Below are 72089 nucleotides of genomic sequence, written 5' to 3' on the forward strand. Positions count from 1 at the left end.
TTTTAAGGTAATTATCGAGATGTATGTTCCTGTTACCATTTTCTTAATTGTTATGTGTTTGTTTTTTTAGGTCCTTTTCTTCTCTTGTGTTTCCCCCTCGAGAAATTTTTTTAGCATTTGTTTTAGAGCTGGTTTGGTGGTGCTGAATTCTCTTAGCTTTTGCTTGTCTGTAAAGCTTTTGATTTCTCCATTGAATTTGAATGAGATACTTGCTGGGTAGAGTAATCTTGGTTGTAGGTTCTTCCCTTTCATCATTTTATATATATCATGCCACTCCCTTCTGGTTTGTAGAGTTTCTGCTGAGAAATCATCTGTTAACCTTATGGGAGTTCCTTTGTATGTTATTTGTCCTTTTTCCCTTGGTGCTTTCAATACTTTTTCTTTGTCTTTAATTTTTTGTCAGTTTGATTACTATGTGTCTTGGCGTGTTTCTCCTTGGGTTTATCCTGCCTGGGACTCTGCGCTTCCTGGACTTGGGTGGTTATTTCTTTTCCCATGTTAGAGAAGTTTTCAACTATAATCACTTCAAATATTTTCTTGGGTCCTTTCTCTCTCTCCTGTCCTTCTGGATCCCTATAATGTAAATGTTGTTGCATTTCATGTTGTCCCAGAGGTCTCTTAGGCTGTCTTCATTTCTTTTCTCTTTATTCTGTTCCACAGCAGTGAATTCCACCATTCAGTCTTCCAGGTCACTTATCCATTCTTCTGCCTCAGTTATTCTGCTACTGATTCCTTCTAGTGTATTTTTCATTTCAGTTATTGTATTGTTCATTTCTGTGTGTTTGTTGTTTAATTTTTCTATGTGTTTGTTCTTTAATTCTTCTAGGTCTTTGTTAAACATTTCTTGCATCTTCTCAATCTTTACCTCCATTCTTTTTCTGAGGTCCTGGGTCATCTTCATTATCATTATTCTGAATTCTTTTTCTGGAAGGTTGCCTATCTCCACTTCATTTAGTTGTTTTTCTGGGATTTTATCTTGTTCCTTCATCTGATGTATAGCCCTCTGCCTTTTCATTTTGTCTATCTTTTTGTGAATGCGATTTTCATTCCACAGGCTGCAGAATTGTAGTTCTTCTTGTTTCTGCTGTCTGTCCTCTAAACATAACTCTTTTGACAGATATAATCGTATATATTTGAAGTAGACAACATGGTGATTCCATATATATATATATACATTGTAGAATGATTACAAAGATCAAGATAATTAACACATACATCCCCTCACACAATTAACATAGTTAACTCTTTTCTGTGTGGGTGTGTGTGTGTGCGTGCGTATGTTGAAAACACTTAAGATTTACTCTCAGCAACTTTCAAGAACATAACTCTTTATAGCAAGAGTGTAAGATGGAAAACACTTTAGGAACTTACAAACCCAGACTTAATTGTCATTTTTTCCTGGAGCAGGTCCTTCCTAGTACTGCTTGAGTATTATGAGTAAAGGAAGAATGTAGTTCTGCCTGCCTGACCCTTAATACCTACAAGGGACAGATGCTGCTTGAGAAGTGGCCTTATTACTCCAGATAATAAGGCATTGCTTGTATCTTCCACTTTGTTCTCCTCTCTGCCATTCTATTGTCGCCTGCAAGGTCCATGTAAAGTGAGATGTCTTTGGTGAGCAAATGAGAGGAGTCAGTAAACCATCACAGCAGTACTATGACTGCATATCAGGAAACCTATACAAAAGATTTAAACAAAATTGAGGTTGATTTCTCTCTTATGTCAATACAGTAGGTCTGGAGCTAGAGTGGTAGCTTCATGATATCAGGTCTCAGGCTCCTTGTCTTCCATACTATTGTTCTACCATCTTCAACTTGAAGATTCTACCTGGTTGTGCAAGAGGGTAGTAGCCAACATGTCTGTACTCAAACTGTCAGGGAAACCACAAACAGAGGGAGCAATAAGGGCATATGATCCTTCAAGACATTTCCTGGAAGCAGCACATATAGCTTCCACTTATATCCCGTTGGCTAGAATTTAGTCATATGGCCCCCACCCAGCTAAAACAAAGACTGGAAATCCAGTCTTTATACCAAGCACTCATATACTCTGCTGAAATTTGGGGGTTGTATTACTATAGAAGAAAAGAATACTAAATATTGGGGCATAACTAGCAGCCCTATCCTAAAGATTCTCTTTCCCTTTTTCTTAAGGAAAAATTGTATAGTACTTAGTAAGAACCAAGCACAATTGTAAGGGTTTTTTTTTTTCAGTCTATGAAGTCATTTAATCCTTAAAATAGCACTATAAGTAATGTTCTGTTACACACATTTTACCGATAAGGAAATTGAAATACAGAGAAATGAAGTAACTTGCCCAAGTTTACACCGCTAGAAAATTGCAGAGTTGAGATCTGAACCAGACAGGTTGGCTTGCCAACTAAGCTATACTGCCTTCTCTCTGCTGTATTTCAGAATATTTTTAGCCCTCTGTATGAGAAAGTGGAAAAGACTTTAAACGGGAGATACCATCTTTTTATTCAGAAAACAAATGAGCACAAGATATAAGAAAAGCACAGCCTTTAGTTATTAATTCCAAGGAGTCACTTACATTTCTGTTTTAAAAGCCAACATGAGTATAAAGAATAACACAGGGCTTCCATGGTGGCGCAGTGGTTGAGAGTCCGCCTGCTGATGCAGGGAACACAGGTTCGTGCCCCGGTCCGGGAAGATCCGACATGCCGCGGAGCGGCTGGGCCTGTGAGCCATGGCCGCTGCGCCTGCGCGTCCGGAGCCTGTGCTCCGCAACGGGAGAGGCCACAACAGCGAGAGGCCCACGTACCGCAAAAAAAAAAAAAAACAATAACACAAACCTTGGCATATGAACAAAGTATTTGAATGCCCAGCATTTGGTCTTCCAATCATTGAATGAACGTGCATGTAAACCAATAACAACAATAAGAGATGGCAAATCAAACATATTTATACTCTCTCTCTCTACTTAAACCACACTGAAATAACAGTGAGGAGGTTCTTTTAAGCCATAACCCTATGAGAAAATGAACAAGGGGAAAGACAGTGACAACAAATTTATAGACCTTAGAAAGCAAACAGGCAGGTAGAAATTGACAGCAGATTCAAAAACGGTTAATCCCAGACTAGTCATAAAGAAAGCCAAAAAAGCAACTAGATCTACCCCCACAGAACTCTCCAAAGGTTCAGGACTAAAAACACAAGGGTCATTTAAAGGCCTTTCTAAGAAACAACTAGATCCTCAGATCCCCACTGCAAGTTTGCACATCCCCACCAAATTTCCTCCTTCACTTCAGCAAGAGATTGGAAGTTTATACTCTGAAGAGGGTAAACAGAGAGTGTATGAATTAGGACAAACTAGGCAGAGGTGACTGTGGAGTGGTAGAGCTGAAAAAGAGGAATAAGTGAATGTCGGCAGAATGAACGTTGTGACCCTAGCCCTCTTTTCTTCCTCTGCCACCACCATAGCCCAGACAACATCATATCTCCCACTAACAACCTCCTAACCTCCTCCTTCCTGCTTCTACTCTCGCCTACCTGCAAGTCTCTTCTCCAAAGTAACTAGAGTGACTTTTTAAAATGTAATTAAGATTATATTATTCCTCTGCTTAAGATCTTCCAATGGCTACATGAATATAAAATTGAAACTTTCTGTGGTCTTCAAGGCTCTGCGTGATCTGGTCCCTGCCTTTCTCTCCACCTTAATCTGGAAGCACTTTCCCCTGGATTACAGTGCATTAGACACACTGGCCTCTTTCTTATTCCTTGCATGCCAAGTTTATTCTCATATCAGAGCCTTTTCAACTGCTATTTTCCTATCCAGAATAATTTTCTGCAAAGTTGTGTCTTTATCATTCAATTCTGGTTCAAATGTTACCTTCTCAAAAAAAACCTATCCTGACTATCGTATTTAAACTCTCTGCAGTCTCCACCCCTCATTGCTTCTTTCATAGCACTTATCACCATCTGAAGTCATTGTATATACTTACTTGTCTATTGACTGTTTCTTCCTCTTTAAGGTTTGAGACACTCACTTTCTCTGCCTCATTTCCCCCAGAAGCCTCCACACCTATGTTTCCAATTCACGTATTTGTTAAATATGAGAAAAAGATAAGCAGTACTTGCCATCAGGAACTGAACTGACACTTCCCCTTAAGGCTTCGGTATTGTTAGGAACTAGCCCTGGTGTTCCCCTGTAAAATAGAAAAATTGGACAGAACACTAACATCAGTCACTCTCTGGTTATGATGAAATGAGACAACAGATAAGATCACTCAATAAACTTGCCTAAACTCAAATAAAAACAAGGTCACTGCAAACTACAAAAATAGCAAACCTCCTCTTCTCCCGGCTAGCAAAACCATTGCTTCTTTACCAACTACAGACTTAGCCTTGCAATTTTCCTCCCTTCTTCTACATAAGATGTATTATGATGCCCAATCTAATAATCACCCCCACTTCCAGACAGCACCCAAAACAGCATGAATCTCCATTTCCTTGAACCCTCCCCTCCAAATCACCCAATACATGCTCAACTACTTGTCCCTATTGTACACAAGCATCTCTCCATTCACCTGATAATCTTCTGAATCTCGCAGTACCTAGGTGCAGAGTAGATTCCTTCAACCAGAGATTATCTTTGTTCTTTCTTCTGCAGTTGAATAACAAGCTACTGTTCCCCAACTCCTTCTATCCTCTCATTGTCTTAAATTAGGAGATAAGGAAAATCTACTTATGAAACCTAATTCTTACCAGAACCTCTCCTTTGGCTAACACTGCCCTCAATAAAGGAGTAATTTCTGATGTTCCTTTTTCTCTTAGCCGATTTTTCTTCTTCACGTTTAAAGTGTCACTTATTTTCCTTCTCAGTTTCATACCCTATTCCATTCCCGGTTCTCTGATCGAATTCGTTTTACTGTTCAGGAAAGTAAAGTTCCTTTTTTTCCCCCCTCACCACCATCATAGGTGATAAATACATCTACAAAACTTTTCGCACACTCTCTTTAGCCTTGCCCTCTCTGGCACCTTCTAACATCGTTCAAACTACATGCTTCCCCTCACCTAAGCCCTGTGACCCCACAGCTTGCTTTTTCTTCCAAATCAATTCTTTGTCCTATAACCCGCCCCAAATCAATAGGTCACATACATCCAATTAGACCTCAACTTCATACCCAATCCCGGCTATATACAAGCCTCCGCCCCATTCCACCCCTCACCTAGACCCGCGTCTATTGCAAGGCCCTGATCCGGCTCCGCACCTCCACCTGCGAAATCCAGTCCCGGTTCCCGGCTGTCCTCACAGCACATCACGCCCGAGTCTAGACACCACAGCCAATCCCCGGCCACATCCCCACGCACCTCCCTCCCGCCCCCTTACTCTCCTGTGCCCGGTGCCTTTCACCTCCCCCTTCTCCACGCCCGCCCAGTTGCGTCCAGTCCGCTACCCCGGCCTGTCCCTCAGCCAATCGGCGTTTGGAATCCCGACCCCACAGTCAATCCCTTCCAGGCTCCGCCCCCACGTCCGAGTCCCGGCCCATCAGGCTCTTGAGGCTTCGCGGGACTGGAACTCAGGGAGACAAGGTGTTCGCGTGACGGGTGTGAGTGGGGCGCAAGGTGGTCACTTGGTGGGGCTGAGGGCAGTGGTCTCGGGTGCGGAGACGCGCGGAGGGAGGTTGGGAGGGAGGGAGGCTTGGCTGGGGTGCGCTCGCCCGGCCGCGCGCCTGGCGGGCTGGGAGGAAGAGCCGGGGCTGGATTTCCTTCAGCATTCGGACTCGCCTTCCGGAGCGGAGGCGGGAGCGCGGGCCTGGGCCGCTGACCCCCGGCCCTGGCGGCCCACGGGGCTGGTAGCAGAGGGTCAGCGCTGGAATTTCAGAGTTTGCTTGCTCTAGAGAGGGAATGGCCCTGAGGTGACTGGTCTTATAGGGTGGGGTCCCTTGGACCCCGGTCCTTGTCTCCTCCTTTTGCGCTTCATTTTTGCAATTTGGGCATTTTGTAAACGGTGTGGGAAGCTGACACCGACTCCAGTTCATCCGTAATCTGTATTCTTCCAGTTCATCCGTAATCGGTATAATCAATTTAAAAAAAGGAACAAGGCTGCTCACTTGCCACGTAAGTGACTCTTAGTGGAACCCATAGTTTTTAAGATAAAACAGAAAAGAGGCCCAATCTGTTGCTTTTGGAGCCCCCAGCCAGTACGGACATTCTTCCGTCTTGCTGGCGCGCGGCTCCTCCGCTGCTACCTGAGGGCGCAGCCGGGCCGCTGGCTCCTTCCACACTGGGCTGCACACCCACCATTACAAAGTTAACTCACGTGGGGCTGAAACCAAACTCGTGACAACTTAAACCGGACAGCCAGATTCCTTCCCTCTGCAGAAATTTGTAATTAATTACACGAATCCCATTTTCACAAAACAGCTTTTCAGCAATTTCGGGATCATGTCTCCTAACTTAAGTCTTGTGCCGGCTCAGTATGGCTGATTTTTCCCATTCTTGCTTCAGTGACATGGCTTTGAGGCTTATTCCCACTGTACTTCCCGCACCAGTACCTTGTTCACCTCCTATATGCCCTATGTTGTATCAGTAAGCCTTGTAAACATTCTAGAAGTGGACCAACAGGTACAGCGTGAGGTGGAAATAAACTTTCCTTGGGTCAGACTCTTAACCTGGGTTGTGCATTCATTAGCACTAGGCCTTTTTGCAGTCACCTCACATTAATCTTCCTTGAGCTTGCTGTTAACCTGAACATCTGTACTTTGTGAAATTCACTAAATCTTTTCCTACCTCTCCTCCACATATGCAAAGTGGTTATGAATTGATTATCTGGGTTTAAGTCCAGAGTTTCAAACTTTTTACAGTTCATCTTGACTGCTTTATTCATCTTTTAGCTCTGGATTCTCCAACAATCCATCAGCCTTCTCAGCTTCAGGTCCCCTCAAGCTGTGCCACACATATCTTCTGTATCTTCATTTTAAACAGCCTACACCAATGATAATAAATAGTTTAATTTTCTATTGATCATGTGTATAGGACTGTGGAGTTTATCTTATGTATAATATGCCATAATCAGGTTTACTAGATACCCTGATTCACAATTTCCTGATTTTCTTCACAGAACACTGTTTTTAAGTATAAATGAAACAGTGAAAATATTGTTTAAAATGAAAAGCCATATACCTTTTGATTTTGTCCAACTTTTCAGTGACATCCCAATCTATTCATTTAGCTTCTCGGTGAATATGCATATGAAATGTTAATTGCTTTAGAAAAGTGCTGCTCAAAAAATGTTTATTTAAAGTACAGAAGAAAAAAAGCTTCAGGGGTTCTGAATTTGTATCTATCAGCCTGCTTAGATTTCTTTGGAGCCGATAATTCACTGGTGCCCTCACAGTTTCCTTTTGCAATGAAATTACCTAGTGAGAGAGTAATGAGTGAGAAGAAAAAAGATCTGGGCATTGAGGAATTCTGTCATTTAAGTTTGGGAAAATGAGAGATTGTCATAGGTCAAAAGCCAAGGGAAAATGGTGTTTCTGGGAGGAGACAGGGCTTGACCAGCTGATCTAAAGCTGCAGAGAGCTCAAGGAAAGTGAGAATTGCAAAATGTCCAGTGAATTTAACAATATGAATGTCAAAATTGACTTGCGCAAGAGCTGCCTCTATGGAATGATGGGTACAAAAATCAGATTGCACTGGGTTAGGGAGTATAGATTGAGGAAAGGGGACAGTTAATAAAATGATATGTTTTCATTGGGTTGGCCAAAAAGTTCGGTTTTTTTCAATAAGATGGCTCTAGTAGCACTTGGTTGTCTTTAACTTCATTCGAAACAATTTTATTAGATTGTATTGTGACAGCTTTCAAATCAGCGTGCATTTTTAAAAAACTTATCAAAATTGGTGAATTTTTTTTTTTTTTTTTTTGCGGTACGCGGGCCTCTCACTGCTGTGGCCTCTCCCGTTGCGGAGCACAGGCTCTGGACGCGCAGGGTGAGCGGCCATGGCTCACGAGCCTAGCCGCTCTGCGGCACGTGGGATCTTCACGGACCGGGGCACGAACCTGTGTCCCCTGCATCAGCAGGCGGACTCTCAACCACTGCGCCACCAGGGAAGCCCCCAAAATTGGTGAATTTTTGTATAGCCATTTTAATATTGACGATGGAAGAAAAAAGCAATATTTTCGGCATATTATGCTTTATTATTTCAAGAAAGGTAAAAACGCAACCTAAGCGCAAAAAAAGATTTCTGCAGTGTATGGAGAAGGTGCTGTGAGTGACTGAACGTGTCAAAAGTGTTTTGTGAAGTTTTGTGCTGGAGATTTCTCGCTGGGTGACACTCCATGGTTGGGTAGACCAGTTGAAGTTGATAGTGATCAAATCGAGACATTGATTGACAACAATCAACGTTATACCACTTGGGAGATAGCTGACATACTCAAAATATCCAAATCAAGCATTGAAAATCATTTGCATCAGCTTGGTTATGTGAATCACTTTGATGTTTGGGTTCCACATAAGTTAAGCGAAGAAAACCTTCTTGACCGTACTTCCGCATGCAATTCTCTACTTAAACGTAATGAAAATGTTACGTTTTTAAAACAAATTGGGACAGGCGATGAAAAGTGGATACTGTACAATAATGTGGAATGGAGGAGATCATGGGGCAAGGGAAATGAACCACCAGCAACCACATCAAAGGCTGGTCTTCGCCTATAGAAGGTGATCTTGTGTATATGGTGGGATTGGAAGGGAGTCCTCTATTATGAGGTCCTTCCAGAAAACCAAACGATTAATTCCAACAAGTACTGCTCCCAATTAGACCAACTGAAAGCAACAGTTGACAAAAAGCATCCGGAATTAGTCAATAGAAAACGCATGATCTTCCATCAGGATAATGCAAGACCACATGTTTCTTTGATGACCAGACAAAAACAGCTTGGCTGGGAAGTTCTGATTCATCTGCCATATTTACCAGACATTGTACCTTTGGATTTCCATTTATTTCGGTCTTTATAAAATTCTCTTAATGGAAAAAATTTTAATTCCCTCGAAGACTGTAAAAGGCACCTGGAACAATTCTTTGCTCAAAAAGATAAAAAGTTTTGGGAAGATGGAATTATGAAGTTGCCTGAAAAATGGCAGAAGGTCGTGGAACAAAACAGTGAATTCGTTGTTCAATGAAGTTCTTGGTGAAAATGAATACTGTGTCTTTTATTTTTACCTTAAACTTTTTGGCCAACCCAATAACTAGAGGAGACTTGAGCAAGGAAAGCTGAATATGCCGAGGAGAGGGGTAATAATCAATGGAGCAAAGTCTCTGTGGAGGGGAGAGGAATGACATCTAAGTCATGGGAGGAGGGACTGTCCTTTTGTAGCAGGGTCACTTCCTTTATTATAGTAGGAAGAAAAAAGGAATATTTTTAGGTTTGTTTTTTTACACGTGGGTAGGTTGAAAGAATTCGCGTCTGATGGCTTCTGTTTTCTCTGTGATAGAGAGCAAGGTCATCTGCTTAGACTAAGGAGGGTTTTATGTTAGAGGAGTGTGGGAAAAATTTAATCATTTTGTACTATGGGAGAGAAATATTGCCTATTCTCTTATGGCTTTTGGGTGGGCCCAAGAATTAAACTGACATAATACAGATTAACAGGAGAAAAGCACACATTTAATAAAAGTTCTGTGTGACACAGGAACTTTCACAAGGAAATGAAGACCCAAAGAAGTAGCAAAACCAAGTGCTTTTATGCTAGATTGAACAAAGAGAGGCCATTGTGGAAAAGTAACCAAAAAATATAGGGAGACTAAAGGAAGATAAGAATTATTTTAACAAGGTCTGTTTGTACAGAATTCTCTCAGCTTTAACTCCCTAAGAGTGTTTCTTTTTTCCCAGTATAGGGCAGGTATCTTTCACATGGGAATTTTATCTCCTGTTTTCAGGAAGAAAGGGGGAGATCAGATCACTCTTCTTGCCTCGGCTGTTTTTCCAGTGCCTTTAGCTCACAATAATCCTTAGGCCAAAGTGGCAATTTTGGGGGGAGTATATTCTCCCATCCTGTACCTATAAAATATAGTAGAAATGCTGGAGAGTGTTGGGGGTCAATTTGAGATTAATGACCATAATTTGTGGTGAAACCGATCCTATCCTGTGTGATTTTCTCCAGCAGGCCACAGCTTCATGGGCCATAGGAAAAACAGACACTGTAATTGAGTTCATTCAGGGCCAGGGTTTTATAGATACCTATCTATAAAAGACAGACGGGGAGTTAGGGCATTGTAAAGAACATTATTGAAGCAGTGGAACTGGCGTCTAAATTGGAAAATAAAGGAAGGTGAGGTCTGATTGAGAAAAGGAGAGGCAGCCTCCTAGAGATCTTGATGATATTTAAGAATAGTAATCATTGGAATAAGTAAGCAAATTGGAAGGATAGGTAGTTTATGGTCAAAGATCAGAATACTTCAATTAATTGTTTTGGAATTAGACCAGATTGAGGTAATGGCAAGGTGCAGGGTGTGACTATAGGAGAGAGTGCCTAGGGTGGGATGGAAGAGAATAGTGATGGGCACAGGGATGTCAGTTGTTGGATGGACCATCTCTGAAGACATGGGAATTACCTGGGATGATCACAGTACTTAGAGTTGAGAAGAAAACTGTGTGCCTAATGACAAAATCTCTAATGAATGACAAGGAGTTATCAGCAGGCCAGAAGATAATATCATTGAAGCAGATGACGGAAGTAGTAGTCTGGTAATGGTAAAATAGACGGTAAGAAAGAGATAAGTGAGGCATATACAAGCAAAAGCTGACACTGAGGCATATAGGAGTGGTATCTTCAGGGAGCAATAAGGTTTCAGTTCAAGCTAGGAGGTACAAGGAACACTCTGAAACCATAAAGATGTAATGGGATTCGCTGAGAATGGTGCAGCCGTTCCGAAAGACACAGTAGAAAGTTTGGAAAGTGGAAGAGAAATGAAGGGCTGGGTCAGTTTCCAGGCAATACTTTGCATTATGGTGGTAATGTGCTGCAGAAAACAGGGAAGAAGAGGTGGGAATCAGGCTTTGGGATTTCCAGATGAAAACAGGTAGATTTAGTGTCAACTTCCAAAGGGGAATGGGTATTGAGGTGTGGTGGCCAGAGGGTGTGGCTCACCCAACCTGGGGGGAATCTCCCAAGACCTGCAGCCTGAGGTCACACACAACCAGCCACTGACGTACAGTACTTTCTGAGATTACCTTGAAACCAAGGATTCATTTATTCATCTGTTTTGAAGTATGGGGAAACTAAGGCCCACCAAAGGTCAGGGAATTGTCCCAGGATAGAAACCTTTTTTTAATATCAAAAATAAGGGTTAGAATCCAGGTATCCTGACTCCTAGTCCTGTTTGCTCCCCTCCCAGCTCCCCAACCCCATTTATCTGAAGAAGGTAGAAGAGGTTTCTCTCACTTTTCTACTTGCAAGAAAGAATTTTACTTATACTTTCCTTAATAACAAATAAATTAGGTTGAATTTAAATAAATGGGCATTTTTTTTCTGAAAAATATATTGTCCTAAATCAAATAACTCTATGATACTGAATGAAGATTGTTCAACATAGTCACTGTTGTTTGGTAATACCTTTCCTCAGAACTAGCCCTACTGCCTAATCCAATTAATATTTTATTCCTGAACAGAACTATTAATGACCAAAGAATAGGCATTTCTTGATTTAAGAAAACCTGCTCTTTGACTTGAAAGACGTAAAACATAAGAGGTAATTATTTACTTTACAAAGGAATCAATATTTCGTAAAAGGACTCATTATAAATAGTTCACTTAAATCATTAATTTATAATGTGATTTTATGTATTCATTCAGTCATTTGACACATTTATTTATCACGTGCCTCCTATGTGCCAGAGAAGACAGTGGTGAACTAAACGCACCAGGACCCCCTGTTCATGGCGCTTACATTAAATTATCAAATGAATGAGTGAGTGGTCAGCCAAACAAACAGAAAGTGCTTTGCAGAGAATTAACCTAAGCTGATGTGATGTAGAATGGCTAAGAGGCTGTCATTTAAGCTGAATTTTATTGACAAGGTAAGGAATTTCTATTTCACTTTTTAAGAAACATCCAATATATTATTTTTCACATCTGTAGCCTTCACATTTTGGTAACTTAAAGAGATTCATAGCTATTGATAGTTTCAGTGGTCCCTTTGAATCAATAAAGTGTGTCTTTTTTTCTAAAAGTTTGATTATTAGAGATGAAGGAAATGCCATCCACTGATAGAACATTGTCAGAGTAAAACCTTATGGGAAGTTTCTGCTTTCCTGAATGCTTTCACTTCTAAATGGCAGTATAATAAGAATTCCATTTTGCTTTGATCTCCCTACTTTGACCCATGATTGATAATGATTTCCTTACAAGTAGAGAAGTAATCTAGATTCATGCCTCTTAGCAAGCCATTTCAATAGATTTCCAGCTACCTAGCTATCTTCTGGAATTGTTGAAGGCAGTACCGCCTGAGAAAATAAGGGAAGATTCATTCGTATATTCTTCATATTTATCAAGGACCTACTATAATCCTTTTCAAACAACTTTCTAAATAACCTGTTTCTAACAACTTTAATTTACTGTTACAAATTGCATTTTTACTAGTGACTTCTCCAGACGATTCTGAAATTTAAGTAGTTCTTAGACTGAAATATTCTGGATTTTATGCCTACTAGGAATGGAACTTTTACTTCCTGTAGTTTAATGCTCTTGACTAAATTAGAACTTTGTTTTTTAAATTCACCATATCCTTACAGATCTCTACTTTAAAACGACACATGCATAAATTTGTATAAGGAGGATTCTATTAGAATGATTCTAGTGATGAGAGATTATATCATAGAAAGAAAACTCAGCTATCAATAAATTTTATTTTTATTTTATACAAGTTTATGGTCTATCACCTAGCTATAAATGTTTAATAGGGATATAAGTATATATTTACTCCCTTTAAAATTTTTTCTTTTGTCCTGTAGCATGTTTTTGGCCCGGGCGAGACTGTGCACCCTTGGCAGTAGACCTAAATTCCTGAAGACAATTTGTGCTTCAAAAATACTTGGACTCTCTACTTCTGCTGTAAGTATTGCTTAATCACTTACAGAAATAATAGTGCACATATTCTGCAATGTCCAAAAAACATAATTTTTTAGATACTTTATAATTATTTTATTAGAATGGGTATTTCTGTTATATAAACTGAAATTATCTCTTGTCATCAGCTAGACCTGACGTTCACTGGGCAGCTGCTTGCCTGTCTATGTATCAGGCATATTGCTGGGCATTTTATTCAATATCTCACTTTATTTTATTTTTTTTAATTGAAGTATAGTTAATTTATAATATTATGTTAGTTTCAGGTGTACAGCTTAGTGAATCCATTTTTTTGCAGATTATATTTCATCATAGGTTATTATAAGATATTGGGTATAATTCCTTGTGTTACACAGTAAATCTTTGTTGCTTATCTATTTTATGTATAGTAGTTTGTATCTGTTAATCACATACTCCTAATTCCCTCCCCCTGCACACTCGTTGATAATCATAAGTTTGTTTTCTATGTCTGTAAGCCTGTTTCTGTTTTGTATATATATTCATTTGTATTTTTAGATTCCACATATAAGTGCTGTCATATAGTATTTGTTTTTCTCTGTATGACTTACTATACTAAGCATAATATTCTCTAGTCCATCCACATTGCTGCAAATGGCAATATTTCATTCTTTATTATGGCTGAGTAATATTCCATTGTATATATACCGCATCTTCTTATGCCAGTCATCTGTTGATGCTTGGGTTCCTTCCATTGTAAATGGAATTTTCTCCCATTCTGTAGGTTGTCTTTTTGTTTCATTGATGGTTTCCTTTGCTGTGCAAAAACTTAAGTTTAATTAGGTCCCATTTGTTTATTTTTTCCTTTATTTCTTTTGCCTTGGGAGGCTAATTAAGAAAATATTGCTACCATTTATGTCAAAGACTGTTTCACGTATGTTCTGTTCTAGGTGTTTTATGATGTTATGTCTTACATTTAGGTCTTCAAGCTATTTTGAGTTTATTTTTGTATATGGTGTGAGGGAATGTTCTAACCTTATTGTTTTACATGTGTCTGTCCAGTTCTCCCAGCACCACTTATTGAGGAGATTATCTTTTCTCCATGTATATTCTTGCTTACTTTGTCATAGATTAGTTGACCACAGCTGGGTGGGTTTATTCCTGGTCTCTCTAGTCTGTTCCATTAATGTGGGTGTCTGTTTTTGTGCCAAAACCATGCTATTTTGATTACTGTAGCTTTGTAGTATTGTCTGAAGTCTGGGAGTGTTATGCCTACTGCTTTGTTCTTTTTCGTCAGGATTGCTTTGGCAATTCTGGATCTCTTATGGTTCCTATAAATTTTTTTTTAACATCTTTATTGGAGTATAATTGCTTTACAATGGTGTGTTAGTTTCTGCTGTATAACAAAGTGAATCAGCTATATGTATACATATATCCCCATATGCCCTCCCTCTTGTGTCTCCCTCCCACCCTCCCTATCCCTATAAATTTTAGGATTATTTATTCTAGTTCTGTGAAAAATTTCATGGGCAATTTGATAGGGATCACATTAAATTTGTAGGTTGCTTTGGGTAGTACGGCCATTTTAACAATATTAATTCTTCCAACTCAAGAGCACAGGTTATCTTTTCATTTCATTGAATCATCTTCAATTTCCTGTATCAGTGTTTTATAGTTTTCAGTGTATAAGTCTTTCACCTCCTTCGTTAAGTTTCTTCCTAAGTTTTTTGTTTTGTTTTGTTTTTATGTGATTTTAAATAGGATTTTTTTTTTTTACATTCACTTTCTGATATTTTATTACTTGGGAATAGAAAAGCAATAGATTTCTGTATCTTAATCTTGTATTCTACAACTTTGCTGAATTCATTTATTGGTTCTAATGGGTTTTGTGTGAGACTTTCTGGTTCTCTACATAGAGTATCATGTCATCTGCAAATAGTGACAGTTTGACCTCTTCCCTTTCAATTCGGATACCTTTTATTTCTTCTTCTTGTCCTATTGCTGTGTCTAGGACTTCCAATACTATATTAAATAAAAGCAGCGAAAGACAAGTCATCCTTGTCTTGTTCCTGAATTTAGTGGGAAGGCTTTCAGCTTTTAACCATTGAATATTATGTTACCTGTGGGTTTGTCATAATGGTCTTTATTATGTTGAAATATGTTCCCTGTATACCCACTTTGACAAGAGTTTTTACCATGAATGGTTGTTGAATTCTGTCAAATGCTTTTTCTGCATCTATTGAGAATACATGTAGTTTTTATGTTTCCTTTTGTTGATATGGTGTATCACATTGATTGATTTGTGTATGTTGAACCATGCATGTGACACTGGAATAAATCCAACTTGATCATGGTATATGATCCTCTTTAAGTATTGTTGGATTCAGTTTGCTAATCTTTTGTTGAGGATTTTTGCCTCTATATTCATCAAAGATATTGGCCTGTAATAATTTTCTTTTTTTGTAGTGTCTTTGTCTGGTTTTGTATCAGGGTAATGGTGGCCTTGTAGAGTGAATTTGGGAGTTTTCCTTCTTCTTCAGTTTTTTGGAATACTTTGAGAAGAATAAGTTCTTTTTTTGTTTGTTTGGTAGAATTCCCCATTGAAGCCATTGAGTCCTGATCTTTTGTTTGCGAGGAATTTTTATTTTTATTTTTTTTTTTTGCGGTACGCGGGCCTCTCACTGTTGTGGTCTCTCCCGTTGCGGAGCACAGGCTCTGGACGCGCAGGCTTAGCAGCCATGGCTCACGGGCCCAGCCACTCTGCGGCATGCGGGATCTTCCCGGACCGGGGCATGAACCCATGTCCCCTGCATCGACAGGCAGACTCTCAACCACTGCGCCATCAGGGAAGCCTGCGAGGAATTCTTTTAATTACAGATTCTATTTTGCTTCTAGTGATTGGTCTGTTTAAATTGTTTCTTCTTTTTTTTTTTTTCTTTGTGGTACGTGGGCCTCTCACTGCTGCGGCCTCTCCCATCGTGGAGCACAGGCTCCGGACGCGCAGGCTCCCGACGTGCAGGCTCCGGACGCACAGGCTCAGCGTCCATGGCTCACGGGCCCAGCCGCTCTGCGGCATGTGGGATCTTCCTGGACCGGGGCACATACCCGTGTCCCCCGCATCGGCAGGCGGACTCTCAACCACTGCGCCACCAGGGAAGCCCCTAAATTGTTTCTTCTTGACTTATTCTTGGCAAGCTGTATGTGTAGAAATTTGTCCATTTTTGCTAGGTTGTCCAGTTTGTTGGCATATAATTGTTCACAGTATTCTCTTTTGTTTTTTTTTTAATTTTTAATCTCTGTGGTAGTGCAATTTCCCCTCTTTCATTTTGTGTTTTGTTTTTCTGGGTCCTCTATCAGTTGATAGTTTCATGGGTGTTCCCTTGTAAATGATTCTTTGATTTTCCCTTGCTGCCTTTTGAATTCTCTCTTTTACTTTTGCTATTTTAATTATGTCTTACTGTAGGTCTGTTTGAGTTCCTCTTGTTGGGGACTCTCTGTGATTCCTATACCTAGATATCTGTTTCCTTCTTTAGGTTTGGGGATTTTTCAGCCATAATTTCTTTAAATACATTTTCAATCCCCTCTCTCTCTTCACCTTCTGGAACCCCTGTTATACATAGATTGGCACACTTTATATTATCCCATTGATCTCATATGTTGCTTTCTTTTTTTTTTTTATTTGTTTTTCTGTCTGTTGTTCTGATTGGGTGATTTATTTTATCTTCCAGATTATTTCTTGTGTCATTAAGATGGCTATTCATTATTCCTAGAGTGCTTTTTGTCTCAGAAATTCAATTATCTGTTTTCAGCTGGGTCTTTATAGTTTCTAGTTCCTTGTTGAAACAATCTGTGTTTAGATCAGTTCTCTTTCTTAATCCGGTCAGCATTTTTATTAATAACTCTTTGAACTCAGTGTCTGGTAGACTGATTATATGTTTCATTATTTAGTTTTTTCAGGGGCTTTCTCTTGCTCTTTTAATTGGGAGAATTTCCTCTGCCTTTTCATTTGACTTAACTTTCTCTTTCTCTGTGAACTAGGGAGAAATGGTTATCTATTGTGGTCTTATAGGGGTGCTTTCATGTTGGAGCATCCCTGTGCATATCCTTCAAAGACACAAACCCGTGTCTTTGGTGCGAAGGCTGGTTTTGATATGGATGCCAGCCAGCTCTTCCCTTAGGGTGTGCTGACTGTTATCACCTTGTTAGGGGTTGTGGTTGGTGTTGGAGGATCTAGAGCCTGTGCAGGGTATGAAGCAGGACTTCCTGTCTGCTCTGTGGCTGTCGCCACCCTGTCTGCTCACCAGTTTTTGGAGCAGAAGCACTGAGGCTCTGGATTGATCAGGCTTCATTCCCCTTGAGTGTTTGGCTTGTGAACTCACAGAGGTCTGATGCACCACCTTCGTAGGTGTCTGTGGCTCCACTCAGACACAACCTAAAGTCACATCCCTAACCCTGTTGTGGTTATCCCTGATCTAGTGCAAGGCTGTGGTGTAGAGTAGGCAGGCCAAGCACTCACTAGGCTGGGGCTGGGGCCGGGACATAGTGGCTGTAGGAAATGAGGTGACTATGCTGCCGCCAGAGATCTGGGCTGCCTCTGTGGCAGTCTTCTCCTAGGACCTGTCTGCCCAAGATCCAGTGCCAAGTTCTGGCGTGGAGTGGGTGGAGCTGGTACACTCATGTGTCTGTGAAAGGGACCTCATCATGTTGGTCGCGGTGGTTCCCAGGCATTGCAGGAGTAAGTGCTAACAATGGCCACCACTCCAGCTGGACCACAACCCAGGCCACTAGGCCATCTCTGTGTCCCTAGATCGAGTCTTCTCCCAGGACGTGTCTGCCCCAGATCTAGTGCCAAGCTGTGATGTGGAGTGAGTGAGGCTGGCGTATTCTTTCTGCTTGGATGGGAAATGTAGCGAGCCAGCAGCCACCAGTGCAGAGCTCTCTCTGCCCTGTTTATTGACAGGCCAGACCCCATGTACTCTTCACAGGTAAAGTCTAGGCTTCTTCAGTTCTCTCTGTTCCAACAATTCTCCCAGCAGCCAGAGGGCTTGTCTCCTCCATGTAGGACCCTGGGACTAGGACACCCCATCTGTGGCTCAACCCGCTTGCTCCCCAGGGGGAGGGTTCTCTCAGACCTTTCAGCTCCCTCACTGTGGCGGAGCTCCCTACCCTAAGCCTTTTTTCCATTCTGCCCAGTTAGTGGAAATCTTTCTTGCAGCTTTGGTTGTAGAGGCGTTCTGTCAGTTTCCAGTTAGTCTTCCATGTGAATCGTTCCACATGTAGATGTATTTTTTTTTAAACATCTTACTATGCTATATTCAGTCTGTGCATTCTTTTTTTTTTTTTTGCAAATTTATTTATTTTTATTTATCTGTTTTTTTGGCTGTGTTGGGTCTTTGTTGTTGCTCATGGGCTTTCTCTAGCTGCGGTGAGTGGGGGCTACTCTTTGTTGTGGTGCACAGGCTTCTCATTGCGGTGGCTTCTCTTGTTGTGGAGCACGGGCTCTAGGCGCACGGGATTCAGTAGTTGTGGCACGTGGGCTCAGTAGTTGTGGCTCACGGGCTCTAGGGCTCAGGCTCAGTAGTCATGGCATGCAGGCTTAGTTGCTCTGCGGGATGTGGGATCTTCCCGGACCAAGGCTCGAACCCGTGTCCCTGCATTGGCAGGTGGATTCTTAACCACCGCGCCACCAGGGAAGCCCCCTGTAGATGTATTTTGGATGTGTTTGTTAGGGGAGGTGATCTCCATGTCCTCCTACTCTGCCATATTGATCTAATCCCCTTATTATGTCACTTTATATTTACAAAATTCTTCAAGTTATGATTTGTTATAATCCTGTTTTACAAATGAAACAGTGGAGGCTTAAATAGGTTTAGTAACTTGCCCAAGGTCACACAGCTTATAAGTGGCATAACTAAAATACCATTCTCACCTGTATCTAGCTCTGGTATTCTAAGTCTGGCTCTGTCTACTCAAGAAAGGACATTATATAGTGACTCTAAGTGCAGACCAGTTATAGGAGATATGGCAGATTGAGGACTAAGTTATGTAACGAATTAGAAAAGCAAACAAATCCAGAATGTGGGTCATAACCACAGGATAGATTCCTGACTTGGTTTCTTCAACAAGTCAGCACAGGGGAAAAGTGGTGGTAGGTAGTGTTTCAGAGGGACTGCTCTGGGGTGGAAAGAGGCTTAACCACCAGTATGATATATGGACCTTGTTTAGGAACTTGACCCAATCAACAGAAATGTAAAGAGATATTTTTAAAGACACTTAGAGAAATATGACTGTAGATTGGGTATTAGATGATATCAAGGAATCATTGTTAGTGAGCTGTGATGATGACATTGAAGTTATATAAGAGAATATCAATGTTTTTTAGAGATATATACCAAGTATATAGTGGCAAATGACTTAAGGTCTAGGATTTGCTTTAAAATTACTCAGCAATTAAAAAAAAAAAGAAAGAAAAGGAAAAGCAGAAGAGATGAAGCAAATGAGGCAAAATCTTGATATCATTACTGAATCTGGGTAACATGTATATGAGTATTTTATATTTTGTTGAGTCTTTTAAGTCTACATCCCTACTTTGCATTTCCACTTTCAGTTTTTTCATTACAGGAACATTCTGTTTTTTTCCCGTGCCATCTAGTGGCAAAAGAATGTAATTTGTCTGCTTTTTTGAATGGAGAGCCATACCTTAGAACTAACATCTATTACCTGTGAGATAATTCTGTTAGTGTCTGCTTGCTTGAACAGCATTTTGTCCAAAGGGAGAAAGAGAACATGATTTCACAATACCCCGGCAGCTCTTTTTTTTTTTAAGTTTTTAAAATTTTAATAAACTTTTTTTTAAAAGAGGATTATAGCTTCAGAGCAAAATTGAGCAGAACCTACAGAGTTCCCATGTATCTCCTGGCCCTCACATGCGTAGCCTCTCTCATTATCAACATTCCTCACCTGAGTGGTGTAACTATTACAAACATTGAACCTACCTCGATACATCATTGTCACCCAGAGTCCCCCCCAGAGGCTCTAGAGAGAATCCAGTCCAGCCTCTTCCAGCTTCTGATGGCTGCTGGTATTCTTTGGCTTACGGCCACATCACTCTAATCTTCATTGCCAGCATCTTCCAATCACTCTCTGCTCCATCTTCACATGGCCTTCTCTGTGTGTGTATAATCTCTCTCTGCCTCCCTCTTATATGGATACCTGTGATTAAATTTAGGGCCCACCTGGATAATCCAAAATTATCTCCTCATCTCAAGATCCTTAATTTAATCACATCTGCAAGGATATAAGGATATATATTGCCCTATAAGGTAACATTCACAGGTTTCAGGGATAAGATGCAGATGTGTTTGGGGAGGTCATTTCTGAGCCAACCACAGTGGGGATTATGGAGAAGATGATCTCTAACAGAGGGAAGAACTTGAATAGAAGCATCGGAAACAGAAACGCACTGAAGGTAATTAGAGAGTGGCAAGTGGTCCTATGCTGTTGAGTCACTGTATATGAGGCAGCAGCACAGAGTGAGAGAAGGCTGAAAGGAGATTAAGAGCCTTGAGTGCCAGGTTCGAATTTGAGTTACGTTTCATGGACTGAGGAGAGTCTTTGGAGAGTTTAGAGCAGGCTAGTAGAATCACCCAGTCTGTGTTTTAAGTGTTTAGCTCTGGAGCACTGCAAATGATGGATTAGAGGCAGAATGCCATTGAAATAATTCAACGTGAGGATAATTGAAGAGGTAGGATTTCATTCATATGTTCAAAAAATACTTTAGAACACATTACCTTTCATACACGATTTTAGATACTGGAGATACAGCAATGAGCAACACAAGTCTTGTTTTCTGAATTTTTCATTTTTGTGAGAGACAGATCATTTACAAGTTAAAATAATTTTAGGTCGTTGTGAATGTCATAAGAAAATGAAATAGAGAAAACTGCTAGAACCATTGGTGGTACTAGTGGGAGAGAGGGGGTGAGTAACGTTAGGGCATATAGTTTTGGCAGCCCTCTCTGAGGAGGTTCTATTTGAATAGAGAGCATATCGAATAGAAGGACATAAGGAACCAGGCACATGAAGACCTAAGAGAGGGCATTCTAGGCAGAGGACACAGCAATTGCAAAAGCTTTTATATCAGTCAGCTCTGCTGCTGTAACAAAAGCCACCAAATCTTACCTTCTTATAACAGTAGCCGTCCCATTCTCACTCAGGTTTTATGTAGGCTATAAGTCAGCTGTAGCTTTGCTGCAGGTTGCAGCTGCACTCTATGTGTTTTTTTAAATTTCAGGATCTAAGGTAAAAATGTAACCCCTACCTGAGTCATGGTCTTCGCACAGTAGAGGAGAGAAGAACCAGAGGCTAAGCCAAACCATGCAACAGCTTTTAAAGTTTCTCCTGGACCTAGTGTATACCACATTCACTCACATTCCATTGACCAGAGCAAATCACATGTCCAATCTCAAAGTCACTCCTTCCGAAAAGGAGGGGTGAATAATTATACAGAGTAATGTAATCCGTGACAGATGGGAACAAACCTGGAGTGTTTAAGGCATAGAAAGAAGAAAGGCTCAATGAGAATAGAGAATTTTAGTCTGTTTTGCTCACTGATATATCCCAAGAAGAAAAGTGCCTTGTATAAAATAAGTATTCAAGAAATATTTGTTCCATGAGTGAATGAAAGCCAATGTAGTTCGAATATAAGGGAGATATGAGATTGCAATCAATGCATTGGTATATAGGAGGAAACTTAATTTCACCCCTGCCTTAGAATTTGGTTCTCCATTCACCTCTTCCCCGGTTCTCTGTTCCAGACATAGACATTTACACTGCATACCTTCAGCTCTGCCATAGAAGTAGGGTGTCTGTACCCCTCTCCCTATCAGCCTTCCCTTCTAGATGGACTTTCATAGACTGCTGTGACCTGCGACCCCCTCCCATTCTCTAAGGACAGCAGTTCCTCCTATCTTTCTGGAAAATGCTCTTTTCCCCATTCCAAACATATGTTTTGTTAGGCGCTGGTATATTTGTAAAGATACTACCAGGGGCAGTGACAGGTTCTAGCTTAGGGAGCACATCCAGAGGGGCTGGAGATGGGGAGTCAGGTCTATACCGTTTTTTGATTGGGTAGTAAGTACATTTGAAAAAAAAAAAAAGCATCCAAAAAAATGGCATCCTTGGTTGGCTACATCTCTATTTCTCTCATGATCTTGCTTCACACTGCTCTGATATCTTTTCATTATAGTCTTAACAGGCATATTAATATAGTACTTTTTAAACTGGGGAGAGGGGGAGGAGCCATTCAGAGCCCTTCCCTAGAATTTTTGAAATTGGCACCAGAGAAGGCAGCTCTCAGGCCCTCTGTGGTGGTGAAATCGGGAGGTATAACTGTGTTTTGTCTCATGTGGAGAAAAGCAGACAGAGATTGCATAGAAAAGTAGATGAAGCAGAGCCCTGATGAGGTTTACGTTTCTGGTTTCAGTGTTACCCTTGATGCTGGCTGCACCTTTTACCTTCTCATGGTGACATGAGCTTTCTAATAAATTCCTTTTTTCCCTAAGCTGTTGAGATTGAGTTTCTGCCTGTGCAACTAAGAGATCTGATTCATATAGTTTTGGAGCTTCAAAGGCATCTATGCACTGGTCTGTTTCTCACTCTCCAAGCTAGGAAAGAGTATAACAAAGTTTCTTTTTAGTCAGTTTGGGGAACTATCAAATTTCTAGCAGACTCTCAAACTGGTAATGTGTCAATACATCATCTTTCCAAAGGGAAAGAGGCACAACGTTTCTTTTTGAAACAGATTTGTTTAAACATTCACTTTCCACATCAAACTAAAACTGAAGGAAACAAAGCAGGGACCACATACTATACAGAAGAAACATACTACCTAAAATTGCCAAACACTTGAATAATAAATGCACAAACTAGGGGAATGAAGGAGTAAGGTGTGATTCATAACCTGAAATATTACCTACTAATTAAAATTGAAAATTTTATGATGACTAAGAAAATTCATAAAATGTTTAAGATACTCCGTCAAGAGAAAAGGCAAAAAAAATTTTAAAACTCACATGTGATCACAACTATAAATGCCTAATTCATAGCTCTGAAAGATAATATATGTTTAGGCTACCCCAGCAGCCTGGCCCCACATTAAAGTCATGCCCATTATACGGGTGCTCCCTTTCTGCTCCAGCCTAGTCTTGAAGTACTTCAGTCCATCTGCTTCTCATGCCTGGTTATTGTCTTCACCTCTCAAAAAATTAGCTTTGTAATTTCTGTTTCTGGCCTTTTCTTGCATTCTTTTTTTCTAAATATTTTTTTTCGGCACGCGGGCCTCTCACTGCTGTGGCCTCTCCCGTTGCGGAGCACAGACTCCGGACGCGCAGGCTCAGCGGCCATGGCTCACGGGCCCAGCCGCTCCGCGGCATGTGGAATCTTCCCGGACCGGGGCACAAACCCGTGTCCCCTGCATCGGCAAGCAGACTCTCAACCACTGCGCCACCAGGGAAGCCCTCTTGCATTCTTTATCTTTTTTATACTTGACTCATACCCTGTGATTCACAGATATTGACAGCCTTGATTTCCCCAGCTTCAGCTCACCATTTGGGTTTTTTCTACACTTGTCCTATCCCATCTAAATGCATCAGGTCAAACAGGTAGGGCCCTCAAATTACATGCAACTGAAACTTGAGTATGTTTGAGTCTTAGGATAATGGGTAATATTTTTTTCTTCTTTCCAGACGTTCCTGTTCCAGTACCATTGCAGTAAACATTTTTTTTTAAGTCGAAATGTATTTGACATACAATATTATGTTAGTTTCAAGTGTATTACATAATGATTTGACGTTTGTATACATTATGAAATGATCACAACAATAAGTCTAGTAACCATCTGTCCCCATACAAAGTTATTACAATATTATTGACCATATTCCTTATGCTGTACATTACATCCTTATGTTTTATATTTTACATAACTGGAGGTTTGTTCCTCTTAATCCCCGTTCACCTATTTCACGCCCCCTCCCTTTTGGCAACCACTCATTTGTTCTCTGTATCTGTGAATCTGTTTTCATTTGTTTTTTCTGTTTGTTTTGTTTTTTTTGGAGTCCACATATAAGTGAGCTCATACAGTATTTGTCTTTCTCTGTCTGACTTATTTCATTTAGCATAAGGCCCTCTAGATCCACCCATGTTGTTAAAAATGGTAAGATTTTATTTATTTTTTTATGGCTGAGTATATTCTATGTGTGTATGTGTATGTGTGTGTGTGTATATATATATATACACACACCATGTTTAATATATACATATATATATATACACACACACACACACACCACATCTTCTTTATCCATTTGTCTATCCATGGGCACTTATCTTGGCTGTTTGTAAATAATGAGGCAGTGAACATTGGAGTGTATATATCTTTTCAAATTAGCGTCTTTGTTTTCTTCGGGTAAATACTCAGAGGTGAAATTACTGGATCATATGGTGGTTCTATTTTTAATTTTTTTAAAGAACCTCCATACTATTTTACATAGTGGCTGCAGCAATTTACAATCCCACCAATAGTGCACGAAGGTTCCTGATGATAGCTATTCTGACAGGTACAGTAAACATTTTAAAGACAATAACAATAAGCTTTTTCTTATCTCTGCCAAGAGTGGAACTTAATGGTGATTCTGTAGAACTGCATTTTTTCAGCTTCACATTAACAACAAAAGATGCTGCTTATTAGTACCCTAGCAGTTTTGCATTTATAACATAGCAGTTCAGTATATGTATGCCAGGTATTAATCTACCTGGGAACAGAAGCCACCTCATGGAGTTAGCTGCCCAGAAATTATACAGGCCCTATAGATGTTCCAGTGAACACTTGGGCCTCATGTTTAATTCCCCATAGGATTTTAGGTTTATTTTCTTTTCCTAATACCGGATCTACTCTGGACAATAGTTCTTAGATAGTGAGCATTTGCACCTACTGCTGAATCTTGATGTCTTTGGGCATTGTAGCATGTCTTATACATTTCACTGCTATCTTCGTTTCCTTGGGCTGCCTTAACAAAGTAGCACAAACTGAGTGGTTTCAACAACAAAAATGTATTACCACAGAGTTTAGGAGGCTGGAAGTCCAGGATCAAGGTGTTGGCAGGATTGGTTCCTTCTGATGGCTGTGAGGAGGAATCTGTCCCATGTTTGTCTCCCAGCTTCTGGTGATTAGCTGACAAACTTTGGTGTTTCTTGACTTCTAGAAGCATCACCCTGATTTCGGCCTTCATCTTCATATGGCATTCTCCCTGTATGCCAGTCTATCTCCAAATTTCCCCTTTTTATATGAACACCATTCACATTGGATTAGGGCCCACCCTAATGACCTCAACTTAACTAATTACATCTGCAATGAACCTATTACCAAATAACATCACATTCTGAAGTACTGGATGTTAAAACTTCAATGTAAGAATGGGGCGGGGGAGCACAATTCAGCCCATAATAACTACGTATCTCATTATAACTCCAGACTTCATTTCTGCCATGTTGGTGTCAGGCTTAGCCATGAAATTGCTTTGGCCAATAAATTGTGAGTAGAAGTGATGTGTCTGCATCTAAGCAGAAACTTGTTAAGAAGTTTTTCCTTCTGCCATGAAACTAGCCATATTCCAGATAGACTATTTCATCAGCCTGTGTCTCAAGAGTTAGAGTGACATGGAACAGAGCAACAGCTAACTTTCAGTGAATATGTAGCACAAGAAGGAAATAACCCCTTATGATTTTAAGCAACCAAGACTTTGGGGTCATGTGTTACTGAAGCATTAACTTAAGGTAGCTGACACCATAAGTTCACTCCTAATGTGTGGGTTTTTTTCATTCATTCATCAGATATTTATTAAAAGCTTGCTATGTGCTAGGCATAGCACTGTGTGTTGGACACTCTGATGGTTAATTTTATCTGTCAACTTGCCTAGGCCACACTACCCAGAAATTTGGTCAAACACCAGTCTAGATTGTTCTGTGAAGATATTTTTCAGGTAAGATAACGTTTCAATCAGTAGACTTTAAGTAAAGCAAATTACCCTCCATAATGTAATTTGGCCTTGATTCAGTCAGCTAAAGGCTGTAAGAGAAAAAAAAGACTGAGGTTCCCCCAGGAAGAGGGAATTCTGCCTCCACACTGCCTTCAGACTCGAGCTGCAACATGAGCTCTTCCTTGGGTCTCCAGCCTGCTGGAGCTCTGCAGATTTTGAACTTGCTAGCTCCCACAAATCTCATGAGCCAATTCCTAGAAATAAATCGCTATATATATATATACACACACATCCTATTGGTTCAGTTTCTCTGGAGAAATCCGATTAATACACAGTCAGTGAACAGTGAACAACCTAGAAATAGTCCTCATAGAGCTTATAGTCTAAGGAAGAATACAGACAAATAAACAGAAAAAAAGACAATGTTATGTAGTAAATGCTGGGAATGCTTCATGTCATAGGAACACATAGGAGGAGCATCTAACCATGACTTGAGGAATCAGAGAAGGCTCTCTGGAGGAAATGAAGTCTAACTTGAGAACTGAAGGTGGCAGGTGGAATAGGAGTTAGCCAAGTGAAGGGACGAGGTTGTGGAGAGCAGGGCTTAGATCGAATGCAGAACATGCATTCTTAACAGGGGCATTATTGCCCCCAAGAGGGAGAAACTGGTGCTTGGCAGGTGAAATAAATCTTGGTTATTACAATGTTTTGTGATCATCCAAAGCTCAATTCTATCCGACAAAATCTTATTCCTTAATATTTAATGAGGGAGCGGGGGAGACATGATTAGAAAAAATGTCTAAAAAGTCTCCATGGTTGGGGGAGGGGGGTGCACGGTGGTGACAAAAAGAAAAGGCTGAGAAACATTGGTGTAGAAAGACCTTTTGGGTAAGGGAAGGATCACATACGGAGCTTGTGAGAGAAGACCATAGCATATTTAACAGGTCAGAATGGTTGAGGTATACAGTGGGAAGGAACAGAGGCACAGAGAGTCGTGGGAGAAGAGGCTTATCTAGATACAAATGTTAAAGAAAATTAAATCTGAAAAATGCATTTTGACTACAATTATCCAAATATTTTAGGTGAAATTGGACTTTGTCTAAATTATGTACTGTAGACTATGCTCACTTTTATATATGAATTTCTACTTTGTGTTTGTAGTCATAGATTAAATGAATCATTAACTTTAAACATGTTTTAGAGATGACAAAGAACAACTGTTAGAATACCTTTTCTATCTTTCTCAGAGTTTTAGTTTTATAATTGTAGTCTCTATAACAGCATCATGTTCAGGTGGGCATTTAATCATTAGGCTGTTCTGGAAGACACATTAACCTCTGGAGAATTTGCGTGTGATTTACTTCACTGGAGTTTCAAAGATTAAAAATATGAGAGTAAAAAGATATTTTTCTTGGTTCCATTATTGGGAATAGATGAGAACAATGGTCTGTTTAATAACCATTATCATTATCTCCCTCCCAGATGGAATTAAAATTACTTTAATATTCTATTAGGAAAATCTTTGCAAAAATGCTGCCAATCCTTTTTTTTTTTTTAATTTCCAGCAGCTTGGCAACAATGAACTCAAAACTAATTCAGTGCTTTTGAGAGATAATATAAACTTAATTTTAGACTCTAAAGGACTAAAAAATTGCATGCTCTTCCATAATTTTAGCTTTTAATATTTTTATACCCCAGCCCTAACTTGCTTGATGTGAGTAGACCTGACCTAAATGTCTAATATGTATATATATATATTTTTTTTTGCAGTACGCGGGCCTCTCACTGTTGTGGCCTCTTCTGTTGCGGAGCACAGGCTCCGGACGCGCAGGCTCAGCGGCCATGGCTCACGGGCCTAGCCGCTCCACGGCATGTGGGATCTTCCCAGACCGGGGCACGAACCTGTGTCCCCTGCATCGTCAGGCGGACTCTCAACCACTTCGCCACCAGGGAAGCCCTCTAATATACTTTTTTAAGAGACAGCATTCTAGTAATCAAAGGTCTTGTTAAGTAAAAGACAGTATGCGGAAACAGTACTGAATATGTGTTCTGAAGTCACACTACCTGGGTTCACATCCTGAGTTGAATCTGTTTGGGTTTAAATGCTACTAGGTTTCGTGAATTGGGCAGATGTAAAGTTACATGATCTTATCCTCTGTGTACCTCACTTTCCTCATGTGTAAATTATGGCTCATAATAGAACCACTACATAGAGTTGTTGTAAATATTAAATGAGTTAATTATTTAAGACACTTAGAGCAGTGCCTCGTACATACTTAGTACCCAATAATGTTACCTACTATTATTATTATTTAGAACTCCTTATTAAGTAGTTTTAAAACCATTTGTTTTGGTGCTTCCTGTATGCCATACAAGGAACTTAATTGTGAAACTGTTAGTACACCTGGCCTAAAATGATCTTCACAGCATGACTCAAGTATTTATTTATTTATTTATATGTTTTGTTGCACCGGGTCTTAGTTGCGGCTCACAGCCTCCTTAGTTGCAGCTCGCTGGCTCCTTAGTTGTGGCATGCGAACTCTTAGCTGCGGTATGCGGGATTTTTAGTTGCAGCATGCATGTGGGATCTACTTCCCTGACCAGGGATCAAACCTGGGCCCCCTGCATTGGGAGTGCGGAGTCTTATCCACTGCACCACCAGGGAAGTCCCCTCAAGATATTTCTTTAAACTGACTTTTTTTAGTATCATTATTGTTCTCTTCAGTATAGTTCAGGCCTTTAAATTGATTTATTTTTTAGGCTAGGGTGATATTTTTGTTCTTAGGTGAGAAGATAAACATCTAAGGTTCATAAGGAAAAACACTCCTTAGAGCAGTAGGTGGGAGATGAATTCCTCTTTGGAACTTTGTATTGGCGTCTAGAATTTATCTCTACAGTACTGCTTTTTCCATGGTGCCAATAGGGAAAAGCAAGAGTTACCCATGATTTTCTGGCATTTTTGTTTTGATTAAAGAAATTTTAAAACCTTTCAATATTTATATCTTTCAGAAAATGTCTTTGAAATTCAAAAATGCAAAACGAATTGAAGGCCTTGATAGCAATGTGTGGTGAGTACATTAGAATAAACAATAATCATTGGGTGAAGTTTTTTTCCTCCACATGTTTATATCCTTATTTGGGAATTTTTAGCTTTATCTATAGTCTATAAATAAAACCACTTATTTTAATTCATCCATTCAGTGGAAATGGAAGGAAATAATGATTCATACACTGATTTATTCACTTAGCAAATGTGCCAGGTCCTGAGCTAGGCACTGGAAATGGACAGAGAAAATGACAGATTGGGTGGATGCCCTTGTGGAACTTACCTTCTAATCCATCAACTTTTCCTATTAGCCCTCCTTTCTAATGGTTCATAAGAGAACCTAGCAGCAGATGGTTGAGAAAAATATTTATATGATTAAAATATGGGCATCGTGGAACTGAGATTTGTAAGAAACATTAAGTTCATCAGTTCAGCCATAATTTTTCCGGGTAAAGTCATTTTGTAGATGGTAAAATTTTTGTCGTGAACTCATTAATTTTGTTTGATCTGTAAGACTAAACTAAGTCTTATTTTTCAGTTTCTAAAGACTATGAGGTATAAACAGCTAACTTTGTAATTTTAGTACTTACTAATATTAGTATTTTTTACCTTAGGATTGAATTTACCAAGTTGGCTGCAGACCCCTCTGTTGTGAATCTTGGCCAAGGCCTTCCAGATATATCCCCTCCTGTATATGTAAAGGAAGAATTATCAAAGATTGCAGCAATTGATAGTCTGAATCAGTACACACGGGGCTTTGTAAGTATATGAGGACTATGTGGGGTGTGAGCTTGTATTTTATATTGTATTGTGCGTGAATGTACTTCTACCACTTCTCCGTAATTGGCTTTCTGGAACCAACTGTCCCAACTTGATAACCAGAGGAACACTCACCCTTACCTTTATCTCCTAGGATGAGCTGTCCCCTACTTCCAGCTTCTCCACAGTCCTGTCTTGGCCCTTCGTTTACCGTTGTTCCAGGATGAGGTCCTATGACAAGCAGGGAAGGAGAATATTCACTTTAGACATATTTTCTCTCCCTTTCAAACTTACGCAGGCTCAGCACTGGCTTCTTACTTAATATTCTCTATTTCCAACTAGTTACTTTCTTTCTTTCTACCTCAGCACAACCTCCATCTTTCTGTGGTGGAATGCCTAGGATATCCAGAGATTTCATAGATTCTACTAAAAAACAATTACCACAAGTCTTCATGACCATTCATGCAGGAACCCTCTGAAAATAGGAAAAAAGATATTTTAATTTATTGCCATTTAAAAATACAAATTGGAAAATTATAAAACCCAGATGTTAAAAATTCTTACATTTTAGAGCCAAACTATCTCAAAGAAGTAGGTCCCATAATTAAATTTAAGGTTTTGTTCTTCCTTTTACTCAACAGGGTCATCCATCACTTGTGAAAGCTCTGTCCTGCCTCTATGAAAAGTTTTATCAAAATCAAATAAATCCAAATAAAGAAATCCTTGTGACAGTAGGAGCATATGGATCTCTTTTTAATGCCATTCAAGGATTAATTGATGAGGGAGATGAAGTAAGTATATTAACATTATCATGTTGCCTATATTAATCACTATCATTTGTCCTGCTTTTATTTTTACTTATTTTATACTCTTTTTTATTTGAATCATTTTTGAAGTATAATTTATGTGCAGTCAAGTTCACAAATGTTAAGTACAGCTTAGTAAATGTTTACATGTATATGTGTATGTATGTCTCCATGTAACCACAAACCAGATGAAGATATAGTACATTTCCAGCAACCCAGAAGGTTCCCTTTTGCCCCTCCGTAGTCTATATTCTTCCAGAGGTAACCGCTCTTCTGTGTTCTGTCACCATAGGTTCATTTTGCCAGCTCTTTAACTTGATATAATAGAATCATACAGTATGTACTCTTGAGTCTGGCTTCTCTCATTTATCATTTTGTCTGTGATATTCATCCATTTTGTTGCATGTCATTTATTCTTATATTTACAGCCTATTTAGATAAGAGAAGTAAAAGGGGCTAGCAGTGATGCGGGAAAATGAATCTTAGTTTTCACTGCTAAAATAACCTTTAATCTGAACTCAATCAACAAGTATTTGGTCCCTGTCTTTTTGTACCCTGTATTGTTAGCAGCACTGTGTGAGGGATGTATAACAAGAAGGCTGAGTGATTTCTTTATTTAGTGACGTGATATAAAACCCACTTTGGCACTGACCTCAGTCAGCTCTGCCCCTAATTCCCCATTATCATTCCAATACCCCTGCTTCAGTATTTCCTCACCTGTTTCATTTATTCAGAATTTATTGAGGATACGCTAGACATTGTGGGAGAGATTTTTTTTTTTTTTTAGGAGTTTATTAATTAATTTATTTATTTTTGCTGTGTTGGGTCTTCGTTTCTGTGTGAGGGCTTTCTCTAGTTGTGGCAAGCGGGGGCCACTCTTCATTGCGGTGCACGGGCCTCCCACTATCGCGGCCTCTCTTGTTGCGGAGCACAGGCTCCAGACGCGCAGGCTCAGCAGTTGTGGCTCACGGACCCAGTTGCTCTGCGGCATGTGGGATCTTCCCAGACCAGGGCTCGAACCCATGTCCCCTGCATTAGCAGGCAGATTCTCAACCACTGCGCCACCAGGGAAGCCCTGTGGGAGAGATTTTTAAAAGACGGTTTCTGCGTGGAAGGGGTTCCCTGTTTAGTAGAGGAGATAGACTTGTAAACAGATGAGGAGGAATGCAATGCTATAGGCGGTCGTGGGGAATGTATAAGTTACCATGGTGACAAGAGGAAGAAGTGATCAACTCTGCTAATATAGGTCTGGAAAGCTTTAGAGAGGTGTTGGTTAAGCTGGGTGTGAAGAATGAATATTTGCCATGATCTGTATTGTTAATTCCTTTCTTTGAATTCTCCCTGCACTTTATCTGTACCTTCTTTATGAAAGATACCTGTTACTTTGTGTTACATTATCCTTTTACATCTCAATTCACTCTACTACAGCCAAACAGTAAGCTACTTAAGGAGACATGGTAAGGAATATACGTAATATACGTAATCTCCTTTATTCCTATAAAGTAGTTGAAAGTTTTATCTGAGACTTTGGTGTTGTTACTCCTTTGTTGCTTCTTCCTACTCTGCACTTTATTGGTGTGTCCTAGGGCTCAGCCCTTGGCCTTCTTTCCTCTGTTCTTTCTTCCCTGATCATCTTATCTAATATTTTGAAACCACACACACCACTTTCCATCATACTGACCTATTATTTTCCTTATAGTATTTATTACTATGTGAAATTAGCTGATTTACTTCCTTGTTTTCTTATTTATTATAAATGTCTTGGAGGAGAATGTAAGTTCCAGGAAAACTAGTTTATCGCTATAGAGCTAGCACCTGAAATAGTGAGTGCTCAGTAAATATTCTTCAAAAAGAGAGGGGAATTATTTCCATTGTAAAAAAAAAGGAAATTTCAGGGAAGCATGTTAAGTATATTCTTCAGTTCCACCTCGCTGCCTTCCCAGTTTACTTTCCTTCATTGAGCTCTCACTTCGTACCAGGCACTGTTTCTCACCAGGGCTAAAAAGATGGGTCATCTTAGTCCCCAAGAATTTCATAGTCTAATTAAGAACTTGAGGAAAAGATTCATTCCTGGCTCATTTCTTTGTCCTCCACAGTACCCAACACATAGCACATTGTATAGGAACTACTCAGTGTGAGTTGGATGACTAGTACAAACAAAGGGGCTTTAGAATATAAGGGCCTCCTATGACTCCAATGAGAAAGGCCTTGAAAAAGAAGTACAAGCAGTAAAAAGTGCAAATTTAGGGTGATAATTAGGTACCATGAATTTAACCAACACAAACTTAAATGCGGCAGTTTAGTGTAGACTTGTAAAATTATAAATTGTTGCCAGATTTTTCACAAGCAGTTTGACTATATATATAAAGTACCATAAAACATGTTTATACCCTTCAGTCTAGCAGTAGCCATCATGTGAATTTATTCAGCAAATGATTTTACAAAGATACTGTGCATGTAACAAGTGAACATTGCACTGTTATTTATACAAGAAAACTATAACAAAATTATTCTAGAATTCAATAGACTCTCAAATAGCCTTTAAAATAATAAGTGCTAAAACTAAAGAATATTAAAATTTTTGTGAAATACTTCTAAGTTTAAAAAAGATAGAAAAATCAAATGTGTACAATGGATATAAATTATGTGTTCAAACCCTCCTTATAGAAAAGCAAAAAGTTAGGGATGCTAGGTCCAGGCTGGCATACTGCAGAAGGAATACCAACTGGACAGGTTAGTCTGGCCCACTGACCTGAAAGCCAGGCCATGAGTGATTGAGAGAGAGCCTGTAGGAGAAAAGGAACAGGAAGTATATCTCAAGGGACTAGGAAAAAAGGATCCAGATATAAGTCATCTGGAGGGAAATTGTGGTTATCAGACATTAGCAGTAGCATCCTGTCTACCTGCATACGCTTTTTGTTTAGGGATGCTTTTGAGAAACGACAAACGTCTTTACTCTCAGGATAATACTTATAAATTAGTACTCCACAGCGGAGAGCATCAGTTGCAGTGCTCTCTTTCCTTATGGTCTTGCTCTGCCACTGATCATTTATTTTCTAATTTGAAATTTAAACATAATGTTTTTGGCTGGAACATCCCTTTGAGAATGTGATGAGAGCTATGACCCCTTTCCCCAGAAAAATATACCTATGCATGTAAAAAATTTTACATACAATTCCAAGGGTCCCACTGCAAGCCTATCCACAGATCTCCCTAAGAGATCAAGGGCTCCAATTAAGGATCCCGACAAGTTTATCCCCAAGGTCTTTTTCACTCAGATATGAGAAGACAAAGCCTGCTTTCTACACTGCTGCATCTCAGCATGTAGTATAGTGCCTTGCACATAGTATGTACACAATATTTGTTAAATGGATTAATGATTAATATGTTGTGTTATTTGGTTTTATTCCAGGTCATAGTGATAGTGCCTTTCTATGACTGCTATGAGCCCATGGTGAGAATGGCTGGAGCAATACCTGTTTTTATTCCCCTGAGATCTGTAAGTTTGCCCCTATGATTCACATGTTTTAAGAAGTTTTGTAAATACCATGACTTTGTTGCCAGTAAAGTTCCTACTTTGATTACATTTTGGGATTTACTGTATATCTCTACTATGACTGAAGGTAACAACTTTAAAGGGGGATCTTTTATTACTTTATCTTGTGTTTGCACGTCTGTCTGTTGTATCAGCGTCTATATTGTGTGTAATACTATTTTTTGTGGTTATGTGTCTCCCCTACTGACTGAGCACCACCAGGTCAGAAACCATTTCTGACTCACTTTTATAGCTCTGGTCCCCAGTGACTAACAGTGTAGGGTATATGCTGGGTGCTCAATAAATGCTTATTGAATTCTGAATGAAGTAATTTTTTTTAAATTCTGCTTTTATCTTTAGGAATACAGTATAGATCCATTGTCTTTTTAAAATTTTCATCAAAATAAGTGATACAAGGTGAATTACAGAATCTTCTATTAGTCTTATAGTATCAGATGTGTTAACCATAGTTAGAGCTGGCTCCTTTGAAGGAATATAGGCACTTTCACAGCCGTTAATGTTGACAGAGTTCATGTTTCCAATTAACAGGTATGAGCATGGAACTCACATCCTGTTGGGCTCTTAAGGCAGAGTAAAGCTTAGTTATTTCTGTTTCTTTTCTTTGTTTGTCATCTATTCAGTTACCTTTGCCATGCATTTCTCTACTTTTTTTTCCTTGTTAGGTTACTTTTTTGTAGGACAGCAAACATAAATTAACTGAATTAAATCACATCTTCATTCTTCATGCTTAGAAACTTGTTGATGGGAAAAAATGGTCTAGTTCTGACTGGACATTAGATCCTCAAGAACTGGCAAGCAAATTTAATTCCAAAACCAAAGCTATAATACTAAATACTCCGCATAACCCCCTTGGCAAGGTGAGTCTTTGATATCTTTATACAGTCTTCTGGTCCATCATTTTCTCACATGTTGAATAATTGGCTCTGCTCCTTTGTTTCCTTTCATATGTGTAGGTGTATACCAAAGAGGAACTCCAAGTAATTGCTGACCTTTGCATCAAATATGACACACTCTGCATCAGTGATGAGGTTTATGAATGGCTTGTGTATACTGGAAATAAGCATTTTAAAATAGGTACCAATTATTACATAGAATCACAAATCTAAATGTGTTTGGGCACGTGTGGAACATCTGATTGGAAAGGATCCCAGAAGAGCTTTAAAATAGTCTTTGTAATGGGTAAATGTCTGTGAGTGCTTAAAAATGGGCCTTGAATGAATGATGCTTGAGTGAATTTAGGAGCAGATTGAAGGACAAGCAGTACAAACTTAGGAGACGAGATTTTGGATCACACTATAAAACTATGAAACCAGAGAAGTAGTACTTTTGCCTTTATTTTTAGCTTTTTTCAAGAATCTAGCTATTACTTGGCATATAAGACTTAGGGGACTTAATTGTTCCTGAACTGGTCTGTCCCTGCTGAGCAGGTTGCCACAATGCCAGGTCAACAGGAAAAAATTGTCATGACAGTAAGGTATTGCTGTGTGGCCCTTGCCTGGAATTTCACCATTACTACTGGGCCATCTCACAAAAGCCACAGTGTCTTCTGAGGTAATCCAAACTTATATCAACTATAGGGTTATAAACTGGGCTGCAACCTTTGGGTCTTTGCACTTGCCCTACCTATACCTGGAAACACTTTTTGCCAGATATCCAAATGGCTCAGTCTGTCACCTCTCTGGGGTCTTTGTTCAGATGTCAATTTTTTTTTTTTTTTTTTTTTTTTTCGGTACGCGGGCCTCTCACTGTTGGGCCTCTCCTGTTGCGGAGTACAGGCTCCGACACGCAGGCTCAGCGGCCATGGTTCACGGGCCCAGCCGCTCTGCGGTATGTGGGATCTTCCTGGACCGGGGCACGAACCCGTGTCCCCTGCATCGGCAGGCACTCTCAACCACTGCACTACCAGGGAAGCCCCAGATGTCAAATTTGATGACCACAACATTTAAGATAGTTACACCTCTCCTTCCAGCATTTGCTTTGTCCTTTTTCCGTTCTGTTTTTGTTTTTTCCTCTATAACAAATATCAGCATCTATATATTTTACTTCGAACCTGCAAGAAGGTAGGAATTTTTAAATGTTTTGGTCTCTTCTGACTCCTTAGTTCCCAGAAAGTGTCTTGTGCATGGTAGACAGTCAGAAAGTAATTGTTGAATAAAATGAATAGGAAGTATGAAAAGGGTGAGGGAAGGATAACTAAAATCACTGGCAGGAACCAATAAATTTTAAAATTAGTGCACTTATATATAAATAGTTTTTGCACATATCATAATTATCCACCTCAAATTACAAATTGTTGTAGAGACACAGAGGAGAAAACATCTGCTTCAGGTGATCAACAAAGGAGTGGGCAAAAGACGGGACTTAGTTAGGCAGAGAAATGGAAAGAAAATTCCTATCAGATAAAGTTTTATGCACTGAGGCAAGGAGGCATGAAAGATCAAGATATACTTAAGTGGTAGAAGGGTGTGTTGCAGTAACTGGCACAGATGAAAGTGGAAAAGTAGGGTGATTCTGAAGGACTTTATATATGAGGATAAAGAGTTTAAACTTCATTGAGGGGGTCAGTGGTTCTGAAACTTACTTTAGTGATAGAGCATCTTAAAGTCATGATGTTCACATCATGAAATAGTGACAATACATACTTATTTCATCATGAAACTAGAGGCAATTTTCTTAACAGAAATTCAATAATTAGAAGTCAGTGTAAAAACTACAAGTCTGTGTGTATTTACCTGTAACAAAGTGCTATTGAAACAAATACATCTGAGTTTTTCTGATTTTTGCCATTAATGTTCATTTTCTAATGCTCATTTGTTTCACTGTTGGTAGCATTCACTATCAGATAAGTGGTAGCACTTACCTTAAGTGCTTAAAATTTTGTGGCTTAAGAAAATTTTGTGGAAAACTTAATATTGATTTTTTTAAGTTCTATTTAAAAAGTCAATAATTAATTTGATCATCAGGGTACCAGTGAGCATACTTTGAGAACTACTGCAACAGGTAGTGACGAGGCAGGGTAATTAGTTCCATATTGGATTTGTTTTATAAAGGTAAGAACCAGCTACAGGTGAGGATCTTAAGTCAGATGCCCTGGCGGTGGAGATGATACATGAGGGCTGCTTAGAAGTAAAAACTATAGGGCACAGAATATAGCCTTTGAAGGTGGGAAAGCAAGCAAGTGTGATTCTGAGATCTCTAGCCTGGACCAGTAGGCAGTGATGAGGCCCTTACCCAGGGACGGAGATGTGGGAGGAGGAACAGATCTATGGGGAAGAGCTGAGCAAAGGAAATTCCTGCTTCTCATACTCTAGTCTTGCTAAGTTTCAGTGTCTTTGAGACATAGAGGAGGAGATGTCTAGAAACAAGTAGAATTATAGGCCTGATCGTCAGGATCAAATTGTGAAGGGATTTATTTTTGGCAGTCATCAAAATGTTGTTGATAGTGGAACCCATGGAAGAGAATGAATCTTCTAAGGAAGAATGTATAAACAGAGAAGAGGGTCAGAGATTTGCAAGATATGGTGCCTTAGCGCAGCAGACTTTTGTTATTTGTCAAAATTGCATCACAGCTCACCTTCTCACATCTTGTTGATGATCTCTGTCTCAGGTCACTAACTTCTTCCCAGTTGAAAATCAGACCAACATGGACAATTAATGTTTTGGTAATTTTTTTAGATTAAGCAGAGAGAGGAAGAGGTATCTATCTAATGAATAAATACAATTTTATACTTAACATTTTACATGTTTTACAAATGTTCATGCCTATGCAATGACTCAAAGCTTTAAAAAATTTAGTTAACTCAGTTTAGCAATATTCTTTCCAAAATATTACTGTAAATGATCTTGAAATTTATTGTTTAAACCTTATATTATAAGCCCTTCATGGTAAAAGTGTAAATGATGATGTTATTTCCTAAAGATATATATTTTCAACTCAGATTTTTTCGTTAACAACTCATAAAGTTAAAACAAGAAAAAAATGAATTCACTATTTCATTATTTAGAGAGTACAAATGTGTGAAAACTTATTCTATTAAATACAGTGGCCTTTGTTACATGAAAGATGGTAAATGGCTCTTCCATCAATTTACAGAGTGCAATAGTAGCTCTTTAATATAATACAGTAAGGCTTGCTGGCCATACATCATGAAATTAGCATCATCTTCATGTTGTCACAGAGGCAGTTTTCCTGGTGTAGTTTTCACTCTTCATCATATCTCTCATCTTTATCTGACTTCTAATGAAGCCTAAGTCACCTGTGAATAACTTATAGCTGCTGTGGCTGATTTAAGGATCATAAATGAGAAGTACAAAGACCAGCTGCCTTTCAGGTATAACTGCAAGCTAAACTTACCAATACTGGAACTGGATACGTTTTCTTAAAATCATCAGACCTGCAAAGATTTTTTTTATTTCTTTAGGTTACTATATTCACATGCAGTGCTGTGGTCATCTGCTCTGCTTATGTGTTTACATTAACTTCTGTAGCTCCCCAGATCTCTGAGATGGAGAGGACATGGACATTCAGATGTTTTAAATTACTTAGGGCCCTTTTTATTGAAATAGTAGAACTTGTTCTTACTGAATCAGATTCTTGACTCAAATGATTTCTGCAGGTTTCAGTAAAATGACATTACAGTCGACAAATGAAACCTCTCTTCTGGAAGAGATTATACTAATACACTGATATTTATATACTAATCTATTGATATTTGGAAAATTAGTATAAAATTCCTTGTAAATTATTTAGCTGATCAGCTTACTCCTTGAAAAAAGACATCCTCTTTTATATGGTCAAAATAGCCATCAAGAAATTACTTAGCTCTCCTTTTAAATTTATGCTATAGTCAGATTTGATATTTTGTGAATGAAACCTACATTTGATGTGTGCATAGTTTTTATTTCCTTCATGTATAACTTATTGTTAAAACATATTAGTTTGGGTAATTTTTATTTTCAAAGAATTTATTTCTAAATATTGTTTTTACTAATAGGCCTTCCTGATTTTGGATATATATTATTATTTTAAAGGAAGTGATAATCTGCATTATACATAGTTTGGATTTTTCTGTGATCAAGTAGGAAAGTGCGACATCTGTCGTGTCCTTTGGAATATTTTAGAAGACTAAACAGAAGACTAGAAATGTCTCAAAACTTGAAAGGATATGGTTATTTACATCAAATGTTAGAATATTCCTTCTTCGAATGGACCCTCTAAATATTTTCTTCATTTGTCTTTTTGGGTTTTCTTATACTTCACAGAGAATACAGTGGTAACTTCTCTGATTTATATTGTTTTCCTGCCTTTACAAATGTTGACAGGTATTTCGTGATAGGCTAAAATTGCATATATATCCATTTTGGAACTTTCTTTAGCTATCTTACATTTTAGTAGGCATTAACTTGCTTATGAGAAGATTACTTCAAGAAGACAGTAACTTAGCCCCCCAGAAATGGGTATTTATTTTCCCTTTGTGCATACCAACACTCTTAGAACAATGTAAGAGCATCTATTGTACCTCTAAAAAAAAAAGGTGGAAAACTTGTGGAATTGCACGTGAAGAATTTCACAACTAAATTACTTGAGGAATCCAAAAAACAGTTTTGTAGGTAGCATTCTCAGATTAACAGAGGAATAATTTACTGATGTCCAATGGAATAAACCAACTCTTGTATTTTATACCTCCATGACTTTGATACCTGCATCCCCTTTGTCCAAAACACCTTTTTTTCCCCTTCTCTACCCAGCAAAGCCCTATGTGGTCATCCAAGTCTCACCTCAAGCATTACTGACTGCAGAGAACTACCCCTAACACCATCTCCTATCCTTGCAGAATATTCCATGCCTGTTGCTATTATAGCACTTATCACACTGTAATATAATTGTTCTTCTTGTCTCCAACCCCCACTAGACATTAAGCTCCTTGAAGATAGGAACTGCATCTTTCTTGTCATTGTTTCCTCTAGACCTAGCTTAGTACCTGGCACCTGATCATTGCTAATAAATGTTTGATGAGTGTATGAATAAGTGAATGAATGATTTTACTAAAGGTATCAATCAACTTGAAAATTTTTATATAGTCATTTGCCATTTTCATGGAATCTGTATTTGTGAATTCATCTACTCACTAAAATACATTTGTAACCCCCAAATCACTAGAGTGCTTCATCTGCAGACATGTCCAGAGGGGTGAAAAATTTGAGTTGCCTGACATGGATGTTTCCAGTTAAGGTCAACAAGGCAACACTCTGCCTTATTATTACAGCTTGTTCTATAAGCAAGTGTTCTTTTCACAGTGATTTTGCTATTTTAAATGGCCCCCAAATATAGTGCTGAAGTGCTGTCTAATGCTTCTAAGAGCAGGAAAGCTGTGTTGTGCATTACAGAGAAAATACATGTGTTAGACAAGCTCCATTCAGGCATAAGTGCTAAAATTACTGGCTATGGGAATATTAGTGGTTGATACCTAATAGGTATAGGGCTTCTTTTGGGGTGAAAAAAAATGTTCTAAAATTGATTGTAGTAATTGTTGCTTAACTTTGTGGATATGGTACATTTAAACGAGTGAACTATATGTCATGGGATTTATATCTCAGTAAGTTATTTATAAAACACATACACACACTCACACACATGCATGCAGATTGTTGGCCCTTCCCCAGAGTTTCTGAGGATCCAAGAATTTGCCTTTCTTACAAGTTCCCCAGTGATACTGCTATTGCTGTGTGGGGACTGTATTTTAAGAACCATTGCCCTAGGAATCCTGTAGAAATAGACTCAGAAAATGGGCAGAGTAGAGGTGAGCTAAACACTAGCCAGAACCACAAGCAAAACTGTGCCACAGAATGATTATGCTGGGCACCCAGTTACTACTAACGCTGAGCACTGAGTGCTGTTGCTCCTGTGACCACAGCACTGAACCGGCCTGGAGCGCTGCCTGCTGGCACCTCTGCCATTCCTGCCCTGGGAGATAATTTTGCCACTTAAATGTTTTCAAGCATGGTAACATTTTCAACTGTGTTTGGGTTAAAGTTAAATTATCTCTAAAAAAACCTATTGAAATAACTATACTGACTATAAGGCATTTATGTTTTTAGATTATACTGAGTGTAGACTGACTATAAAGCAATTATCTAACCTTTTTTTTTTTTTTTCTTTTTTCTGTTCAGCCACTTTTCCAGGTATGTGGGAGAGAACAATAACGATAGGAAGTGCTGGAAAGACTTTCAGTGTCACTGGCTGGAAGGTAAGATGAAGAAGAATTTAACTGTTTGAAAACAGGCCTGTATTTTACTTCTTGTAGAGTTTTTTGTGTTTTAAATGCATAGATATTCAGTTTACCCAGGGTTTTATACTTACTGATCTGCTTATTTACTCATTCAGTTTTCATATTGGCCTTTATCCTTTTTGAGACTTAATCATTCCTTTAAAAGTAAGAAAAATTAGGTAATTTTTAAATTTTATAAGTAACCAACTAATGGTACTCTTTTCTTTGCAAAGAATGTTCAGATTACTGTATATTAATATAAAACGAGAAAAAGTAATAGATAACATTTTGGCACTTAGTATGTGTCAGGTTCTAAGAGCTTTCCACATACTGATTCCTTTCATTCTCATAACCACATTATGAGGTGGGTATAATTTATTATTCCCATTTACAGACAATAAAACTAAAGTACAGAGAAGCTAAGTAACTTGCCTAAGGTTACCTTGCTAATGAATTCGAATTCAAGCCAGGACAGGAAGTCTAGGTTCAGAATCCACACATTTAACCACTGCACTATGTAGTACAATCACAATTGATCCAATTGAAACTTGGTTATCTTCCAACTTCACCTCTTCTAAACTTGGCTAAGAAGCAGACAGTATCAAAAATGAGGGCTGGAGAACCAAATTATGGAAGACTCCCTTACGGCCCTCATTCAGAGTTACTTTTACCTATATTGAAGTCAAACAAGTTTTTTTTTTTTTTTTTGTGGTATGTGGGCCTCTCACTGTTGTGGCCTCTCCCATTGCGGAGCACAGGCTCCGGACGCGCAGGCCCAGTGGCCATGGCTCACGGGCCCAGCCGTTCTGTGGCATGTGGGATCTTCCCGGACCGGGGCACGAACCCGCGTCCCCTGCATCGGCAGGCGGACCCTCAACCACTGCGCCACCAGGGAAGCCCAAAGTCAAACAAGCTTTTATATTATTATATAATATATTTTATATATTTTATATATATAATTATATAAATATTTATATATATATATAAAATATATATATATTATATATATATATTTATATATATATAATATTTATATATATATAATATATATATAAATATATATATTATATATATATATTTATAAAATATATATATATAAATATATATATATATTTTATATATATATAAAAAATATATATAAAATATATATATATTATATATATATATATATTATATATATATATATAATAATATATAATATATATTATTATATAATATATATATAATATATATCTAATAACCTCCAGAATATTATCTAATATTCTGGAGGTTATTAGACCTCCAGAATATTAGAAGTAGCAAATCAAAGAGGGGGGAAGATAATAATGATTGCAGGCACTGTTTACCTTCTGAAGGCAGAATTTAGTGACTCCAGTTGTAAACTATTCCACAAAATGATCAGGGTTGAAATGTTTCTAACTACTAAGACTACACTACTTTCATAGTGTGAGCATTCTAGAAATGCATATATCTAATAATTACATTAAGCTTACCTACTCTATCAAATTTGGTACTTACAATTAGATTCATTTTTCAAATCTAATTTTCTTTTCCAGCTTGGCTGGTCCATTGGTCCTAAACATTTGATAAAACATTTACAGACAGTTCAACAAAATACCGTTTATACTTGTGCGACTCCTTTACAGGTAGGCCTTATAGTAATTTGGGGCTGATGCATGGTCTTTGGGTGGAGGTGTTAGTTTTATGTTGTGTACTTGAATTGGCTTCATTCCTCCCTTCATGTCCTTTTTGAGCAGGGCTTCTAGTATACTTTGGAAATTTAGGAGCAAACACAAACTCATTGCTATCAAGAATAGTTTTGTTTTTAATACATGATGTTTTAACTTTAAACACTCATACATTGCTGGTGGGATTACAAAGTACTGCAAACTCTCTGGAGGACAGTGACAGCCCCAAGCAAAATTAGAGATATATGTGCTCTGTGAAGCAGCAATGTATCCTCTGGGAATTTACCTTTTAGCTATTATCTGCACACTTAAGCTCTATGTATATGACCATTCATTGAGGAAGATAGGGGATAGTCCATCTATAGACAATTGGTTAAATAAACTATCGTCTGTCTAAACGTTTAAACATTATATGACTGTTATTAGTTTCCTATTTCTTGGTGCCGAATTACCACAAACTTAGTGGCTTAAAACAACACAAATTTTTTATCTTACAGTTCTGGAGGTCAGAAGTCCAAAAGGGTCTTATGGGGCTAAAAGCAAGGTGTTGGCCTTGCTGCATTCCCTCTAGAGGCTTTAAGGGAGAATCTGCTCCTTGTCTTTTGCAGCTTCTTGGGGCTGCTCACATTCCTTGGCTTGTGGCTACATCATTGCAACCTCTGCCTCTGTCAATACATGTCCCTCTGTGACACTAACTCTCTTGCCACCTTCTTTCCCTTATAAGGATGCTTGTGATTACATTAGGCCCACAGATAATCCAAGATAACCTCTCCATCTCAAGATCTTAACTTAAATCACATTTGCAAAGTTAATTTTACCATGCAAGGTGACATATTTACAGATTCTGGATTTTAAGACATGGACATCTTTGGGGACCATTACTGTATCACCATGGCTGTTTAAAAGTGAAAAGAAAAGAAAGGAAAGGGAAAGAAAGAAAAAAAAAACGAATGAGGAAGCTCTATAATTACTGACATGGAAAGATTTCCAGGATATATTATAAAGTAAAAAAAGCAAGATACAGAGCAGTATATATTTATGCTATATTCTGTATAAGAAAGGGGGGAAACGATTTGCTTCTATTTTCTTAAAGGATCTCTGGAAGAATCCGTAAGAAACTAGTAAACGTGGCTATTTGTAGGGGTAAGGGGGGAATAGATGAAATTAGTAGATAGGGTCAGGGGTGGGTTGCAAGACTTTTTATATTTTCTATTTTTTTAATATCTGTAAAACAGGGATCTGTGTACTATTACTTTGTGAATAATCAGAACACTGAGAAAAAAATTTATTTTTTTGGAAGGCAGTTAAAAGGTCAAAACAGTAAAATATGTTGGCTACAATAAACTTTTTTCCTCCCGTCAAAAATACCTACTAAAGGAGAAAAAAAATCCTAATTTAAAATTCTTTTTCCAGTGACTCTCTAAAGTGATATATGATGATAAAGCCTAGTCGGACATTGGTTTTATTATATTTTAAACATATTTCATCCTCTCAAAATAGATCCATTCACCTATTCAGTAAATATTTACTGAGCATTAGAGATACAGCAGTCAAAAATTCCTGCCCTTCTGGAGCTGACAGCCTTGTGGGGGAGTGCAGATCAAAAACAAGTAAATGTCCTAATAACATATGTCGGATGTTGATAGAAGAAATGGAGAAAAATAAAATACAGATGAAGAAGAATATAAAGTGCTAATGGGGAAAATACACAATGTTAAAAGGAGTAGTCTTTGAAAGCCTCACTGAGAAGGTGACATCTGAGCTGAGAACTGAAGGAGGTTAAGTAGTCACATGATTAACTAGAGAAGAGCCTTACAGACTGAGAAAACCAGTACAAGGCCCTAGGGCAGGCAGTTTCTACCAGTGAAAAGCACAAAGGCTGGGACGGGATGATCAAGGGAGAAGAATAGGAGGGAATAAATGAGAGAGGTAGCTGGGAGCCAGATCGAGTAGGGATATGTTTGTCACCGTAAAGCCTGGGTGAGATAGGAAGCCACTGGAGAGTTTTGAGCACAGGAGTGACATGATCTAACTTGTGTTATCAAAGGGACTCTAGCCGCTTTGTTGAGTTAGCAGACTATTGAAATGATCCAGGAGAGAGACAGCAATGGACTGAACCCATATGGGGATGGTAGGAGTGGTAGGTAGTGATTGGGTTCTGCATATACTTTGAAGGTAGAGCTGACAGTATTGGCCAGTGGATCACATGTGGGGTGTGAGACGAGAGGAGTCCAGTATAATTTTACAGTGAGGACAGATGTTTATGTCTCCTGGGTTTTGAATTTTCTAGGCAATATCTCTTACTATAGGGAATAATAAGTTACTGAGGAAAAGAAAGATTCATCTAAGAACCTAGAACATGTTTTTCTGAACTATCTTATTCTCCATTTCAGCTAAGTGCTTGTTTCTTTCCCATGCCCTCAGACAACCATGTTTGGAAACTGGAAACATAGATTCCAATGGTGAACCACAGATTCTGAGGCTGAAGCAACTGATCCTTATTTATCCAAGATTTTTTTTTAGTTCTGGGGAGTTATTATTATTGCTGTTTTCCGGTTGAATGTTGTTGACATGCAATCTTCTCTGTGATTTTGCCCTTCTCCATCTCAGTGTCTTCTCTTGCCATGCTATCTCTCTTGCTACCCTTCAACCACACCAGACTTCTCAGTTCTTCCAGCAGAACAAATTATATCCTGATCTTTTCATCTGTTTGTTTTCTTTCTCATTCCTCTCACATGTCCTTGCCAATACACACTAATTGGAATCTCCATAAAGGCAAGGACCATGTTTATCTTGTTTATCATTATATTCCCAGTATTTATCGCAATGCCAAGTTTAACATAGATACTCAACATATATTGACTGAGTGAATGAATTTATCCTTTAGTTCTTGCTGTCTCTTGGTTCTGATCAATTTCCTTAAAATTTGGCAATTTTGTTCTGCCCCTCTGTCTCTTAACTGTCCCGGGTTCTTGATTATTTGTTTGGATCTCCTTGTTTGCTCTGAGAACCGGTATTTCTAAGTTCATGTACCAAATTTCTGCCCTCCTTCTTGTACACATCCTTGTTTTCTATGCATGCCCTGATTTGGACTTCTTTATCTGTTCCTGACCTGTTGCTTTCTAAGACACCTGCCTGATCTAAACAACACAGGCTTTTTTGTTTGGCCTTTCTCTTCTGACTTTCCTGAAGAATGGTAGAGAAGTAACTCCACATGCCCCAGAAACTCATTTCTAACCCCTGTGGGACTTAGACCTCCTTCCTGGGATGTGAATGATTAGAGCAGGGATGTGCACACTTACGAGGAATGACACAGTGGGTCAACTTTCATTTACGCTACCTCGTCCTGCAAGGTAATGGGGAAATGCTGGCTGGTTCATCATTTCTCTGGTCATCTTTCAGACTTAGATCTAGCAAGTAACTCTAAAGCTAACCTCAATAGAAAACAACAATGTCTTTTCATTGCCAAGTAAGCCATCTTTATACACTACAGTCAGCCCTCCCTATCCATGGGTTCTATATCCATGGATTCAACCAAAGACTGTGGATCCACAGTTGATTGAAATTCACAGATGCAGAACCCAGGGATACAGAGAGCTGAGTGTATTATGGATACTTGAGCATCCATGGATTTTGGTATCTGCAGGAATCCTGGAACCAATCCCCCGTGAATACGAAGGGACAACTGTACCTCTGTTTCAGTTTGGATATTCATGTTTCATTCTCAGCTCTTCACATTAGATTTAATCATTTCCATGTAACTGATTCCTCCATTAATCTGTAGAAATTCACATAGGTTCACAGGAATTCAACTGTAATTCCCTGAATGACTTTTTGCCAACAATCTTTATTTATTATACCAATAAATTCTGCAGTAAATAACATTACCATATTTCCTTTCCACATTTTTCAATCTTAATATACAGGAAGCTTTGGCTCAAGCTCTTTGGATTGACATCAAGCGCATGGATGACCCAGAATGCTACTTTAATTCTTTGCCAAAAGAGTTAGAAGTGAAAAGAAATCGCATGGTACATTTACTTGAAAGTGTTGGCCTAAAACCCATAGTTCCTGATGGGGGATACTTCATCATTGCTGATGTGTCTTTGCTAGGTTTGTAAAGGTTTTTATTATTTCAAACATACAGAAACTTAAGAGTGAAATTATATCAGCATTATGAAGAAAAGATTGGTGTCAAAGCCATATCAGCATTTCATTTATGGAAAAATGGATTTCCACAGTGTCAGTCATCTACAATCATCTTGATGATTAGGTTCTTAACCTTAAATATGACTGTTGTTACATGGTTTGGAGTCGTTTGTTCTAGATGTTCTATTAAGCATAGAATTTGCTGTCATCTTGTTCTGGTATGTAATTTAAAACACAGGTACATGAAATAATATATGTTCCTTGTGTTCCTTTTAGTAAAATTTTAGTTTCCTTTTTACTTAAAAAAATATGATTTCTGGAATATTGATGCTATTGAGGAATACTTGTCATTTTAGAGTATACTGAAATGAAGTTAAGAAGGAACGTAATATTTATTGAAGGTCTACTACATGCCAAGCACTTTCAGACACTCTTTTGGAAAAAAGCATTGTTTGCTCCATTTTTAAGGACATGAAGACTTAGAAAATATTAAATAACTTGCCTGAAGTCAGACAGCTAGATTCCAAATAGTTCTGTCTCCAAAAAGCAATGGCCTTTATATTACCTGAAGCTGTTATATGTAATTCTGACATGCCACACAAATCTAAAGTTAGAAGCATGATAATGTTTTATGTATAACATCTTTCTTCCCCCAAATTCTAGTGTTAGTCATAGTAAATTTAAGAGCATAATTTATTTTGACAGAAATTATATAAATTACAGCCATTCTTAACAGTTTTAAATATTTTAAGGTTTTATTATAATGAAGTGATATGCCACCAAACTTGAAAAGTCTTTTAAATATACCAAATTTTATAAAGCTAGAAACTTTCAATTTTATAACAAAACAGTGATTGTTATTTCCTCATTTGTCGTGAGAGAAGCAGAGGCCATGGTGACCAGAGGTTCTTGTTCTGCTGTTACCAGAGAGCTATATTTGTCAGGCTCCCAAGCTCCATTCTTATATAAAACCCTTTATAATGTTCTATATTCTAAGATTTGGAAATCACCTTTCCTGTACTGGGCCTAAATGTGCAGCTCATTTCATGCAGTGATAAAAAGAAATAGCAGTTTTCGTCTGTTTAGGAGAAAATTATTTTATCTGCTTCCAACAAGAATTTGAATTAATTCATATTTTAAGTCTTCTATGCAATAATATGTAAGTAGAAATATTCATATATCAATGTAACATGGAGTGGGAGAAGCAAATAGTTTAGTCACCTAGGTTCATATGGTAGTTGACCCTAGAATAATGCAGGGTTAGTGGTGCCAACTCTCTGTACAGTTGAAAATCCGTGTATAACTTATAGTTGGTCTTCCGTATCTGAGGTCCCTCTGTACATGCAGTCCCTCCTTATCCAAGGTTCTACATAAGTGTAGAACCAACTCTGGATTGTATAGTACCATGATATTTACTATTGAAAAAAAAATCTGTGTATAAGTGGATTTATGCAGTTCAAACCTGTGTTGTTCAAGGGTCAGCTGTATTGTAATTAGCATTAACTTGAGTCCAAACTTCATGGCAGCAAAGGCAAATAGAAAAATGGAATTAGTTACATAATTCTTGGATAAAAGTAAACTTAACAGCTTTTTAGATAAGTCTTTTCTAGAACCAAACTAAAAGGCACTTAGCACATTTTGACATTAAACATCAAAAGGACAGTAATGCAACCTTTGCTTGCATTAAGCTCTTAAACAGTTTCTCATTCTATCCTTAGTTGATCCAGCCTGCATGTAATACTGATTTAGGTCCTAGATCTTGAACTAGTGTGGTTGTAATAGGAGCAGAAAGGATTTGGGCTAGAAAACCTTTAATGATGATGGGGAAAAAAGATGTGTGTTATTTATGGTCCTCCTTCACCTGTGTGAGAAAAATGTTAGTATCTATAGGACCCTTCTACATATGAAGATGAAGTTCATTTTATTTTACTCTTTCATCTTCTCAGATTGATTTGAGTGTAGAAATTCTTCCATATACTAGAGGTTGGTCCCACAATTTGCTAAAGACAGAAGCAAGAAACAACACTTTCACTTGATGGTAGCTTAAAAATAAAAATGAGCCATAAAATTCATGGACATAGTAATTCTCTTTAAAACTATAGCAATGGCTAACTGGTTAATATTTTTTGAGCATTTATGATCTAGTAGGTATTATGCTAAGAGCTTTACAAATATCACAATTCTCACAGAAGCCCTATGAGATTGGTGCTATTATATCCCCATTGATAGTTGAGAAAGACGAGATAGAAAATCAAGAAATTTACTGAAGTTAATCAACTAATAAGTAGCAGAGCTGGGCTCTGAATCCAGAGATGCATGTCCTAACCAGTGAACTTATCTTTTTTCTGCTATACTAGGCAACTTTCCTGACAGGTGAGCATCATCCTAGAACTAAAAAGGGAAACATTTGATTAGAAGACAAGATTACAAATAAGAAGATTATTACAGTAGTTCTAGTGAGATAAGGTCCAAAATTAGGGAGGAGATAGTGTGAATGCAACAACCTATTTTGATTCTCATAGGTTACTTAAATAAGCTAGTGCTATTATAATATGGTTCAAATTCCTACCTTCAATAAAGAAATATTTTGTTTAGTTTTTTTGAGAATCTCTGACTCAAGCATTCAAAAGAAGTAGATTCCAACTTTCTCCTAACTATAGTCTTTAGAATTGTATTTATTCCCTTATTTTTCTTTGAGCACCATGGCAATAAATTTCTCTTTTCTAGCATTACAAGAATGAGTAGTTGTCATACTGAGTGAAGTAAGTCAGACAGAGAAAGACAAATATATGATATCGCTCATATGTGGATTCTAAAGAATGGTACAAATGAACTTATTTACAAAGAGAAATAGAGTCACAGATGTAGAAAACAAACGTACGGTTACCAAGGGGGAAAGCAGGCGTGGAGGTGGGGGGGATAAGTTGGAAGAATTGGGATTGACATATACACACTACTGTATATAAAATAGATAACTAATAAGGACCTGTTGTATAGCACAGGGAACTCTTCTCAATATTCCATAATGACCTATATGGGAAAAGAACCTAAAAAAGAGTGGATATATGTATACATATAACTGATTCACTTTGCTATACAGCAGAAAGTAATACAACATTGTAAATCAACTATACCCCAATAAAAATTTTTTTAAAAAAAGAATAAATGAGTAGTACAGCCTGTGTCAATTACAGTTAGTAAGTACCCTCCTGTTCTTTCTTCTACTGCTGTAATCACTCCTTTCTCCAGGTTACCTTTGAGTATGCTACTATTGTGTACTTGTCACTTGGAGTTTTCACATAATTTACAGTTAGACTCTATTTTAAGTTGTCATTTTGTTAGAGCCAAATCTGAGTTAAACACACATACATACTTATGACTTGAAATAGTAATTTAACTTCTTCATTTGTAAAATGAGGATTGTTGCTTCTATCAGAATTGTAGGACAAATAAATGAGAGAATCATGTAACATGCTTAACAAATAGTAATAAATGGTAGAGTATTATTAGCATTATTATATGGAAATTTTACATTCTTAAAGCACAGGAGAAAACTGAAATACAATCATTAAGGAAAACCATATTAAGTCATTTAAAAAAAATACAGGTGAAACTTTCTTCAATGTCAAGGTTTTTACACTGTTAATTTGAAGGGACCCAGGAGTATTTAGTGAATAAAAGAAAAAAGGTAAAGGTAACTGCCTCAATTTATTTTGAGTAATAAATTGTAAAATTTCATTGATTACAGTAGCCATCAATGTTTGTTGCTTTGGGGCATTCAAAAAGATCTTGAGTACAAGTCAATAAAATCGAAACAATATGAAATGTAGATTGCTGAATCTGAATGCCAGAGAAATATCTTGCCCAGACCTTAAAGCAAGATTGGAACAAGAGATAAGTATAAGAATACATATTTGAAGTTTTTCATCAAATTTAAAAGAAAATTTTTTTAAGCATAATGTTTGGAAGAGGAAACAATAAAGATATCACTTGGGAGAACTACATAGACATTTTCCCTTCATAAATAATGAATAATATTAACTTATTTATTCTACAAATATGCTTTTCATTACTTATATGCTAGACTCTGACCTAGGAGATGGGGATAGTGATAGATTGCAATACCCCCGTGGAGCTTACAATTTAATAATGAATTACCATTTGGAGACATAATTATTACAGATGAGTACTCTAAATTTAGGTGTTATTTCCTTAATAATGATCATAGAAGCTTATATTATTTTTAAACGGAAAGGCAACACTCTTCTTTGTCCTTCCCTTTTCCTACTCTCTTCCAATGCTAAAAGCTATATACACAAGCATGATCAATCAGATGTATATGTGAGTACTGCCTTAGAGTATCAGTAAAGCTTCTCTGTGAATTCCTTACTTCCCACCATACCATGCAGTATGAATCCAGCATGAGAACATTTTGAGAGAAAATTTTGAATCTTGATAGACAGATGAAATACACATTGCCTCAGATGTAATACATAGGCCATCCAATTTTTATTGTTGTTTTAGATACAGACCTTTCTGATATGAAGAACAGCAATGAACCTTATGACTATAAATTTGTAAAATGGATGACTAAAAATAAGGTAATGTTTATTGGCCTTTGCAATATTGTGCTAAATGTTATAATTTATGAAGGAAACCTGCTGACATGCTTTGAAAACTGTTAACTGTAGTTTTGTTACATGATATTCTACTCATAGCTATTTGGAAGATTTTATTTTATTTTATTTTATTTTTGGCTGCGCTGCATGGCTTACGGGATCTTAGTTCCCTAACTAGGGATTGAACCTGGGCGCTCGGCAGTGAAAGTGTGGAGTCCTAACCACTGGACCACTAGGGAATTCCCTGGAGGATTTTTAAAACATTTTTCTTTTGGAAATTATTGTGAATATTTAGAAATATCTATTTGTTTTTAATGTTTATGCTCCAAAAATTAATATTTAAAGTGTAAGTAGTTTTCCTGTTTTTCCTATTTTATATTCCTATTTGTTTTTCAGAAATTGTCAGCCATCCCAGTTTCAGCATTCTGTAATGCAGAGACCAAATTACAGTTTGAGAAATTTGTGCGATTTTGCTTCATTAAAGTAAGTTCCCTATTCTACTCAAAAACACATTTATAATGTCCTTCCTTCTGATTTATAAATCACCATTTTTTTTCTGTTGCTAGACATGATGTACTCATATGCAGTTTTTAATTTTTGGCTTGCTGCCATAAAATTAATCTACCAGAACAAAACTCAGCACTTTTTGAAGTTGAGCTTACTGGATTACAATGTAATCAGACTCCTTACCTGTAACATTACAATGTCCAGCATGCAACCAAACATTAATACACATGTGAAGACACAAGAAAATGTGACCCTTAATGAAAAGAAATGTGACTTCTATGCAGTCAATAGAAATAGATCTTAAGGTGACCCAGATGTAGGAATTATCAGACAAGGACTTTAAAGCAGATATTATAAATGTGTTCAAGAAATTAAAGGAAAATATGGTCATAATGAGTGGCTAGATTAATTAATTTTAAATTCTTAAAAAAGAACCAAATGGAACTTTAAGAATTTTAAAAAGTAATATCTGGGGCTTCCCTGGTGGTGCAGCGGTTGAGAGTCTGCCTGCTAGTGCAGGGGACACGGGTTCGAGCCCTGGTCTGGGAGGATCCCACGTGCCGCGGAGCAGCTGGGCCCGTGAGCCACAACTACTGAGCGTCTGGAGCCTGTGCTCCACAGCGGGAGAGGCCGCGATAGTGGGAGGCCTGCGCACCGCGATGAAGAGTGGCCCCCGCTTGCCGCAACTGGGGAAAGCCCTCGCACAGAAACGAAGACCCAACACAGCAAAAATAAATAAATTAATTAATAAACTCCTACCCCCAACATCTTAAAAAAAAAGTAATATCTGATATGAAAAATATATGGGGCTAAACACAGAGGATCGAGGTTGTGGAAAAAAAATGGGTCCACCTGAATACAGATCCACAGAAATCATCCAATCAGAAAAAAGAGGGAAAAATTATTTTTGAAAAATAAGGAGAGTCTCAGATCTATGAGTCAGTGTCAAGTAATAATATACATGTAACTGGAGTATCAAAAAAAGAGAGAGAGAATGTGGCAGAAAAAATATTTTAAGAAATAATGGCCAAATTTTCCCCATATTTGGTGAAAAGCCACTTAGAGATCTAAAAATTCAGTGAGCCACACAGGATACAAATAAAAATCACATCTTGACACATCATAATCAAACTGCTGAAAACCAAAGATAATGATAAGATCTTGAAAGCAGCTGGAGAAAAACTATACCTCACATGCATGGGAGCAAAGGTACAAATGTTAACTAACTTCTTATCAGAAACAGCGGAGACCAGATTACAATGAAATGACACCTTTAAAGTGCTGAAATAAAAAATATGTCAGCCTAGAATTCTGTATCCAGGAAAATATCCTTTAAAACTGAAAACAGTATATATCCCTAATAAATGAAAGCTAAGAGAATTCAGTACCATCAGATCTGTGCTAAAAATAATCTGAATGTATTATTGCTATTTTTAACAATTTAGTGATAAGATGTTATCACTACTGAAAACAATCTTATGAAGCTTAAGGCACTCTCTATACCTGCACACTCATGTATAAGTCTAGACAGAATGATGTAAACACTGTTTTCAACTTTTAGAGCCATCCTATAGACAAACTATGGGAGACTTATCCAGAATGGAATATAAATCTTACCAGCATAACAATGTAAACATTTAATTGTCTGAAATGTAGAAGAAGGGGTAAGGCCATTAACATTCACATCTTATAGTGGATCTAGAAACAGAGGTATATTATTTGAAGTTATAAACAGAACTAACAGAAGAAAAAAGTAGCATAAGACTTCCAGTTTTAGAATGGTAAACACGGCCCTTCCCCATTCTCTTCTTGGAAATTATTAAGGAAACAACTAGGAGAGTGGAAAACAAGTTCACAAATCCCCCAGGAAGTGAGAAAGAGTTGCCAAATCAGTGAAGGTAATGGTAGAGGGAAGACACGAAGAAAGCCTTCTGCTTCTACATCTTCAGATTATAGACAGAGCCAACAGGTAGCCTACTCAATATCCAGAACAGCAGGAACAGTAAATGCACTGGTAGTGGGAACTTCTCCAGACCCATTTGGCCCCATGGAAGAGGCAGAGTAGAAACATACAGTCATGTCATCTAGCACCTGTGCAAACCAAGTGGAAAGAAAGGGCTGTATAGATTTGCTCTTCACCTCTGTCAGTTTTGCTAAAGCTGTGTTGAGGCAGTGTGGATACGTTAAATTGGAGGGAGCCAATTAAATTAGTTGGAAAGAAATAAAGTCTAAAAGAACTCCCTCTCTCTGAACTCTACATTAATCATATTTAACCTTGTGAGCCAGAGATAATTTCTACTCCCTTCTAGTGGTTCCCTGGATCTTCCTTTATACAAACCTGCAAATACGTCTTCAGATCATAGACAGAGCCAGCAGGTAGCTTACTCATTACCCAGAACAATAGGAGCCATACGTAGGTGTGCTGGCAGTGGGAGCTTACAAAGAGAATTCAATCAAAGATGAGTAATTAAAAGGAACCAGCTATGAATCTAAAAAGATACTATAAGGGGAAAAGGAGAAAGGTACAGTGAAAAACAATATCAGGCAGAGAATATTCAACCAAAAAAAGAAAAAAATGTTTACATAGAGCAAACCAAAAGTGTGATATTTCAAATTCAAAACATGTAAAACGAATTACAGCAGAGATTTTTAAAAGTTCAGGGAAGATAGAGTAAGATAATGTAAGAAGATGAAATGGCAGCTGTCAGAGCTCAGGTAAGAAATTGAAGGGAAAAAATAAAGCTATTGGTAATTGTAGTGACATTGGAAACAGCACAGAGAACACTAAATACTTCTGTAAGCACACTGAGGATTGAGAAGCGTGAGCAAAAAGAAGTAGAAAGGAACAAAGAATTTTTTTTTGGCCGCACCATGTGGCTTGTGGGATCTTAATTCCCCAACCAGGGATTGAATCCGGGCCATGGCAGTGAAAGCGCAGAGTCTTAACCACTGGACCACCAGGGAACTCCCAGGAACAAAGAATTTTAAAATGTTAGAAAAATTACAGACGTGGAAGACAAATGAAATACCTAGAGTTCCTGGAGGGAGTGGTGAGGGGAGCCAGACCAATGGAACTGGGAAAGAATTGTATAGCTTTAGTTTGAGAATGCTTTCCATTGAAAACAAACAAATAAATCTAAAAATGGGAAGGGAATGGCTTGTCTCAGGGAACATTGTCACAGAATAACACTGAGATATGCCTTGTTTTAATCTATTGGACTTTATAAATGATCCGTTGGCATCTAGACAAGATGATCAAGGCCTCCATGGAGACAGGAGAGGAGGATCAGCGTGGACTCACCTCCTTTGCATCAGCATTCAATATTGGAAGATAGTGGGGCAACACCAAGAAGTCCCTGTAGGGAAAGCTGACACACCTCATCCAATCTCTTGGAAAAGCGAAAAATAAAAGGGTGGCAAAACGTGCCAAGAAAGTGGAAATTGAAAGAAAGCAGGTTGAATTTAGGGCAAAACAAACCAAAAGCAGCAGCACTTTACAATGATTATGGGTAAAGTCCTCAGTAGTTGTCAAATATATGAAAGGATGCTATACCTCACTCATAATAAGAGAAAAGAAAAATAAAACTGCAGTGAAATTTTATTTTTTCTGATAATTTGGAAACAACCAAAACAACTGAAAAGTTTCATAAGATACTCTCATGCATTGATTGAGAGTACGAGTATAATGTGTAAAATCTCTGCAGTGGTTAGTATGAAAATGTATCATCCAAATATAAATGCACATATCTTCTGACCCAGCAGTTCTGCTTATAGGATTTTTTCCTGTGGATTTACTTGTACATTGAATGTCTTGTGTTCGAGGATTGTCAGTGAAACACTGTTTATAATATCAAAGGATTATAAACAAAATATTCACCAATGAAGGCTGTTTGAATAAATTATGTTACATTCACATCCATAAAAGTGTGAAGCAGTCCATGGAGTGATAGAGCATAAGCTAAAAGCAAGGAGCAGACCAGTTTGTGAGGAATACTATCATCTATATAAAAAGAAAAAGGGAGGGAGGGAGATAGAAGCTTTTAAGTGCCTAGACTGTCCCTGGGAGGAGACCTAATAAAATCCCAGCGTTGCCTCTGGGGAGAACTGAGTGGTTGAGGGAGATGGGTGGGAGGCTGGGTTACTTTAAAAATATATTTTGAAATATTCTTAATAAATAAGTTTGAAGAACTGTTTTTCCAAAGAATTTTATGTAAGTTCCTAACTTAATTATTGATGCCTCTATCACTCCCAAATACCTTATTATGTATTCCCCATTACACAACATTCTTCTACAGTATAACCAACAAAATCATGAACTTAACATTGCTATATCATTCTATCTAATCTCAGATCCAGTTCAAGTTTCACTAATTGCCCCAATAATGTCCTTTGTATAACAAACAACCAAGTAAATAAATAAATCCAGGCCATAATCATGTCAGTCAGACAGACATCAGTTAGTCAATCCAGGCCAGAATTGTGCATTGTATTTAGCTGTCATGTCTCCTTCAAGCTAGAATGGTTCCTCAGTTTTCCTTGACTTTCATGACCTTGATACTTCTGAAAATTGTTGACCAATTATTTTGAAGAAGGTCCCTCAACATTTTTATTTTTTTATTTTTTTATTTTTTTAATTTTTATTATTTTATTTTTTATTTTTTTAATTTTTTTTATTTTTTTATTTTTTATTTTTTATTTTTTTATTTTTATTATTTTTATTTTTTTATTTTTTATTTTTTTATTTTTTATTTTTTTAATTTTTTTTAATTTTTTATTTTTTATTTTTTTTAATTTTTTATTTATTTATTTTTTTTTTTTTATTTTTTTTTTTTTACCTCAACATTTGTTTGACATTTACTCGTGAATAGACTCAGATTATGCACCTTTGGCAGGAAACCATGGAAGTGATGCTTTATTCACTGTCTTGCATCCTATCAGCACATGATTTTAGTTTTTCCTACTGCTTGTAATGTTAAATTTAATTACTTTATTGAGGTGGTGTCTGCCAGCCTTCTCTACTGTAAAGTTTCACTTTTTCCCTTGATAAATAATGAATGTTTTGTGGTGAGGTACTTTGAAACTATGAAAATATTCCATCTCTCATCAAGCAATTTATTTATCTATTTATTCATATATGTAAGGACTCATGGATTCCTGTTTCATTCAGTGGGTTATAATTTATCATTATTATTCCTTATTTTGATGCTCAAATTTCCCCAGATTTGGCCATTAGCAGCCCCTTTAAGCTGGCCTCTGTTTCCTTTGACATGTCCCCATCATTTTTTGAGCATTTCCTTACTTTCTGGCATAGCAGGATGCACCAGGTTCATTTTGTCATTATCTAGCCCAACTTGGAATCACCTTTTAGTGGAGAATGGTATTAAGAAACCAAGATCTGGGCATTAGGAGTGCTCATTGCTGTTGGGGTATTAGTATTCCCAGGCCCTCCCAGGGGACAGACGTAGGGAATATGTAAATGTATATACATACATTCTATGTCTGTGTCTATTCTACTTATTTCTATGTCTATCTAAATATATTGAAGCTGCCACAGAGTTTATTCTAGCTTTCTCCCTATCCATATTTGTCCCTCCCTTCTTTGATAGTAAAACATCTGGCTCATCATGTAACCACTTCTTTAATCAGTACTTCTGTATGTGACCAGTCTCCTGTCAGTGCCACTGCCCCTCCACCCAGCACCCCTGACAGGCAGCTTTTACCCTACTCAGGCTTTGACACCTCTACCAGGCTGCTGCCCCTGTCCCCTGTATGGCCACCATCCTCACCTCACCTGAGCTTCAGCACCCTGTGCTGACCTGCTGCTGTCACTCTCCTGTAGAGATACCCTCCTCTAAGTCTCCAAGGCCACCACTGTCACCCACTGCATAGAAGCCCTCCTCTTCCCTTACGGGCTGTGACACTCCATGCCTGTCTGCATTGGCAGATACCTGCCTCATCCCCTCCAGGCTCCAAGCTGCTTAGAACCACCCTGCCATACAGAGGCCTTGCTTACTTACCCGCCTTGACTCTGACACCCTGTTCCTGGTCAGTGCCACCACTGCCATCACCACCACATCATGCCACCAACATTGGAAAGTCTACTCCACTCTGGCTGCAGCACCCTGCACCAGGCTGCCAAGGCTCCCCCTGCCCCCATACATGATCTCCTATTTCACTCAGCCCCACGTAATGGCTTTTGGACTAAATCACTCTGCAGAGATGGAACAGAAAGGAAAAGGAGAAGTAGAGAAAGCAGAAGAGGAAGTTTATCCATCAATTTAATGTTTTACCATGTGTAGATATTACCTATTCAAAAAACAAATGCATTTTATCAATACAGTTGACCCTCAAACAGTGTGGGAGTTAGGGGCTTATAACTGTGAGACTTAGATGGGAGGGGGCAGAATAGTGTGAATGAACCAATTTTTCCTCATTCAGAGCAGAGAATGGTGAACATTGTCTGAAGTTGATAAATAAAAAATTAGAAACACACATTATTTAGATTTTAGTGACAACCACTAGAACTAAAACCAGAAATTGCCATAAATTGTTGTGTTGGGGGATGGTGGGAGTAGTAGGAAGGGGTGGGGAGGGAAGAAGCAGATGATTATTTTTCAATGTAAACTCTTCTGTACTCTTTGACTTTTTTCTGTAATTGTGTATTAATTTATTCCTCCATTCTTGCTCCGCCTGGCATCCTCTGTGTGTTGGGAGCTAAGGGAGGGATTTTCTTCTGTTGTCTAGAAGCCTCTTTGAAAGAGGTCTGTGATTTTGTATACTTCCTACCCAAATGGACGAAACAGTGAATATGGATCCCATCAGCACATCCTTCAGACTCTCCTCCTGCATCAGTGTTATTTAGGAGTCTGGGTCTTTGGTGCTGCAGGCCACTTGGGCTGCCACAAGTGGTTATGAGTGAGGGTGTTCACACTGACGGACATGGTTTTGGCTGGGATCAGGTTAAACTGTTTTCAGTCTGAGCTGTATATACAGTTTGTCAATCTTTTTTTTTTTTTTTTTTGGTGATGCTCTTTGGCCCTATACTGGTTAATTTGTAGATTTCTTTGGTGTCAGGAAAGTAGTAATAAAGTGCCCTGAATTGGCAGCCAGCATCACAAAACAGTATGATGTAGTGATCGCTGTGATGCTTCTCTAGCTCCCCTAACATTGAATTCTTGTGAGGTTCATTCACTTTTCTAGCCTGACAGCAATGGGATATAGAATTATAAATAATTGGTTTGTTTGATTTGCTACTGGGCTCCTTAAAGAGCTCGGAACTTGTGTATTTGGCCACCAAGGCAAGGGATGTTGCTGTGTGTTCCTGCTCTGTGTTCCTGCTGAGATTAAGTGGCTTAATATGGGGCAGAGCTTCCAGTGACACAACTCAAGGTGTCCCCCGCCCCTACCCCCACCCCATGAATGCTCTTGGGCTCTGTCTTAGCTGCAGAGGCCAAGGACTGGCTGGAGCCCATCTGGGCCCAGCTCAAGTTATCAGGGGTTGAGAAGCACTAGGTTCCCAAATCACTACATGACTGTTACGGATGGACTGATTTTGGTATATTTTTTATACTTAAATCTTTATTTCATCTTGAATTAATTTTGATATGTAATGATGATTATTTCATTAATTTACAGAAAGACAGTACACTGGATGCTGCTGAAGAAATCATCAAGGCATGGAGTAGACAGAAGTTTTGATACATGCAAACTGCATTGTTTCTATTAAATGACCTAGTATGGAATTATTTAGTACTGCTACTTGCTGGGTATTGAAAAAAAAATTTCAGTACAAATGAAATTTAAAGGACTATTTCTATTGTTAATCCCACTCCTGACAATATTCAGGAGATCTGATTTTTTTTTCAGCTGAAATGTATTAAAACACCTTTTAGACCATTTTATGAGTCAGTATAGTGCAGTGGTAAGAACTGTGAGATGCTGGTTGATGCTTAACCTCTCTGCGCTTCAGTTTCCTCATAAAAGGGGAATAAAAATAGCACCTACTTTATATGAAGTTTGTGAGTTGTTGTTTGTGAGGATGAAATGGTCTGATGTATGTAAAGCCTGGCAAACAATAAGCACTCAGCTACTCTTGGCCAGTTTCACTTCTCTGCCATTGCGTGAAAACCCTTAACCAGTTACATCCCCCTCAACTCAGTATCTTTGCTTTGTCTCTACCCACCTGTGGTTCTCTCCCCTTCACTTACTAACGGCTTTGAACTTTGCTCATAGTTTTGCCTCTCTGTTGCAAGTACTGCCATCATCTGGGGTGGCTTCAAGGTCCCCATGGATTACCTAGGCTTTTGGTACTTTGACCTCCTCACCTCTGGTGATATTCACCTCCACTCCACTCTCCACTTCAGCCACCCACTCCCTTGGGCATACCCTAAACCTTTCATCATTTCAGGCTGTTCCATGTTTGAGATAATAAGTTAGTCATTTCACACTGTAACCACCTATTCTTACACTAAGTTTCCCCTTGGCCAATATTTCCCTCTCTCTCCATCTCTCTCTCTCTCTGTCTCTCTCTCTCTCTCTCTCTCTCACTCAGCTCCTCTCAAAATATTACTGTAAACTATCATTTCAAATCTGTTCTCTATCCACTATTTCTCAAAAATTGGTCCATGGCCCTCTTACATCAGAATCAACTAGGATCTTTGTTGAAAATAGATTTTGGTCTTCACCCCAGACTTACTGAATAATAATTTCAGAATCTGGCCCTTTCCAGGTGATTCTTATTCCCACTAGAGTTTGAAAATCATTGGTGTGGTCTGTAGAACCTTCTATCAGTCTCTTTGTATCTTCACTCCCTTCCATATCCAGGTTAGATTTCATCATCCGTAACTTCAGCCAAGATACTTTGGCTGCCTTGAATAACGTACTCATTGTTCTATCTCACCTACCTGGTCAAAATAAATAAATAACTAAATAAATAAACAACAACTCATCCCTGGGGTTGAAGCTCCATGCTTGCAGCTGGGCTGCTGAGCGCTGCCGTAGCAAAATGCATAATTGGGCAGGTTCTAACACCCATGAATGCACGTCACTGACCTTAACTTGACTTAATTCTTCTGTGTTCCCCTAGTGAGCTTTCTCTACATTTTACCACAACAGCAATTCCTAATATTCTTCCATTCTCCATAATAAAAATATCCAGCCTTCTCCATTCTCCTAACACCTCAAAGCCCACCACTGCCAGTACTATTAAATGACCTAATCTCCTGCTTCTGTGAAAAGCAAAATTTTAAAAAATGAAAAAGTAGGAACCACCAGACCAGCACTCCCAGCTGGGATTCTACCAATAAGTGAGTCTATGACATCTACATCAGCATCCATCCTTTCTTTATTGCCCCCAGGGCCTGGGGACAGTGGGGAGGATTGGTGGTTAAGCAGATCCAGAAGGAGGCCAGGACCTCAAGAGCCAACTATTGCATAGCAAAACAAATTCCATGTGAAAATTGTGCCTGTCCACTCGTGTGGGGGACTTGATAAAATTTTCACCAGGGTTTAAATCCACTCTTTGCAGCCTTGGACTTGTCCAGTGCTAATCCCACCACCTGTACTCTGGATCCCATGTCTTCTCACATTCTCAGGGACTTGGTTTAGCCTATTCTCTTATATCTTCAGCCTCTACTGGATCCCTTTCTCAACAGTAAGATACTTTCAAATCTCTCCCATCTTAGAAAATCCTTTCCCTGATTCTATCTACAACCCTATTATCTCTTCCTCTTCAGGGCAAAATTCCTTCCTTCCATTTTTTTCTCTCTCCCTCCTGGCCTCCCTCCATGCTTCATTTTTTCCTTTAACAAATATTCATTGAACTCCTAATATGTGCCAGGCACTGTCCTAAGATATTCAGGCACTTAGGATATATCAGTGAACAAATGAACCAAAGATCCCTGCCTTCTAGGGCTCCCCTAGATAGGGGAGAGACAATAACTAAATCATAAACATAATGAAATATATTGTAAAACTTATACATGGCAATTGTATGAAGAAAAGAAGTAAGGCAGGGTAGAGGTTGGAATGAGAGTTTTAGGGAAGCAAATTGGAATTTTAAACAGTGTGGTCAGGTGGGTCTCATGGAGGGGACATAGAAGCAGACTTAGAAGAAGAGAGGGAGAGAGCCTTGTGACGATCTTAGGGAGGAACATCCCAGGCACAAGGAATAGCCAGTGCAAAGGCTCTATAACTGGAGGGTGTCTTATATTTGATGAATACCAAAGGTCTGCTGTGGCTGGATGGAATAACCAAGGGATGGAGTAGCAGGTATTAGGCCAGAGAAGTAACATAGGACCTCAAGGACTGGAGTAAGGATAATGGTTTCGTGCTAACCTATCCGTACCTTTTTTTTTTGTTGTTATGTAAAATAATGTTTATTGCAGCATGGTTTATAATTCCTCCAAACTAGGAACAACCAAAAAGACATGAGACTGGGTACGAGCGCCAAATATGTCAGTATTAGCAACTAAAGGGGACTGATGACCTCGCTCTAGATTTTTGAGAAATTTTACTGCGAAATGGAATAACTTGAAAACGTTTTCCTCATTTGATGATTTCACTTTCTCGCACACAAACACACACTCCTCACTTACCCTCAACCCGCTATAGTCTGGATTCCATACCCATTATTGTTCTAAGTTCTCTAATGACCTCCATGTTCTTAGGTTTAAAGGAAACGTCTCAGTTCCATCTGGCTTTACCTCTAGTAAAATACCTGCAGTATTTACCACTGCAGGCCGCTTGGGCCTTCCTAAACCCTAATTTTTTTTTTTTTTTAGATCCTGTGGTGCTGCATGTTCATCAGTTGCCTTTTGTACTCTGCCCTTCTTCCTTCATCTCCTTTGCCTGTTTCTTAGATATCGGTATTTTGTCTTTCTCACTAAATAACTTCATTTACTCGGTATATGCTAGTGACTCCTAAATCTGTAACAGCCTAGTTCTATCTGTTGAATTTCACATCCAGTATCCCATTCGTCATCTCACATAGACATTTTATAGGCAAACCCTATTCAATCTGGGTTCCTTATCTCAGTGAATGGTGCCACCAATCCAGTTGCTCAAGTCAGAAAACCTACAAGTCATTTTTAACTTTTCTCCCCACATCCAAATCCTCTATATAGTACCCTGCCTCTCTTCAATCCATCACTTCTCTCTGCTCCAATTGCCCCCACTCTGGCACCAACCAATGTCATTTCTCAACTAAATTACTAGTCAACTCTTAACAGTTCTCCCTGTCTTGCTCCTTGTAACTTATCCCTGTGGCCCAAACAAGCTTTATAAAATGCAAATGTGATCATGTTACATAGATTAGTTAAGATTATTCCTGTTGCAAGTGACAGAAAGCCTAACCTGTATGGGTTTAAATCAAATAAAAAGGAATTGTCTGCCTCAACATTTTAGGAGTAGTCTAGTTTCAGTTACAGCTTGATCCAAGACTCATATTGTAATATATCACCAAGCTCCATTTCGTAGTTCTGTCTTCTCTGTGTCAGCTTTATCTCCACGTTGTACCTCCTGGATAGAAACACGGCTACAGCAGTTTCTGAGCATCATATGGTGACAAATCCAGCAAATCCAGCAAAAGAGGACACTTTCTCCGAAGCTCCAGCAAATGATATATTGTGTCATATTGGCTCATTCCTGAGCTAACCGCTGAGGCCAAGGGGATTGGACATGCTAACTAACTTAGGCCAATCCAAGGTCAACTTCACATGGACTACATTGGTTGAAAGAAGGGACAGAATGACGAAGGGAGGAAATGGATGAGAAAATGTCTTAAGTGACTTAAAATCTTTTACTCTCCATTGCTCTTAACATAAATGAGTTTTGTTGCTGTTGTTTTGGGTTATTTTGGTGTTGGGGTTTTTAGACGATCATTCTCTGATGCAAACCATTTATTTATTTATTTGTTTGTTTATTTATTTATGGATGGCTGCGTTGGGTCTTTGTTGCTGCGCGCAGGCTTTCTCTAGTTGTGTCGAGCGGGGTCTACTCTTTGTTGTAGTGCGAGGGCTTCTCATTGTGGTGGTTTCTCTTGTTGTGGAGCACGGGCTCTAGGCACGTGGGCTTCAGAAGTTGTGGAGCACGGGCTTAGTTGCTCTGCGTCATGTGGGATCTTCCCAGACCAGGGCTTGAACCCGTGTCCCCTGCATTGGCAGGCAGATTCTTAACCACTGCGCCACCAGGGAAGTCCCGCAAACCTTTTTTTTTTTAACATCATTATTGGAGTATAATTGCTTTACAATGGCGTGTTAGTTTCTGCTTTATAACAAAGTGAATCAGTTATATATATATCCCCATATCTCTTCCCTCTTGCGTCTCCCTCCCTCCCAACCTCCCTATCCCACCCCTCTAGGTGGTCACAAAGCACCGAGCTGATCTCCCTGCCACAAACCCTTCTTGATTGAGGAAAGAATGAGTTCATTACTTAGTCAGGTAAGGGAATCACCCCTGAAGGTCATTTCTCCTCAGTCACTTAGACTCTCCTCATCAGGGCTTACAGTGCCCCGTATGATATGGTCTCCCTCTTAATCCTCCAGTCCATCTTTCCCATCTTTTCCTACTCAAATGTCTAGTCTTACTGAACTCATTTCAATTTCTAAATGAGCCCTATGCTCTCTACCTTTTAGCAGATGTTATTTCCTGACATTCAGGCATGGTTAATGTAGGTGGTATATTGGTGATGCTTAATTTTATGTGTCAACTTAGCTGCACCATGGTGCCCAGATATGTGGTCAAACATTATTCTGGATGTTTCTGTAAGGGTGTTTTTGGAAGAGATTAACATTTAAATCAGTAGACTTTGAGTAAAGCAAATTGCTCTCCATAATGTGGGTGGGCCTCATCCAATCAGTTGAAGGCCTTAACAGAACAAAAGACTGACACACCTCCCCCACCTCCCCTCCCCAACCTTACCACCCCCCGCCCCTGGGGCAAGAGGAAATCCTTCTAGCAGAGGGCCTTCAGACTTGAACTGCAGTATGGTCTCTCCCTGGGTCTACAGCCTGCAGGCCCACCCTGCAGATTTTGGACTTGCCAGCCTCCATAATCATGTAAGTCAGTTTCTTAAAATGAATCTCTTTCTATATATATATATACATACACACACACACACCTTATTGGTTCTGTTTCTCTGAAGAATTCTAATACAAGTAGATTAGCAAAAATGACCATAAGTTGTCTACAAATTCCCAAAGTTATGTAAGAACTCATTTTATGACATTATACTGTATTATAATAATGAGATATGGACTTCACACAATAATGAATTTTTAAAGATTTTTTTTGGAAGATAGGTTTGCCTATCCAAAAGCCAATAATAATCCACCTTCTCCTTTGACTACTTCTACTATGGAGGCTAAAAGCCAAAATATCCAATTTCTCAGCTTCCCTTGCAACTAGTCAAAAGTGCCTGAGAAGAGCTTCCCTTCATGGAAAAAGATGAGGCAAAGTTATCCTGAGACTTCTTCGTCTTTTTGTCCTCTTCATTCTTCTACTTTATTCCTACCTGGAATGTATTATAGAAGTAAGGGTTGGAGGTGCAGCAGCCATCTTGCATTCAGGCAGCAACTGGCATCAGAGTGAAAGCCTACATAATAAGGATGGCAGAGCAGAAAGACAGAAGAGACAGACCCTGGAAGCAATTTGGAGCTACTGTAACCCCAGAATTTGTAATGCGTGAGACAAATAAACCCCTGTTTTTTAAGCCACCAGAAAAGAGTTTTTTTATTATTTACAGATGAATGAATTACTACCTGATATAGAAGATATGGTACGCAGATCAAATTTTTCTTCTAGAAGATAAACTGACCTGGGCCTGGAGGTAGTGAGAGAGACCAGTCAGAAGGCTCCTGCAGGAGCCCAGGAAGGAGATGGTGAGGTCCTGAAGGATTTAGTATGAGAGAAAGGTAAATCATCACAAATATTTGTCAAACTCATACATTTTTCCCATCATTCTTATGATAAAAACGATTATATAACTCCACAGTTACCAAATATTTTAAATCAAAAATTGTCTCCAGATAAAACAAGAAGTCTTCTTGGTCTCAGTTGGTTAAACCCAAGGATAAAATAAAATGAAACAAAAACCTCAACCACATTCATGAGACGTGAGAATTTCATTTTATTACTGCTCTGAGAATACATCTAATTACTCAGTCATACCAATTAAATAGTAACTTCACCTGCTGACAAACAGCTGTATTGGGATAGATCAAAATAAATTGTAGAAATAATTAGATTTTCTAATCAATATTAACTTCATCATATTATACAGCTGCTACTTTCTTTGACATTTAATACGGCATCTTTTTTCTTATATTATGTAAAACTTGTCATTTGTAGCAAAATCTCATAGTAAAAAAGATGAATAATAGTTTTGTCCTTTTGTCAATGAGAGTGGTTATCCTGAACTATTACTTTTTAAAATCTTTACCCCTCTTATTAATTATCCATTGAAAGTATAAACATCATATTTTAGTTGAAACCTTAGAGCTATAGCTTCTAATACCATAAGCTCATTTTCTGTGTAAATTACTGAGAAGACTTTTTTTTTTTTTTTTGCCACACAGCATGGCTTGCGGGATCTTAGTTCCCTGACCAGGGATTGAACCCGCACCCTCAGCAGTGAAAGTGCCAAGTCCTAACTACTGGACTGCCAGGGAATTCCCCCAGATGACTTATTATAACACCACTTTTATAATTATTATTTTTAATTTTTTTAAAATTTATTTTATTTATTTTTAAATAATTTATTTATTTTTAAATTTTATTTATTTTTTGGCTGCATCGGGTCTTAGTTGCGGCATGCGGGACCTTCCTTGAGGCACGTGGGACCTTTCGTTGCAGCACACAGGCTTCTCTCTAGTCGTGGCATGCGGGTTTTCTCTTCTCTAGTTGTGGCGCATGGGCTCCAGGATGCGTGGGCTCTATAGTTTGCGGCACGCGGGCTCTCTAGTTGAGGTACACAAGCTCAGCAGTTGGGGCACGGAGGCTTAGTTACCCCACAGCATGTGGGACCTTAGTTCCCTGACCAGGGATCGAAGCTGCATCCCCAGCATTGTAAGGCAGATTCTTTACCACTGGACCTCCAGGGAAGTCCCTATAATTATTCTTGAAGCATTCTGCTGACCAATATATGTACAAAAGGGTACAAAACTCATGAAAACCATTCAGTTTTCTAAAGATTTTTCTCTCTCTGGAATGCCCTGGTAAACACTAGTCTGCCTGCTCTACCCTGGGAACTGACCACTTTTGAAGGAAAATCTGTGCATGACACTTCACTGGTGAAAGCCCTTCAATGCCACTCAGTCTCACTCAGAGTAAAAGCCAAAATTGTCTCTCTGACCTTGGAGCCCTGCATGACCTGACCCTGCTCTTCCCTAACCTCATCTACTACTCCGCCCTTCCCTCCATGCACTGCTTGCTGATCACCAGGGCTGTTACAGATTAGGTCCGCTGTACCTGAGGTTCCCTCTGCCTAGATACTTTCCACCCAGTGTCCACTTGGCTACCTCCAATCTTTATTCAAATGTCATCTCAGGTGAACTTATCTGACCTCCCATTTAAAATTGTAAATCCTGGCTCTCCTCATCCCCTTTCCCTGCCTTATTTTTCTCCTTAGCACTTACTACCGTTGAACTTAAAATGTTTCTCTCATTCTATTTATCATTTTTATCCCCTCCTAACATACGTACCATGAGACCAAGGATTTTTATTGTTTTGTTCATGGCTGTATCCACAACACCTAAAGCAGAGTCTGGCATAAAGTAGCAGTGAATAAATGAATTTCTGCAAATGGAATTTGGCCCTCAGAACCCCACTGGTTTTTTGATGTTGTTTTGTTTTTAACCTTGGGTCTCTGTTTGGCCCATGTCTTTCACTTATTAATAGTTTCATGAAGTGCCAAATATTGTTCCTAAAACTACAGATATGGTTAGCCAGGCTTCTGAATCACCTGTGCTGAAAGCTTCAGCTAATCAATAATGTGGGACTCTATCTGACCTCTGGAAACCCAATCCCAGGATACAGCACTCAAAGTTGCACTTGGCTCCTGGCTCCAAGACAATTAGATTTAATAGAGTAGTGGTATGCAAGCATTTTTAAGCCAGGGAGTGCATATGTTCACATGCATACGTACACACATGTACACACACACACACACACACACACACACAAGCTTGGAATTACATCTATCTCCTTTTTGCCTGGCAAATAAATATTTCTAATGAGGGCCTGGTTCTCAGTCTGAAATGATGCTGATAACGCTATCTCAGCCCCTGACTTCCAAACCTGGGGAAATGGACACTTGAATTGGTGCAACATCTCTGGAGGGCCATTTCACAATATCTATCAAAATGTTGTATGAGCATGTCTTTTGATGCCCCGATTCTGTTGTTAGGTATTTACACTTTGAACATGCAAACCTTCACCCACAAATGTGAACAAGAATGTTCATGACAGCGTTGTTTATAATATCACAAAACTGGAAACAATCAATTCCTCCATTATTGGCGTAATAGTTCAATAAATTATGGTATCTAGTCAAAGAATGCAGTTCATCTCTGTTACTTGAAAAAAAATGAATAGACTCTTGAACGTGATCTGCTTGTGCAAACAAAACAAAAATACATTAATAGATGATTATCCCTGGGCACGATATGGATGTATCTTACATGAATTTGAATTATGCAAATTAGGTGTTAGACCACATCAAAATATTAATACAATCTTATGCTCAGAATTTTAAATAATTTTCATTTCCTCAAATAAAAAATTTGTTTGAAAAAGTACATAACTTCAAGACTGGCAGGCCTCTTGCTTATACAATTGCAATATGGCAGTGTCACCTGAGCTGTAAACAGTGCCATCTTTTGGCTAAAATGCTGAGGTTGAAGGAGCTTGGAAAGTCAGAGGAACTGAATGACTGCCAGTGTGGTGTGACACCCTCATGCATAGCCTTTTGTTCAGGAAATGGGAGTAGCTGTCTACAGCACTCAACAAATTATCTTAAGAAGTCACATAGTCTTTCTCTTTATTTCATAATCAATTAAATGGAAGTGTATTTCCATATTAATACATACAAATACTTTTGAGTTCCAAATAAAAGTACTCAAATAAAAGGAATGATCTATCACAGAGTATGTAGTTGTTTGAAAGCAAGCCATAACTAAATTCTCATTAACTTAAAGTGTAGCTCATATCATTTTACTCTGGAACAATTTTTTGAAAATTTGAAAGACTCAAGCAAGTTTAGTTATTTTAAATGTAGAAAGTTGCGACCATTTAGTTTAGTGGGAAATTCTTAGGATCTCTATTGTAAAATCAAACTACTGACCTTAGGTTTGTGGGGATTTTTTTTTTAACATTAACTTCCACATACCAGAAAAGAAAGCAGAAAGATATACCAATCCCTCATTTGCAAAACAGACAATCATGTCAGACTACAGCCAGAGTTTAACCTAACTGAAAAAGTAAAGATGATAGTCCAAAGACATATTAGGAGTGTGCATTTTGATGAGAATGCTACAAAATTAGCTTGAAAGGTCCAAACATTGGGTGGGAACAGATGAATGCAAAGAGTGGCACGGGCTTCCTATGCAGCTTTTATACTGCATTTGGTTGCAAATGCCATAAAGTCATTAAACAGTGGAAGATTGCTAAACCGTTGTGGGTTTTGTGGTTTTAATAGAAAAACTACATTCAAGTTAACTTTCATTTCTTTTTTAACTTGAAAAAACCCATCCCAATAAAAGTATTCTAAGTAACTGATGGTGTACTGAATACCACCTCTATTAAGCTATATATGGGAACTGCTTATCTTACTGCCATTTAAAACACTCAAGAGTGGGCATGTTGTTAATACTCAGAAAATAATACTAGTGGTGATAACGTGGACTCTTGTGATGTCTGAACATGAGACACTGAGTAGAGATTACCCATTTTGGCTAAGATCAGTGGCAGAACAGTGGGTGGCAAATGCTTTATTTCACAAGTGTGGGGCGGGTCCTTTCATCTCGTTAATGTGAAAGAGCAAAATCCTAGGTAGGAAAGGTCAGAAAATAGTGAGAATGAGCAGGTATAATGGACAATTTTGTAGAGGAGAGAAGACACTAGGGTAAAAAGAAAGGAAAAGCTAGCCTTAATGGAAAAACCCTCTTCATAAACCTCACTAATTTGGTTTAATTACTCTGAAGAACAGTCAGAATAATGATATTTTAAAATACATTATTTCATTCAATCAATCAATAACTCACACAAACCACAGTTATTGGATGTCTTCTCTATGCAAAAGATTAGTCACAGAGGTCCAAAGGAAAAATTTGGATGCTTCAGCCCTCAGTGAGCTCACCACCATTTATTTTCAAGCACCTGTAGTAGTAGAATCAAGCATGGTAAAGCATTGCTTAGAAAAGGGTCTTGGTACATGAATTGGTTTTTACCACCTAAATTGCACTAAGACCTTAGGGACTGTGTGTATATCATTTTCCTATTTCAAAGGTAAATGTTGCCTCTGTTTCATAACGTTATAACCAAAATTACAATTTTCCTATTTTTAGCATTTATCTTGCTTCCAATGTTATTGTAAAAAACATTGCAATGGACATCTTCATGAATATAGTATCCCATATTTTAGGTTATTTCCTTACTCCAGTTCTCAGAAGTGGGATTACTGGCTCAAGAGGTTTTCACATCTAAATCATTCTGGAGTATTGCTGAATTGCTTTCTAAAAGGGTTGTATCAATTTATAATACTGTGAGCAATATGTGGCCATCATGAGAGACAGTAATGAGAACAATTTTACATTCTCATCACATGGTCATACTTTATAATTAATATGGAGTTTTAATTTAATACACAAATAATATGAGATTTCTTGAAAATAGGTAGTTATTTTACACAATAAGATTTTTAGCATGTGATTTTCATGGAAACAGTAATGTTAAAATTCTCTCTTTAAGAAAGTGTCAAGTAACAGGTCACATGAATGTTTCATGTTCTCATTTTCCCCCAACAGTTCATTACTTGAAAACCATTAATAGGACTTTAAAGACAAATTTCATTTACACTAAAATAAATATACTTAAAAAACATTTTTAGGAAATTATGCTCTCATATATCATTCAATCTCCCCATGTTTTTTATTATAAAATGAGAACGTTGTTATTTTGGGAAAAAATATTAGCTTCAAAACATTTAATAAAACAACACTAAATAGCATAGCATAACTTTTGAAGTCATACTTAATGGCAAACAATATCTTTTTGGAAAAAATACTGATTTTAAAAGTCACAAGCTACTAGCGTGAACCCTTTAGAGTTATTTTGTTTTGTTTTTAGCAGAGTAATTTAGAAGTTTAAAAGAAAACTATTGCCCACTGAACATTGAATTAAAAAGTGAGTTAATTTCTAGTTTTCTATTTATAGATTATTAATGTTTTAAGCCTATATTCTACTTTCTACTTTCTTTTCTCAGTGAACAAGTAGATTTATTCTCAAATGGACAACAAGCTGCCAGTACTGGAGAATCAAAGATTTCAAATAAATCAACAAACAAGTTGAAAAGTTCAATTCAGGATCACATATGCAAGTACATTTAGCAATGGGATATGAG

General features: G+C 38.3%; 1 protein-coding gene across 16 annotated transcripts; it reads left to right on the forward strand.

The window, feature by feature from the left end:
* The first annotated feature begins 5372 nt into the window (after positions 1-5372).
* On the forward strand, positions 5373-60482 carry KYAT3 (kynurenine aminotransferase 3). 16 transcript variants are annotated; one of them, XM_033432237.2, is made up of 16 exons: positions 5373-5567; positions 6023-6080; positions 12970-13069; positions 26017-26079; positions 29086-29144; positions 29737-29881; positions 30523-30672; positions 34100-34186; positions 34975-35100; positions 35197-35317; positions 41414-41490; positions 43068-43157; positions 47126-47312; positions 51873-51949; positions 52364-52450; positions 60110-60482. In XM_033432237.2, the coding sequence occupies exons 3-16, from the start codon at positions 12971-12973 to the stop codon at positions 60170-60172; spliced, it is 1431 nt and encodes a 476-aa protein (XP_033288128.1). In that variant the 5' UTR covers positions 5373-5567; positions 6023-6080; position 12970; the 3' UTR covers positions 60173-60482. The 16 variants fall into 16 exon arrangements, 15 of the variants coding, with proteins under 15 accessions (XP_033288128.1, XP_033288093.1, XP_033288125.1 ...); XM_033432202.2 differs by lacking the exon at positions 6023-6080 and adding an exon at positions 11855-12036; XM_033432217.2 differs by lacking the exon at positions 5373-5567 and adding an exon at positions 11855-12036 and having other exon boundaries at positions 6045-6080.
* The last annotated feature ends 11607 nt before the right edge of the window (positions 60483-72089 follow it).

The sequence above is a fragment of the Orcinus orca genome, chromosome 1, assembly GCF_937001465.1.
Source record: "Orcinus orca chromosome 1, mOrcOrc1.1, whole genome shotgun sequence".
Classification (NCBI taxonomy): domain Eukaryota; kingdom Metazoa; phylum Chordata; class Mammalia; order Artiodactyla; family Delphinidae; genus Orcinus; species Orcinus orca.

Excerpts from the sequence above, each read along its gene's own strand:
- KYAT3 (XM_033432176.1), top strand. The coding sequence starts at position 12,908 with ATGTTTAATAGGGATATAAGTATATATTTACTCCCTTTAAAATTTTTT. Across the intron at positions 35,101-35,196 it reads CGCATAACCCCCTTGGCAAG|GTGTATACCAAAGAGGAACT; the intron begins GTGAGTCTTTGA and ends TCATATGTGTAG. Across the intron at positions 47,313-51,872 it reads TGCTGATGTGTCTTTGCTAG|ATACAGACCTTTCTGATATG; the intron begins GTTTGTAAAGGT and ends TTGTTGTTTTAG.